This window comes from Ipomoea triloba, chromosome 14 (genome assembly GCF_003576645.1).
Source record: "Ipomoea triloba cultivar NCNSP0323 chromosome 14, ASM357664v1".
In the NCBI taxonomy this organism is placed as follows: Eukaryota; Viridiplantae; Streptophyta; class Magnoliopsida; order Solanales; family Convolvulaceae; genus Ipomoea; species Ipomoea triloba.
The window spans coordinates 19,892,090-19,963,235 of NC_044929.1; the positions used below are offsets into that span (position 1 = coordinate 19,892,090).

The 71,146-nt window shown below is 32.4% G+C and overlaps 8 protein-coding genes and 2 non-coding genes across 18 annotated transcripts; 2 read left to right on the forward strand and 8 right to left on the reverse strand.

The window, feature by feature from the left end:
- Positions 1-2,166: 2,166 nt before the first annotated feature.
- Positions 2,167-5,520, reverse strand: LOC116004517 (receptor-like protein kinase HERK 1). The gene has a single exon (XM_031244595.1). It carries the CDS (start codon positions 4,974-4,976, stop codon positions 2,481-2,483), a length of 2,496 nt encoding a protein of 831 aa, XP_031100455.1. The 5' UTR covers positions 4,977-5,520; the 3' UTR covers positions 2,167-2,480.
- Positions 5,521-19,623: 14,103 nt separating this feature from the next.
- On the forward strand, positions 19,624-26,273 carry LOC116004688 (probable NOT transcription complex subunit VIP2). The gene is made up of 14 exons (XM_031244840.1): positions 19,624-19,792; positions 21,645-21,779; positions 22,266-22,371; positions 22,443-22,618; positions 22,862-23,240; positions 23,588-23,794; positions 23,892-23,987; positions 24,325-24,410; positions 24,516-24,689; positions 24,969-25,391; positions 25,485-25,537; positions 25,613-25,654; positions 25,767-25,911; positions 25,999-26,273. Exons 2-14 carry the CDS (start codon positions 21,762-21,764, stop codon positions 26,056-26,058), a joined length of 1,965 nt encoding a protein of 654 aa, XP_031100700.1. The 5' UTR covers positions 19,624-19,792; positions 21,645-21,761; the 3' UTR covers positions 26,059-26,273.
- Positions 22,294-22,371, reverse strand: LOC116005389. Its single transcript, XR_004094969.1, has one exon. It is a non-coding gene; the product is annotated as a small nucleolar RNA snoR35 (small nucleolar RNA).
- A 303-nt stretch (positions 26,274-26,576) lies between the features above and the next one.
- Positions 26,577-29,377, reverse strand: LOC116005157 (ankyrin repeat-containing protein At5g02620-like). Of its 2 annotated transcripts, none has more exons than XM_031245413.1 (4): positions 29,291-29,377; positions 28,452-28,907; positions 27,830-28,239; positions 26,577-27,620 (listed from the first exon to the last, which is right to left on the reverse strand). In XM_031245413.1, exons 2-4 carry the CDS (start codon positions 28,798-28,800, stop codon positions 26,739-26,741), a joined length of 1,641 nt encoding a protein of 546 aa, XP_031101273.1. In that variant the 5' UTR covers positions 28,801-28,907; positions 29,291-29,377; the 3' UTR covers positions 26,577-26,738. The 2 variants fall into 2 exon arrangements, with proteins under 2 accessions (XP_031101273.1, XP_031101274.1); XM_031245414.1 differs by having other exon boundaries at positions 28,452-28,792; positions 29,291-29,374.
- Positions 29,378-37,690: 8,313 nt separating this feature from the next.
- On the reverse strand, positions 37,691-39,295 carry LOC116005057 (protein SODIUM POTASSIUM ROOT DEFECTIVE 3-like). The gene is made up of 3 exons (XM_031245284.1): positions 38,626-39,295; positions 38,166-38,241; positions 37,691-38,047 (listed from the first exon to the last, which is right to left on the reverse strand). The coding sequence occupies exons 1-3, from the start codon at positions 39,184-39,186 to the stop codon at positions 37,878-37,880; spliced, it is 807 nt and encodes a 268-aa protein (XP_031101144.1). The 5' UTR covers positions 39,187-39,295; the 3' UTR covers positions 37,691-37,877.
- A 9,348-nt stretch (positions 39,296-48,643) lies between these two features.
- On the reverse strand, positions 48,644-52,153 carry LOC116004906 (DNA repair protein RAD51 homolog 4). Of its 4 annotated transcripts, XM_031245107.1 has the most exons (11): positions 51,951-52,153; positions 51,000-51,079; positions 50,802-50,917; positions 50,621-50,702; positions 50,339-50,470; positions 50,143-50,253; positions 49,830-49,911; positions 49,671-49,741; positions 49,240-49,389; positions 48,997-49,080; positions 48,644-48,901 (listed from the first exon to the last, which is right to left on the reverse strand). In XM_031245107.1, the coding sequence occupies exons 1-10, from the start codon at positions 52,036-52,038 to the stop codon at positions 49,045-49,047; spliced, it is 948 nt and encodes a 315-aa protein (XP_031100967.1). In that variant the 5' UTR covers positions 52,039-52,153; the 3' UTR covers positions 48,644-48,901; positions 48,997-49,044. The 4 variants fall into 4 exon arrangements, with proteins under 4 accessions (XP_031100967.1, XP_031100968.1, XP_031100966.1 ...); XM_031245108.1 differs by having other exon boundaries at positions 48,644-49,080; positions 51,000-51,076; XM_031245106.1 differs by having other exon boundaries at positions 48,644-49,080.
- Positions 52,154-54,558: 2,405 nt separating this feature from the next.
- On the forward strand, positions 54,559-54,661 carry LOC116005394. The gene has a single exon (XR_004094973.1). It is a non-coding gene; the product is annotated as a U6 spliceosomal RNA (small nuclear RNA).
- An 894-nt stretch (positions 54,662-55,555) lies between these two features.
- Positions 55,556-60,307, reverse strand: LOC116003671 (UDP-galactose/UDP-glucose transporter 5B-like). 5 transcript variants are annotated; one of them, XM_031243578.1, is made up of 12 exons: positions 60,117-60,307; positions 59,850-60,007; positions 59,402-59,515; positions 59,061-59,153; positions 58,822-58,887; positions 57,707-57,805; positions 57,493-57,572; positions 57,005-57,117; positions 56,738-56,826; positions 56,514-56,600; positions 56,359-56,427; positions 55,556-56,268 (listed from the first exon to the last, which is right to left on the reverse strand). In XM_031243578.1, exons 2-12 carry the CDS (start codon positions 59,952-59,954, stop codon positions 56,155-56,157), a joined length of 1,029 nt encoding a protein of 342 aa, XP_031099438.1. In that variant the 5' UTR covers positions 59,955-60,007; positions 60,117-60,307; the 3' UTR covers positions 55,556-56,154. The 5 variants fall into 5 exon arrangements, with proteins under 5 accessions (XP_031099438.1, XP_031099436.1, XP_031099435.1 ...); XM_031243576.1 differs by having other exon boundaries at positions 59,850-60,043; XM_031243575.1 differs by having other exon boundaries at positions 59,850-60,062; positions 60,148-60,302.
- A 6,889-nt stretch (positions 60,308-67,196) lies between these two features.
- Positions 67,197-68,676, reverse strand: LOC116005360 (E3 ubiquitin-protein ligase Os04g0590900-like). Its single transcript, XM_031245642.1, has one exon. The coding sequence runs from the start codon at positions 68,206-68,208 to the stop codon at positions 67,627-67,629; it is 582 nt and encodes a 193-aa protein (XP_031101502.1). The 5' UTR covers positions 68,209-68,676; the 3' UTR covers positions 67,197-67,626.
- A 174-nt stretch (positions 68,677-68,850) lies between these two features.
- Positions 68,851-70,788, reverse strand: LOC116005359. The gene is made up of 2 exons (XM_031245641.1): positions 70,636-70,788; positions 68,851-69,795 (listed from the first exon to the last, which is right to left on the reverse strand). The coding sequence occupies exons 1-2, from the start codon at positions 70,669-70,671 to the stop codon at positions 69,043-69,045; spliced, it is 789 nt and encodes a 262-aa protein (XP_031101501.1). The 5' UTR covers positions 70,672-70,788; the 3' UTR covers positions 68,851-69,042.
- Positions 70,789-71,146: the final 358 nt, after the last annotated feature.

The following is a 71,146-nucleotide window of genomic DNA, read 5'->3' on the forward strand; positions in this document are numbered from 1 at the left end:
CTAATCTAAATTACTCATGGAGTCATAGCTTATTAGCTCAAACCAAGAAGGGTTATAGCTAGGCAACTCTCACAGATAGTCGAGCTTAGAATCTTTTAGTTACTAAATCAATTGTCTGATTCACTCGACTGGGGGTTTTCTTTTATATGTGGTATACCTTACCATGTAAATCATGGATTACAATATAATTTGTTGTGACGAGTAGGCTAAAAGAGAATAGATAATAATGAAATATGAAGAAAGGACAACTAGCTATAAAAGATAAGTTATTATAAAGTTTGGTTTATCATGAAATAATAATAATAAATAAATAAACAAATAATAATAATAATAATAATAATAATAATAATAATAATAATATATGAAGCTTAAGATTCAAGTTTAATTGTAGGATGGGCTTATGATTCTGTTTTATGTGGTGTACATTTTTATAGATATATAGTCATAATGGATTAATGGTCCATACCACTGAATGGGAAGATTCTAGTTTTATGACATCAATTTTTGTTTTAAATTACATAATAATAGTTTGTGATAAATGTCAAACAAATTAATATAAATAGTGCTATTTCACCGAATTCGATACAACAAATTATAACCACTAACATTATACAAATAGTGCTATTCCACCCAACTTGTAATTCAAACCACTTACTAGCGCATCAACAAATACTATTAATAGTTTCGCCACAAAATAGTTATTACATCAATATATAAATGATAAAAATTAAAAAACTAGACTAATAGTAAAAATTCAAATATATAACCGATGGAGGTATATATTAACAATTTGATTAACCGTAACTTTTCAATTGAATTAACCAATAATTAAAATTTTTAAAAATCATTAACGATTAACCAAACTAAAATATTAATCAAAATTTGTCAATTTGATCGGATAAAATTTTCACCGAATTTTGCGCACCCTTAGTGATATTTGCCCCTTGCTCTTTGCGATGCAGTTGGTGTAACTTGACATCAGATTTTGTTGTTTGCTCCTTTATTTCATATATATATATATATACTAGTTTTTCTTATGCGCGATGCGCAAGAAATAGGTGTCCAATATTAGTATTTTATATTAAAATTTTAAATTGATTTAAATTTTAATATACATAAACTCTAATATTTAATGTGTATATATTATTATTATTATTATTGAAGAAGATAAGAAAATATATGGTGGATGCATGTGCATAGTAACAATAGTGGAAAAGATAACGGCAGTTATAACGGTAGGGATATATTTGTCCAAAATATTATGTAGTACAACTTTTATAGCATAATGTACAAAATAACTTAACTGAAAAAATGGACATAAATGAGGGGTATAACCTTCATTCACATTTATTATGTTTTTAGATATATTAGATATATATCAAAAAAATAACAACAAAAAAAAAAGGAAAAGACGCATGGAATGAAATGACACATCGTAATATATTGATGAAGAAGATCCATCGTTTTTTTGTTTCTTTTTAGAAAATTGTAGTATTGTAATGTTGTCGCTAGTCGTTACGAAATTGAACCAAAAATAAATCAATAGAACAAACACAGCAACAAGAACAAAACAAAAATAATTTTTAAAAAAAAAAAATACGTATGAAAAATATTGTTTTCTATAGTGGCTTTGACGTTGACGTAATTTCAGATTATAAAAAAAAATTAATTAAAAAATAAAAGTCACTTTCGCAATTTTATACAACTATTTCATTTACAAAAAATCCCCACCAACTACCAAAAGATATGCTTTGTGATCTTAACCAACAAAAAATTATAAGTGGTGTTTGGTAAATAGTTATTAGCTGATTAGGTTAGTGAGTTTGACTAGTTTATAGCATTAGTGATTTTAGAAAAGTGCTTGGTAAATTAACTATTATCTGATAACTGATTACATGCAAAATGATTTTCTCAAAAAACTTATTGAAAATGTTGTTTTGAGCAGTTTTTTGAATTTTAACATTTTAGAACAATAAGTTGTTACAAAAAACTAATTAATCAAATACTCATATTAATTGTTTAACCAAGTTAAACAGCTAATACTACCTAATAGTGGTCAAACAAACCAAAATTGACTGATAAGCTAATTATGTTACCAAACAAGGTCATAGTCAAATTTAAAATCTTATTGTTACCAAGCCAATTGTCCTTGACTGTTTGCCCGTGTTAATACAATTTTCTGTATCATATAATTGATAAGATGAAATTTTACATAAAAAGACTGAATAGTGCAAAGGGCAGATAAGATCTGATCTGTATCAAAAACACTACAATTCACAAACATTTTGGTATGAGATTTTTAAGCAATCCACAAAACAAACATCATAAGACACTGTGTTTTTGTTCTTCATAGTTAAAATGAACAAACCTCTAAGGTGGCAGGCATAAACAAAGGACTTGGAAATGGGAAACTGGGAACTTAATTACTGCTAGGACACAAGTTATGTACTGTCATTACCTCTTTGGTTTTTTCTGCATTTTCATCTACCTTCAGACTTCACCAGCTGCGAGAAAACCCGACTCATGGAAACGCCAGATAGGTCGTCCAAGTTTGTGGCCTCACCCTGGGCGGGAGAGGCGTCGATGTGGCTAAAGTTGTTGACTTGCGGGGAGAGGTCGCCAATGAGGTTGGTGCTGTTCTCGTCGGGGTCATTTTGGATGACAGCCTCTTGCAGTTGGAGGGCGTACTCGAGGTTCCACAGCACGTCTCCCATCGAGGGCCTGTCCACGCCAAAATCAGCTAAGCATTTCTCGCCCGTTTCTCCAAACTTTCTGAGGGAATCGGGCCTAATTCTCCCCAGGAGTTTGGGGTCTATGATTTGTTTGAGCTGCCCCTTCTTTTGCCATTTCATCGCCCACTCGGCTAGGTTCACCATTTCCCTTGGCAGAGATGGATCTATCACGGGCCTAGCGCATAGAACCTCAAACAAAACAACGCCAAACGAGTAGACATCTGATTTCTCTGTTAGCTGCTGGCGTCTGAAGTATTCGGGATCAAGGTACCCAAAGCTACCTTTCACCGCTGTGCTGACATGAGTTTGGTCGATCTCGGGGCCTGTCTTAGACAGCCCAAAGTCAGCAACTTTAGCCATGAAATTCTCGTCGAGTAATATGTTGGCAGACTTGACATCCCGGTGTATAACTGCTTTAGCATCCCCGGTATGCAGGTAGTGTAATCCTCGGGCTGCCCCAATGCATATCTCGAGCCGCTGTTTCCAGCTCAAACTAGGAAGATCAGAGCCATACAGATGACTCTTGAGAGTCCCGTTCTCCATGTACTCGTAAACCAGAATCATCTCGTTTCGTTCGTCACAGTACCCGATTAAGGACACCAAATGGCGGTGGCGAAACTGGGAGAGCATCTCAATTTCGGTTCTAAACTCCGCTAGGCCTTGTTGGGACTTAGGATTCCCCCTCTTCACAGCTACCTTAGTTCCATCGCTTAGTTCGCCCTTGTACACCTTCCCGAAACCGCCTACCCCAATAACCCAGCTTTCATCGAAGCTGTTCGTTGCTTCTTGAACCGCTGCAAAGGGAATTCGGTAGCTGAGGTTCGAAGCAGCACTTATGGTAGTTCCATTCGAGTATTTGCTCCCCATCGTGTGGGAATTTCCATTCAGAGCTAACGGTATCCATGATTTCGACTGCCCAAGTAGTTCCTGTTTTCTCCTTAGGTGCATACACAATAGAACAACAATCACAGCAAAAGCAACCGGTACCCCTACACAAACTCCCACTATTACTCCAATCTTCTTCGAGCCCGAGCTGGAGGGAGAAGGCACAAAATCCGCACTACTAAGGCTGCCCTTCGAGTTGTTCATCTTCATGATTTCCAATCCGTTTATAAAGGCATCAGCGAAAGCGCTCCTATGAGACGGGCCAACGCTTAATCGAAGCCTGTTTCTATCAGTTGACACAACATAATCGAGGAAATATGCAGTTGACAGAACACTCCCAACAGCAGCTCCCGGATCAAACTCTGGGGCAATATTCGACGAATCAACATAAATGTTAAACAGCAGCTGATTAGGAGATGGACTCACTATGTCACAGAAGTGAAACCGGAGAAGATACTTGAACCCCGGATCCACGCTAAACTCCCAAGTGACATTGAAATTCACATTGGTCTCCCCAGCATCCACCTTCATTTTAGTGCAGGTACCATACACTGTTGGTGGGGCGGAATCTCTCGTGGCTCCTTGTTGAGGATAAATCACAGACGGGATCTTGGACAGGCTCGAGGCAAGCTGTGGCCTTAACAAGAAACTCTGATCAGTCACCCAATTTCGCCCCAATGTGTCATTACTCGATGCCAAAGGCGATCCACCCATGTTCACCCTCGCAATTGTCTCGAGCGCCTGGGCATACAGGCCACGAAACGCCCCAACCGGATTGATGGTTGTGGCATCCTCGGGTATAAGCTCATCAGGAACCGAGACAACCTCAATTGCATTCACATACGCGAACGAATTGCTGGAAGGTTCGAATGTCAACACGAGGTCCCTCGATGTTACATTCACAGAGAATTCCTTAAATGACACATTCCTAGGACTAAAATCACTAAGCAGAACATTATCCTGGGTGGAAACAGAGAAGCTAGCAGAACTCATATTGAAGCTAGCATAAACAAAAGGGTAAAAATACAGGCGGATCCAGTGCCTGCCACCATGGCTAATTGAAAACTTGAAGCTTGATGTTCCAGTAAAGATTCTAGCCGTCTGATAAAGCTGAGAATCATCAGAAACTGGAATTGAACTTGAAGAATCATTAGCCAATATATCTTTTGGGGTTGAAAGAAATTTTGCAGCTGATTTATCACCCACAAAAACCCTACCACCCACTTTAATATCACCAGATGACCCACAGTTTAACAAATAATTATCCACAGGATCAAACCCAGAACCCAATCTCCCCAACAACAACAACACTGACAAAACCCAGATTATCATCAACTCAAAACCCCAACACTTCTTCATCACAACAAAGTGAACAAACCAATCTGGAAAGCTAAAGTTGAGATCTTTGAGCTTAAAAAATGGAGCTAAACATCACCAAAAGATCTGTGTATCAAACTATCAACTACCCATCAAAGATAACAGAGAAAGAAGGGGAAAGATGGCACCTTTACAACCAAATGAGCTGAAACAAGAGACCCCACAGATTGAGAACAAGCTAATACAAGCCAAATCAGAAGAGATCTTCAGGGGGTGACCGTAACGGAATAAAGATATCTTTTCTGCGCGTAACAGCAGAAATCTAGCGAAGCTCTGGCCGGTTAGAACACGAAAAAGTCATACCCAAATGCTGACAAATCATTACATAATTTTTTTTTAATAAATACTCCGTAAATTAATGCTCGTTCTGAGCATTAAATATGAAGAATGGAACAAAGTGGACTGGAGACTTCATTTAAAATATGTACAATGCATATAGCTATCATCAGGTCATATGTCACAGTTTCAGGTCAGCTGACCTTTTATTTATGTTGAGAAATGCTGAAAACGCCGTGCCGGCGAAGAAGAAGGCTAAACAGTGAAAATTTTCTTTTGTTTTATTTCCTTTAGACTCCCTAAAACTTTCTTGTTTTCTAAACTTGTAATTAATTTTTTTTTTAATATTGGCTATTTTGAGTATGGCAGGGACCCACAATCCGATACAATTATATGTAAAAATCTCGCCTAGTCACCCGGCGCTAGCCGGCCGCTTAATGTATCAGTATCACCATAATCGGTGGCCGGCCGCCTAAGCGCCACTTAAGTTGCTTGGTTGACCGCCTAGGCGCCGACTAGCCGTATAGTCGGTCGATTATCTATTGTTTTTTTAAATAAGTTATTTCATTTCAAACGACATCGTTTTGAATAAAATAACCCTAAGGGACCGTTTGGTTCGGGTCATCTGAGATTACCTAGGTAATCTTAGTCTGGTAATGTTATATTACTTTGTTTGTTTGAAGTTATTTTTTTTTTGGTAGATGTTTGTTTGAAGTTATGAGATTACCTAGTAATGTTATATTACCTCAAAGCTGATGTGACGGTAATGTTTCAAGGTAATGTGATTATCCCCGTTTTTTTTAGGTAATCTAAGATTACCTTGGATTATTCCAACTTTTCCCTGGTTAACTAATCCTTATATAATAATAATAATAATAATAATAATAATACTAACACAATAACATATATAAAATAAATATATGTTTATATAATCAAATATACATGTGTGTATATTTATATATTTAGTTTTTTAATATTAAGCATCAATACATCGATACATATAAATAAATAAAAATACACACAACAAAGGCACACAAATAAATAAATAAATAAATAAATAAATAAATATATATATATATATATATATATATATATATATATATATATATATATATATATATATATATATATATATAGTAAATTGTCCCATATAACCTAAAATATAACCCTTAACCAAACAAAGTAATATTATATTCCACAATCCAAACCAAACACATCAGGTAATCTTACATTCCCAAAATCTCACATTACCTTCCTGGAGGTAATCCTATTACCTTGGGTAATCCAAGATTCCGTGAAGCAAACGGCCATTGTTTAACTATAATTTTTTTTAGATAAATAATTTATAATTATTAATCTTTCAAAATTAAAAGATTTTAAACAAATTTTTAAAAAATAAAAAATAAAATAAAAATACATGAGAGATTTTTTTAACCATGATTATTAAATATGTATTTTTTGTTATACCCTATTAATTAATACAATACTACTTCTTAGATTTTTTTTAAAGAAATTAATATAGAAATGGTCAAAGTTAAATCTTGAGTAAATATGAAAAAGGATTAATAACACCTTATGTAAAAAGTGTAAACTAATATGGAGTAAAATGCCTCGATCTAAAATAAGCAACTAGTCTATAACAAGGAAAAATGCAATGATAATTTTATAAATATTGCACTTTTTTTAATTACAAATTTTTAAACACAAAAAGTGCATTATGCAAAACTACAAAGTGTATCCAATAATATATAAAAATGTAATCATCTTGAGTATACTTTTGCATGTCGTATGATGCACTTTTAGAATCACAAATCTTGAGTGCATTTTTACATATTATTAGCGCATTTTGTAATTTTATGTAATGTACATTTCCACTTTTTACAAGAAAGTATGTTTTTACTTGAACCAGTAAATATAAAGAAAAAATTAATAAAATTACTGAATAAACAATTAATTTTATAAATACAAATAAATATATATTTTTTCAAATTGTATGTTATATAAAATATGATGGGGATATATGATGGGGATATACCACTATATTTTTCATATATAAATGTTTTAGGTATAGGGCAATTTCGGAAGTTTCTATTGTACTATGGATGAGTCATGAATCATGATTAATAAAGTTAGTGATGTTCTTTATAATTTAAATAAAATGTAAATGCCAATGTAAAATTATAAAAAAGATGGAGGAGCAGAGTGAAATTATTTGAAAGGTGCCGTATTTTAACGGTTGATGGGATGAACATATGCAATGCATTTTATCATCTGCCATTGGTTTGTGTGAAACTGTGAACAATGGAAAAGAGAGTATGGGAGTTTTCAGTTGTTTGGTGCTTTCATTAAAAACTCGAATGTCAATAAAGGGTTTAGAGTGAGAGTTGTCTATTTAATGATATAATTATAGTAAAAGAGTAAAAAATGTAGTAAGATTTTAAAATTAATAGTGTTATGTGTACATCGTATATGTGTTATTCGTGCGTTGTGTGTGCATTGTGCGTTCATGTATTTACATTTTGTGCTATATAATTTGTTTTAATATTTAACGCATGAATGTATATACATTTTAATATTCAAAAGTACGTTATGGGTGAAACTCGTATTGTCACTCTATCAAGCAAAGAATCACAATGAGATAAACCAATTTAAATTATCTATAGTTGATTGGTTCAAATTTAAAAGTCTAATAGACAGCTTCTATCGGTTCAAATCAAGAAGGCCAATAGATCATTTTTTATGAAAGTTAAATTTAAAATCTTGTGATTGTCAAACTAACTGTTGGATCAATTTATATGAGTAAGAGGTAAATATACTTAAACATGCGTCTCAACCAATTAATTTTCTAATAGAACCAGTGAAATGGTCAAATGGGGTTTAATTGACCGGTTCAATTTATTCGTTGCTGGGAATCATGAAATCATGAATTTTGAGTCAAAACTGCAAATTAAAAGTTTTGGTTAAACATTCATCCGTTTTTATTAAAGTCAATAAAAAAACAGAAATATGATATTTAATTTAATTTAGTCATAATAAATTAAATATTTTTACTACAAATTGTAATATTTTCGATTCTTCTGGTTGAATTAAATGATTGGCAAATAAAATATTAAATTCTTAAACAACCAATGAAAAATACATAATTGTCCACTTTAAATAAAATATAAAAAAATGCCCTAAAATGTCAAAAATATTAGTAAGTAGAGCATGATTCTCCTCTTCTAAAGTTTTGAGTTTGATTATTGCTAACGTCCTCCCATCAAGCTTGTTACATAGGGTCTTTCAAGCAATGTTCACCCAATACACACCTACATTCTCAAGCGGTGATAGTGAATTTCTCTCATCACCCGAAACAAAATATATGGAAGACTTACTCCCAGCCACAGGATGGGGGTTCGATCTCTACATGTGACACGAACATTGAAGATTTATGTTTGAGATGAGTTATTTGTGCTAAAGTAAATGAAACATGCATGATTTTCGTACTAGAATGTCACGACTTTGATTACTGATAACACTCTCTCGGTCATGTCCATTACATAAGGTCTTGCGAGCAATGTTTATCCCATGAACATCCTCGAGTGGTAGTTGTAAATTTCTCTCAACACTCGAAACAAATATGTAGAAGATTTGCTCCCCGCAATAGAGTGATGAGGGTTCGATTTGTGTCACGAACATTGAAAATTTGTGTTTGGGATGAATTCTTTGAGTCTTAAAATTAAGTTACCTCGGTTTACCTCTTTATGAGCTGAAAACAAATTTATAAAGTTCAGAATACAGTTCGACAATGCTGGAAAACCTGCATTATAATAAAAAATACATAGATGTTTGTTTGTCTACGGAAGTAATGGAGAGACGGACATGGACATGCACTTGGCTTTTAGCACGCAATTTATTGAATGGGAAACGTCGTTTTCCATTAATGTTCACACCAACCCCAGATTTGCCACACGGCTTTCCACCATTATCATTTCCAATAAAAAAGGATTATATTGCACTCTAACCCAACGCCCTTTTCATTTGATTTTCCTTGATTACGTTTGTTGGAGAAAGAGGTCTCAGTTTTCACTTTTGCCCTCAAATTTCTTTTCGCTTTTAGGGTGGGTTTGAAAATCAAGAAAATGATTCATGAAAAATATTTTAAAAAAAATGAGTCATTCCAAAACGTTAAAATTCAAAAAACTGCTCAAAGCATTTTCTTTCGATCAATTTTTTTGAGAAAATAAATTATACTCTTAAAGATCATTTTGTATGTAATCAACTATTAGCTAACAACTAATTTATCAAAACATTTTTCTACAACCAGCTAATGCTATCAGCTAGTCAAACCCACTCACCCAATCCGTTAACATCTATTTGCCAAACACCCTCAATATTTGATCAAAGAAATCGTCAAAACGACTGAAAAAAGGTAAAAATTCAAACATATTATTTTAAAAAAATAATAATAATTCTTCCATCAAGCAAATAAGGTAAAATACGATTTTTCTCAAATTTAAAGAAAAAATTTCTCTTAGAAAAATATTTTTATGTGAACAAAACAAATCATTATATAAATTTTATAATGTCATGAATTACAATATTATTGTATTCTATAAAGTTGGATATTATTTTTTTGCTATAAGTACATAAAAGATAAAATACATTTTTACACCACATATTATATTATAACTCACGGTATTAAAAAATTGTATGTTTTACAATGCGGTGTATATATATTTGGCAAATGGAAGATAGAGTTGGGGTGTTTGGTAATCAGTTGTTAGCGGATTGGGTTAGTGAGGTTGATTAATTAGTTGATAGCATTAGTTGATAGTGTTTGATAAATTAGGCTTTAGCTGATAGCTGATTGCATGCAAAGTGACTTTTTCAAAAAGCTTATCGAAAAAGTTGTTTTGAGTAGCTTTTTGAATTTTAACATTTTGGAGCAATAAACTGTTACAAAAAAACTAATTAATCAAACACTCTGATTGTTTAATCAAGTCAAAAAGTTAATAATGGTCAAACAAGTCAAAATTGACTGATGATAAGCTAACAATGTTACCAAATAGGACATTGGTATCCATTTTTCCCTTAAAAAATATTATCACCACCTTTTTATTTGATATAATGCATGCAACAATACATATATATTTACAATCATTATAAATTGATAAAATGACTATTTTTATGCACTAATAACAACAAATCTAATTAATTATAGCAATTGGAGATTGGAGATTAGGTCAAGGTGTCATTTGGCTATCACAATATAAAAAGTGATGTGTGGTAAAGCATGCCATCAATCGCTTTCCAAATGCAAAGTTGGAAACTCTCTATGTGTCCTCTAATAACAATAATTAAAACTTATCTTTAATGCGATGAAAAGGTATCATAATAAAATACATTATACTTTTATTTATGTGTGTGTTTTCGAAATATGAGCATATATAATATACGTACATTCTTTATAAAAATTTACATAATTCACATGCAATAAGGTTATTGATAAAAATTATATGGAGTCAATAACTTCTTGAAATGATAGTATATATCTATTTAATTAAATATATTTATATTTTTTTTGTCTAATCGTATGTATTCATGACCAGTCAACTAAAATCACACATCAAAACTAATATTAATCATATTAGGTACCATTGCAAGAATAAAAAAGTTAGAAGCTAAAAGCAGGGACGGAGCCAGAAATTTCTTACAGTGGGGGCGAAATATTAAAATAAAAGAGATAGTTTAAAAAAAACACTTTAAAATATAATCATTTGAAACAGAATTAATTTGATAAAATAATTCAAATAGAAAACACATATAATCATAAATATTGCTGGATATACGCAAAAAATAAAACACATCAAAACTTTATAAAAATATTCATAACAAAATATAAAACATAATTAATTTGATAAAATAATTCAAATAGAAAACACAATAAGTTACATATCTTATTATTAATATAATATATATTAAGAATTCATAAAACTTTGTTGAAGCAATAAAGGGAATTAAACCACTAACCTTTCTTATCCCAAATACATATCTACCAACTAATCAACCTAATCTCTTTTTTACATGTATCTATTTTTAGTTTATATATATAGATTATTAAAAAAGCTATAAAAAAGTTCCATATAAAAACTATGCAACCTTCGAGATTCAAACGCGCAAACTTTTACAAAGAGATACGCACATCTGTCACTTTGTCTAGCTAAACCATTATTAAGTATATCTGTTTTTATATATTTATATCTAAACCATATACTATATATACATATATACATACAATGTTATATATGGGGTAGGGGTAGGGTGAGTGGAGGCAGCTATCCCCACTGTCCCACTGTAGCTCCGTCCCTGGTTAAGAGACTCGTGTTATCTTATCTTAACGTATAATAATTATTATGAATAGTGAGTTTAAGATAATGTGGCAGCCAATTTTATTTTGCATGGACAAGAGTAGTTTAATTAGTTGGTGGAAATAAATAAATAAATAAAAACAAAATTAATAGGCATCACATGATTACATGAATACAACAATAATAAAATTAGATAAGTTAAGGAAATGTGGTCGTCATAGATTTATAGTTACTTTTGTCTTTTGATGGAGCAGGTAAGTTTGAGAGTTTGTTTTGTTCTTTCTTCATTAATAAAATAATATATAATTACCGACCATTTGCAATTTAACTGAAAAACTTATATATTTTTAGAGTAAAATATCCAAAATATTTTCTGATTATGTCATAATTCACAAATTAGTTATTGACTATTAATTTTATCAATTAAATCCTCAATTATTTAATTTTTATTGAATAATTTACAAATCAATCATCCGATGAGTACCTCATTGAGTAATCATTGAATAGTTGAAAATCTTATTGTGTAAGAATTTAATAGCTGATAATATAATTGCTAAACTTGATAGTCGATGTTTAATTTCTGAATTATGCTATATAATGTAGTGATTGAAAAAATAAAAAGAAAAACAAATAAAAGGTGTGAAGCATTATATAATTTAACAAAATTAAAAGAATGCGTCTAACTTATCAAAGTATACAATATATTTTATCCCTTACTACTTTTAATATTTTAACATTGTTACAACCGATATGAAATCAACTCTTAGTATACCAATAATAAAATAAAAAGTATTTTAAAATGTTGTTAGGTATATATTTCCCATGTGGTGAGTATCCATGAAATTTGACCCAACCAAATGTATATGAAATACCTACTTGTTTCAACTTTACAAAGCAACTTGTCAGCTTCAACCTTCAAGTCATTGGTTTCTTAGCTTGCAGTACTTTTCTTTATTAATTTTTTCTCCAAGCTGCATATTATTAACCAACTACTAAAACTAACATATCAAATTCAATACAAGGTAAACTGTACTAAAAAAAATCATATGCAATGAATTCAATTAAGAATAAATTAACAATAATTAAATTTGTGATTTGATATAAGAATATTGCTCCAGTGCACCTACTCAATCGTCCCTTTTAAAGCATTACTTTAACATTATTTATGAATATATCAAGCTTTAATATTTTTGTTAGATTTATCAATCAAACCTATTTATCATTTCATTTAAAATTTAACTAAGATCCAATTCAAGATGCCAACCAAGCATTACTTTAACATTATTTATGAATCAAGCTTTAATATTTCTGTTAGATTTATCAATCAAACCTATTTATAATTTCATTTAAAACTTAACCAAGATCCAATTCAAGACACCAACCAAGCAATCTTTTCGTATAAATATTTCTCAGCAATATCATGTATCTATTTTTGACATTTAATCATGGTAATTAGCCATGTAATAATCTACGAATGCATTTTGTGACTCGATGCTTTTCATATAAATTCTTATATTTATGTCAATAGATTATAAGTTCGTTGATAAAATTTTCGGTGCCCGACTTATAGTATATTCCTAATTATTATTGCATGGACCATGGTACCTAAAAATATATAGTATATTATTCTAAACTCATAAAATACATTATCTAACCCAAAAATTTTATTATTGTAACTCATAAAATACATTATTTTAACTCATAAAATAAATTATTCTAACTCATAAAATACATTATCTAATCCCAGAAATTTCATTATTTTAACACATATAAAACATATTATTTTAATACATAAATTACATTATTCAAACTCATAAAATACATTATCTTACCCTAAAATGTATTATTCTAACACTCGAGCGAAGCAAGAATTTTTTTAAAAAAAATCAAAATAATATCATTTTAAATCGTGGTCCATACAATTGTGTGGACCACGATTCACACAATAATTTGAGGTATATTCCGACCCGGTTCATCATGAAGTACATGTATTGAAGGGGAAATTTGTATAATCCATGTGGTGTGCTTAATAGTAGCCCAAAATACTACCCGATAAGAAGGCTGGACAAATTCTTTGCCCAACTGGGCCGGATCAGAACTCGTGTTTGGGCCCATTAATAAGTCTTCTTCTTTTTTTTTTTTCTTTTTTTTTTCTTTTTTTTTACTCGGGGTTTTGTCAAAATTTACCATCTTCTAATACTCGTGATGTGATGAGCAAAATCGTTTGGTCGAATTTCTTACTAAAGATTATTATTATTACTAGTATTTTCACTCGTGCGTTGCATGAAATTGATTTATTATAGTATTTTAAGAATACTTGGATCAATATACAATTATATAAATTATTACATCGAATATTATATAGCGCAATTGATAGAATTGGTTAGATCGATTATGTTTTTTGATTTTTTCTTTGCTTTAATTAGAGCAAATGATTGTCTAATTATCCGTGCAATGCACAAATAGTTTTTTTTAATTATATATTTATATAATAAAAATAAAGATGAAATTATAAAAATTCTAATATTGAACGTGTACATTTATTTGATTATAAGATTAGTGCAAAAGTATTATTCAATTAATTGAATAATATATGACTTGTTTGTATACAATTATCTTAAAAAGATCGATATGTAATATGACTTATGTAATTATATTATTACTAAAATAAATATGAGAAAATGATAAATAATTAAATTATAATTATTATAAAAATAAATTCAACGACCAATGTGTGCTTAATTCTGCGTAATAATTATTTGGCAATTATTATTAGTCAATTACACTAATATATGTTTAATTATACTTTTATATCTTAAGTATATTCATTTTCACCATACCGCATTTAGTTTTTTCTTCCTCCTGCATATTTGAATGAATTAATTGTAATTATTATAAAAAATCTAACAACCCATCTTTAATTAATTTTTAAATGTTTAAATAATTTAAAGTTTTTAAAAGGAAAGTGTAATTAATTTTTTAATGTTTTTAAATAATTTTCAGTCAATTAATAATATCTTTTTTCTTTTCCAATTAGTCTAATTTTCGTTTCTTTTTTCATTATGATCTTTTTATATTTTTAATCAATTAGTAAAATCAATTTTTCTTTTTCATTTTATCTTTACTATTGTTTGAGCAAAAATTTTACAAAGGATGATTTTATTTTTGTGTAAATAATAATTAATAAATTATTTTTTCTTATAAAATTACGCAGAATTTGTTTCTATTATTCTCACAATTATAATGGTTTAATTATTCTCATAATTTGGTAAATGGAATTTTGTTACCAATTAAACTTTATTAATTTTTTTATCAATTAATTAATAATATCAGTTTGTGCGAAAGAGTTAAAGAGGAGGATTTTACTTTTATTAATAGTATTGATACATGAATATAGAAACAATATTAGAAATTAAGATAGCGTTCCCCTTGTGTTTTTTTAATTAATTATTTTTTCTTGAACAATAATTATTTTTTTAATAATAATAATAATTTTATTTATATTATTATTATTATTATTGTCTTTATAGGTCATTTTATTATAATAATAATAATAATAATAATTGTATATCGATCTAAATATTCTTAACATATTATAACAAATCCATTCCGTGCAACGTATGAGCAAAAATACTAGTAATAATATTACTCCGCATTATTTGTTATTATTATTATTATTATTATTATTATTATAAAAGAAATAATTATTGTCAAAAAAATAAGAAAAAAATAAATAAAACATAAGGGGAGTCGTGTTGGCTCCTCTTAATTGTACCACTTCTCCCACATCGGTGAGAGAAGTGGCCATAAATTCAATTCACAAATGCCTGGGTTACTCATTTTAATGAGCCGTGATGACTCCTCATTAATGAGCCATTAATGACTCAATTTTATTTATTTATTTTTAGATTTAAAGGGCGTTTATGGGGAAAGAACATGCTTTCCTCAAAACGCCAAAGGCCAAACGCTGCTCATGTTTGCAAAAATGGCAATTTGGAGCAAACCATTGTTTCAAACAGTCATGTTACCAAACATTTAATTTGACGTTTTGACTAAGGTCAAAATGCCATTTTGGCGGATTCGCCAAAATTTTGGCAAATCTTCCATTTACCAAACAAGCCATATAATTGACGAGATACTAAGCAAGCAACAACAAATGTCATCGAGGAATACTTTAGGCTGATGGCGCAATAGTGTGAGTTGCGTTGGCACCTAGACCTCCTCATTAATAATTTTTTGGAGGGTTTTCTTGACATTTTAAGGTGAGAGATAGAGAAAGAAGATAATGACAAAAATGTGTGTGGGGGGGCCATAGAGCAGAAAAAAGAAGAAGAAGAAGAAGCAATAACCGGTGCACGTGCATTGATCATGCCTGGTGGGTGCATTGGGGTTTGTTAATTTCTTATATATCCTTTCTTAACAAAAATTTCAATAAGTTTCACATTGTTGGGGTTGTTATTGGATTGGTTGTTATTAGATTATGTTATGGGGTGTTGAGGCCAGATTGTAATTGACAACAATGAAATGAATAATGATAATTCAAGTAATTAATGATGCCATTTTATGTTTATTTTGTGAATATCTATATTCAGAGATTAAAAAGCTTACTTAAAATAGATTGTATATCAGCCAGCTAAATATGTTTTAAGATTATTATGTCTAATATGCGTTCTATGATTATGTCTCAGGTGTATTTTCAATACATTAATATTAGTGTGCATACACTCATATAATGGCCACAAAATAGTTATATTTACAACAGATAATATATAATATATAGTTAATTTCACTTTTAGTCCTAGATTGTAGGTGACAATACACTTTTAGTCATTTCTTATTAGAACATCTTCATTTGGTCCTAGTATTGTTGTGGCATGACAATTTTTAGTCATCCATCAACAAAATCATTGAAATTTCGTTAAATACAAAGACAATTATATATATATATTTTTGAGCAAATTGCCATTTTGGTCCACTGACTATAGGGGTCCTATTAATTGCAGTCCACGACTTTCAAAACTGTTAATTGCATATCATAACTATTCAATTTCTATCAATTTTGGTCACTCCTGCCAAATTGCCGGCCAAATTTCGCCGGAAAATTTTAAAAGTTAAAATAGTTAGGGTATTTTAGTCATTTCACCTATTTCTTCTTCTCCGGTGACTTCTTCTTCTTCTTCGGCGAATTCTTCTTCTTCTCCGGCCAAGCGACGCAAACCTAGGTTTTTTCGTTCTTCGGAACTAGGTAGCCACGTCGACGCATCCGAGAGCCTTGAAAATAGGAGTAACGGCGCTCTTATTTCCTAGATAATAGCAGCGATACCAACAGCAGCTGCCATTGCAGCTTCTTCTTCCTCTTCTTCCAAGCCATCTACTTACTCTTTGTGTCTCTTCAAGAACCCCAGTTTCGGGTCAGTTTCTTCTTCGAACCCAATTCTCAGACCCACCGGAAATCCTGCCACCCTCCTTCGGCTGTTAAGATGGAGGCACCTTCTTTCGATCAACAGTTATCGTCCCTTAGGTATTGTGATTTTCACTACTCCCTACCTAATACTTCTCTTCCACCAAAAATCTGATTTTTACATTGTTTATTTCTTTGTTTTTCCCTACCTAACAGTTATCATCCCTTGGTATCGTTTAGAGATCTCAGATCTCGCCCTCTTACAGGTCCACAATAAGAGCACTACAAGAAGAAAAAAACTAGGTTTGCGTCGCTTAGCCGGAAGAGAAGAAGAATTCACCGGAGAAGGAGAAGAATTCGCCAGGGAAGAAGAAATAGGGGTGAAATGACTAAAATACCCTCGCTATTTTAACTTTTAAAATTTTCCGGCGAAATTTGGCCGGAGTGGCCAAAATTGATAGAAATTGAATAGTCATGGTATGCAATTAACAGTTTTGAAAGTCGTGGACTGCAATTAACAGGACCCCTATAGTCAGTGGACCAAAATGACAATTTGCTCTATATTTTTTTATACAAAGTAAGTTGTCCCGCAGTAATTTTTATATTTATCAAGGTTGCAAAAAGCGCGCCTAGGCGCTAGGCGGTCGCCCGCCCCGTATCACCCTTCCCCCCCACCTTTTTTTATATATATATATTTTTTCACCTGAAAGCAGAGAAGAAATTGATGCCCTGTACGGCTGTACTGCATGCGGCGACTAAGAGAAACTAAAAGAGACACTGGATGGACACCGCCGCCTCTATTTGAGGAGGTAACCATAGCCACCATCGCCATCGCCCGAACTGTGGGATGGTCACCGCCGCCGCTGCACGTCACTGTCGCCACCGATCTGGAGGTGGGAGGTTGGAGGTCGCCGATTTGGAGGTGGGAGGTTGGTGGTTAGAGGTTGGAGGTTTCTGGCGAAGAATGACGTAGCTTTGCCTTGAGATTGTGAGGTCGGCGAGATATGTGTGAGTTGTGAGATTTGTGAGCTTTGAGTTGTGACTTGTAAGATTTGCGAGGCTGTGAGCTGTGAGAGTTGACTCCTGTGAGATTTGGTTTCTGATTACACATTAAAAGCCACTAACTTCCCTATTCTAGTGTAGCTTCCTATTATTACATTAAAAAAATTAAAAAAATAAAAATTAAATCAAGCACCTAGCGTCTTTTTCAACCTTGATGTTTATTTTTTGAAAACAAAAATTCATAATTGAAGACAGAGATGTTATTATATTTAACAATATTTAAACTGTTTTGTTGATAAATGATCAAAAATAGTAATGCCACAATAATAGTATGACAAAAAGTGAATGTTCTGATAAAAAAGGACTTAAAGTGGACTGTCACCTATAAATCTAAGACAAAAAATGAAATTAACTCTATAATATAATAAGAACACTTAATAATAGAAATTATGTCTACTGAAGATATGTTGTGCTTATACCATGCACACCGATCGAGTTTGATTATTTTGAGTTACTCTTAACTTGCTAGAGGTGGGAAGCTAATTTCAGGATCTCAACATTTAGTAATTGATGATAACATTTTACCTCTATTTTGTTAGTACTTGCTATCGTTTTTAGTGTATACTCATAGTAAATTAGGAGGTGTATATTTAAAATTTTCATAATGTAAACTAGGTACTTTAACTCAAAGTCACCTTATTTCCTCTAAAGCACAATTTAATTGGTTGACTAATCAAAGTAAACTTAACAATCTGCCCCTGACATTATCTATGTTCGAATTTTACTGAATGAAAGTATATAAATTTATTCCATTATAGACACTAATATACAATACTTTGAGACACCAGAGAGCATTGAGGATTTGTGAATTTGACACATGAAAATTATTGAATTTGAAAAATACAAGTGTAAAGTAGAGGTGTGAAAAGCATGTTCACCAAATTATTGTTTGATAAATGGCAGATCCACCAAAATGGTGTTTTGACCTGACCGCCAAATTAAATGTTTGGTAAAATGGCGGTTTGGAGCAGCGGTTTACTAATAACTTCCATTTCTGTAAACGCGGGAAAAGCATATTCTTTTCCCAAAATGCCCTTTAGATTTAAAAATGGTCATTGATGGCTCATTTAATGAGAAGTCATCACGACTCATTAAAATAGCAACCCATTGAATTTATGGAACTTGAGAAAGGAGCTTTAGTTCACTCTTGTCAGCTGCCACTTCTTCCACCGAGGGAGAAGTGGTACAATTAAGGGGAGCCAACATAGTTCCCTTATGCTTTTTTTTTTTTAAAAAAAAATATTATTTCTTTTATAATAATAATACTTATTATGTCTTTATAGGTCGTTTTACATATTAACCATTAACTTTAAACAACTAATTTTAATAACATCTTTTTATAAGTTGTTAATATAATCTGTTAGTCAAATCCACTAACACAATTCGCTAACCGCTGACACAATCCGCTAGCTGCTGATTCCAAAGAAGGCCATAATCATAACTTCAAGGGTCCAACCAAAATGTCATTCCAATTTCTTACACACATCCCGCACGCACCCTACACGCCAGGAACCGATAGGGGGGATGGTTACGTCATCTGAGGGACACGCCCAATCACCACTGTGGAATACGCATTTTCTTGCAGGTTTTATTAATTAAATTAATTTCCCACTTTTTTTTCGGGTTTTGGTCTCCGCGATCCTCTTGGCTCGTCTCTGTCGTCGACCAGTAGAGTCTTCTATCTTCTTCTTTTCACAGATCTGCGACTGGTAATCACCTCCATCCACACTCTCTTTCTCTTTCTGTATCTATACACGCAAATACATACCGGACAACATATTATTAACGCTATTTTTCTTTTTTGGTATACGTATAAGTTTAGGTATTAGCTCTTAGGGTTTTACGCATCTTCCTCTTTTCACTTTCAGTATCGTATTCGGCGTGTTGCTGTGTATGTGTATGTATAATTTTTCACAAATTTGTTTGAGTTTTGGGGAGGAGGATGAGGAGGAGGTAATTTGGGGTTGGATTGTGCGGTATGGAGAAATGGAAATTTTTTAGGGTGCTGTTTTTGAGATGAATTTTGGTGAAACTATCTCAGTTGCTTATAATCCCACATTGCCGCTTGGAATGAATAAAAGGTTATGTATGCTTTTTTGTCTTCCATTTGCAAATGTTAATGAACACTATCTGCAGTTGAAGTGCAGACTGTGAATTCTGTACCTGTGAAATGTGCCATGTATAGTTAATTGGACTGTAACCTCAGGGCATTTGTTTTGAGTTTCAATGTGCAACTTGATTTGAGCTGTTGGAATTCGACCAAAAGGTTGAAAAAATTTGGACTATCAAAATCGATCCATGTTAAAATCACTGAGCTTGACTGAGATGGAATAATTGGAGCAGCAATTCTTGGATAGCTCGTTTTCCTTGGTCTAGTTGCTAGCCTTTAGGTCATTGATTATCTGATACTTTTGATATTCTACCTGCCACCCTGTTTGCTTCAACAGCCTGTATTTTACAAATGCCGCAAAAAACGGAGGAAATAAACGCTTCACTTTTTATACCAAGTTATTTTGTTACTTAAATAACTACTATGCTGGCATCCCTGTGTAACTTGAGAATTGATATGCCTCTATTGTTTCCAAATTTTGTTCCCTCCAATAACTTTGGCTCCTCCACTATTGCCATCTGAAACAGTGGATAAATAGCAATCTAGCTGTTCCGTGATGATATTAGTGAGCATATATTAATTTCAATGGAATTGCTAGATAAGGGAAAATTACAAACTTTTTTTAAGGGGTGTTACATTACTTCATGTTTGTGCTCGGTGAAATCATATTTTATTGTGGTGTCAATGCTCTATGTTGTAATGAAAAGCCAATGGAAAGTCTTGAAATATAAAATCGATGCACTTAATTAGATTGGGAATTATGTCATTAAGTTTTCCTCATTTTGACATTTTTATAAAAATAATTCTTTTCGTTCTTTTAACGAGGTTTTCTCCTCGCCCTGTGACCCTAGCCGACAAAGGACCACAAGGAGGTAAACCAGCCTAGGTTACCCATAGCTGACCGGCTCAAACCCAGGGGTTTGAGGATCGAACCTCCAACCTCTCGGCTGTAGGTAGAGCACTCTTACCACCTGGGCTGCCCTTACGGACAAAAATAATTCTTTTCGTGTTTGGTAGCCTGTTTGTCATCAAATTTAAACCTTTTTATCCCTGATTAATTTCTCTTTTTTGAGTTCTTTCTATTTCTTTTTGAGGGTTGTGAGTGGGGATGGGGTGGGCTGCTGAATGAAATTCACTGGGAAAGTATTGGTGAAAAATCCTTAGCAACAAAACTGCGGTGTGACAGGTGTTAAAACTTAAAAATTAACTCTTATGCGTAACAATGGAATTTTTACTGTCTCACTCTCGATGCATTTGCCTCGTGTTGGTGGTTTTTATGTTTCCCTGTGTGTTTTGACTATATTCCTGACTTTTTTAGTGTCTTAATTTATTATTGGTTTCTTGTTATGTAACATCTAATAATTCTTTTTGACTTGCTCTTCCAATTATATTACCATTTATATTTCTTTTTGACTGGCTGTTCCAATCACGTCCTCCTTTTTGCATTATAGGTAGTTTCGCGTCGGAAAAGCTTCCAAAATTTTATCCCAAAATCTTTCAGAAGAAAAGCAAGAAAAGTTGCCGCTCCACCTGGAAAAAGTTCTGCATGACCTCTTGACATTTCTACAATGTCAGGGTTGCTTAATGTATTATTCCTTCTAGAATCTAGATTGCAATATCTATCTAGTACTAATTTTATTTTTGTCATTTTCCTTTCCTGTTTCGGAATCTAATTGATAGAATCTAAACTCTACCTTATTCATTGTACATGAACATTTTTACTCATGCTATGCATATCAGTACATATCTAATTTTCTTTTGTTACTGTGTTTAAAATTCTTTGTGATGTGAGTATGATTATTAGCACTGCATGGTGTTAGTTCAATGCATAAAATAAATATTAATCTCAGTCTTAGAATGTAAAGTACATGGCTGTCTTGGATCCTGGACAAGAAATGCTTAGTATGAGGTTTACCAGCATTGTTTGTGATAACTGAGATACAAATATAATGCTTTAGAATCTTTCAAGTCATAAAAGAAGCATTCTTTTTTTGGCCTTGATGGTCATTGGACACGCTTTTTTATTCCATGCCCCATTATGCTGAAGTTTGATTTATTTAACTTGGTTGTAGTCATCTTTGAACGGGTCAACCTCAAACCTTACCGACAACTCTGGGCGCTCCTACACATCATTCTCAGCACAGTCTGGTGCAGCATCTCCTGTTTATCATCATTCCGGTAAGTTGTTTACTGGATTATGACGTCTTTATGCTTTTTAAGCCAATGATTTACAAAGTTCTTCTTCACAGGAAGTGTGCAGGGGCTGCATAATATTCATGGGAATTTCAATGTTCCCAGTATGCCAGGTACACTTGGATCGAGGAACACAAGTATAAACATGCCATCAAGCAGTGTTCAGCAGTCTGGGAATAGCCTTTCTAGTGGTCGGTTCACATCAAACAATCTTCCAGTTGCTCTTTCCCAGGTATTTGTTCTTGGGGATCTGGAAGTCTTGTAAGGCATCAGAGTAAATGTTCTTAAATTTATCCAAAACAATTGATGGGGGATAAAATTATTTTCAGCTCTTTGCTAAACTTTTGTGAGATGTGAAGACAGTATTGGCTTAGGGATGATAATGTTCTTACGATTTCAGAAAACATTTCAATGGTGTTTTTGAAACATGTGCCTCTAAAGGTTTCTTATTGTTTCATTTGCCACTAATTTGCAGATATCTCATGGCAGTTCACATGCTCATACAGGGATGACGAGTAGAGGTGGTTTAAGTGTTGTAGGGAACCCAGGGTATAACAGTAACACAAATGGTGTTGGTGGTTCAATTCCTGGAATTCTTCCAACTTCTGCTGCTATTGGTAATCGAAGTGCTGTCCCAGGACTTGGAGTGTCCCCGGTTTTGGGAAATGCAGGGCCAAGGATGACAAGCTCAGTTGGAAACATAGTTGGTGGGGGGAACATGGGAAGGAACATTAGCTCTGGTGTACTGTCTGTGCCTGGTCTGGCATCACGTTTGAATTTGACTGCCAATAGTGGTTCTGGAAACTTGAATATTCCAGGGCCAAATAGGCTAATGAGTGGTTCTCTTCAACAAGGTAAATTTCTGAAATTGGTTGTCTTGAGCATCTTATCAAATGAGCCAACAATAAATTTGGGTTGTGGTAGTTTATAAATGAATAGTATGGTCTTTAAATTGAAGTATAAATATATCTTAAGCTGAGAAATGCTAGGTTTGCAAATCAGAATTGCCTTTTGCGTTCAATGGTTTCACACTGCTACCTATTTTCATTCAAATGTAACATGATTCGATTGTGCCATTATGGGTTTTTAGATGATGCCGTAACTTCTTTAGTGGTATATAAACTTGAAGAAACATGTGTAACAGAATTTCTCATTTTGCTTAGTCCATCTTTTACACTAATAATGATATCTCTCTATTCAGCTTCTCCACAGGTGATGTCTATGTTAGGAACTTCGTATCCTCCTGCTGGTGGCCCACTATCTCAAAATCATATCCAAGTCAACAATCTTAACTCTATGGGAATGTTGAATGATATAAATGCAAATGATGGTTCCCCTTTTGATATCAATGATTTCCCTCAACTATCCAGCCGCCCTAGTTCTGCTGGAGGCCCTCAAGGACAAATAGGTAAATTTTTTTTCCTGTCTTGTTTTTTGGGCACATTCTGTTCAGGTATGTTTATCAACAATGCTATCAGGTCACTGATGTATTTGATCACTTCCAGGTTCATTGCGAAAACAGGGCCTTAGTCCTATTGTTCAGCAAAATCAGGAGTTCAGCATTCAAAATGAAGATTTTCCAGCTTTGCCAGGGTTTAAAGGTACATACAGTTTATTTGTGATTGTATTCACTGTGTTGATTTATACAGATATTGCTGTTTGCTACTTGCTAGTTTATAAGTTTAATATCAAGCGGACAACAGGGCTGGAATGTGGCAGCGGTATCGGTGCTGAATTTACATATTTATTCACCCTATCTACCATGTGATATAGGGGATAAAGAGCAGGCCGATTCATGCACAAGTTGATCTTTCATTTTGTTGATAACACATTAGAATTTTACTCGCAAGTATTTTGAGTTTGTTAAATGGAATTTAAGTTTCTTTTATCTTTTTCAGCTAAGTTGGGCTTTCATTGACTATCTACTTGATTTCTTAGGTGGCAATTCCGATTTTGCTATGGATCTACACCAGAAAGAACAGCTTCATGATAATAATGTTCCCATGATGCAGCAACATTTTTCTGTAAGCACTAAGCACTGTTTCATCAGATATTTCTTTACCCTTAATTGTTGTAATCTCATTTCACTATTTTATTTCTGCTTTCATAACTGGTGATTCAATGTGTAGATGGGAAGATCTGCTAGTTTTAGCTTGGGAGGAACGTATTCATCTCATCGCCCACAGCAGCATTCATCAGTGAGCAGTAGTGGTGTCTCATTTTCAAATGTAAATAATCAAGATCTACTTCACTCACATGGTTCAGATGTCTTTCAACCATCTCATTCAACTTTTCACCAGCAGGTGCATACTACTTTCCCCCTCTGAATTGGAAATATAGTTTCTGGTGTCTTTATGTTGGTGTTCGTAGTTAAAGGTGGGCAGAACCAGGGAATAGCGTGCTTGTCTGGTGTTTTATATGTTAAACAAAATTTGAATCATGATTAAGCTGCTTTATGGAGAAAGCAGCAATCTTCTGTTTCCACTGATGTTAAAAAGTTTGTGCATCCCATTCTTGCTAGAAGGGTGCACGTGTGTTGCACTGATTTGATATTTTTGTTTTGTGGTTTTTACTTTCTTCAGCCTGGTGCATCCTCTGGCTTAGGGTTGCGACCTCTTAATTCTCCAAATTCTGCTTCTGGTATTGGTTCCTATGACCAACTAATCCAGCAATATCAGCAGCACCAAAATCAACCCCAATTCCGTCTGCAACAAATGTCTGCTGTAGGTCAGCCATACAGGGATCAGGGCATGAAATCCTTACAGCCGCTAGTTACTCCAGACCCATATGGCTTGCTTGGTTTGTTAAGTGTTATAAGAATGAGTGATCCCAACCTTACATCCCTTGCTCTTGGAATTGACCTGACAACACTGGGATTGAACTTGAACTCGGCTGATAATCTGCACAAGACATTTGGTTCACCGTGGTCTGATGAGCCTGCCAAGGGTGATCCAGAGTTCAATGTGCCTCAATGTTATTACGCGAAACAACCACCTCCTCTGAATGTCAGCTATTTTTATACTTCTGTTATAAATTGATTTTCTTCCTTTCAAAAAGGAAAAAAATTCCCTCACTAATATGTTCTATATTGGATGCAGCAAGCGTACTTCTCAAAGTTTCAGTTGGATACTTTGTTTTATATATTTTATAGGCAAGTATTAAGCTAAAGTATGACTTGTTCTCCTAGTACTACAATCAGTTCTAACAGATCTTCCTAACTTCGCAGCATGCCAAAAGACGAGGCACAACTATATGCAGCAAACGAATTGTATGCTCTCTCCACTGTCTTCTACATTCTGTTTTTCCTTTTGTGTTGCAAGTGGACTTCCTTTTATGGACTTCACTGGTTAAAAATGTGGTATTGCATCATTTTCTTGCAGGTATAACAGAGGGTGGTTTTATCACAGAGATCATCGGTTGTGGTTTATGAGGGTTACTAATATGGAGCCTCTTGTTAAGACCAATACATACGAGAGAGGATCTTATATTTGTTTTGACCCAAACACATGGGAAACTGTTCGTAAGGTATGCATTCCTCGGTACATCATTAACTTGAGTATCCTATTCTTTTAGTCCCCCGGGTTGTTAATATGATGGTGCACTTTAATGAAGGATAATTTTGTGGTACATTATGAGGCGTTGGAGAAGAGACCTGTGCTACCTCAACATTAACCTTGGAGATGTACTTGTCAGTGTAAATTCTATAACCGGGTAGTTTTTACCTGTAGTTTGTTGTTCAGTTTATCCATTGTTAGTAATATTTACATCAATCAATCTCATTTGGGTTTAAATGTAGATGCTGTATCTTTTATTTGATAATCTTGAAGTGTTATTAGTTGAAAAATATGATTTCAGTTCAGTTTTCTGTTTTAGTATTCTGTATTCAACCCTTTTATTTCAGATCCATGCCTTTTTTTATTGTTGTTGATTATTTGGGTAATTAACTTCTGCCTATTTGCAAATATTTGATGATTCCATAAGAACAGTATTTTAGAGATGTCAATCTGAGCTAGATTTATATGACTTGGCACGGGCATGACTTGCATGGGCTGGCCCAAGTATGGGCTATAGTATTTGGGCACGACCCCATATACGGGTTGTGCCGGTGACCCCAAAGGTAATATAAGCTCGGCCAAGATAAGTTTTATTGTTTTGTACATGGAATGTTATACACTTATACTTTGTATATATTTAGAGTCAAATAATAGAATTGTATATATTGATCTCATTTTTGTAAGCTTGAAAGTCGTTGCATTGGTCTGTACAAAGCAATGTTAGAGGATAAGTGTTGGGTTGATCACAATCTACCATGCCATCAAGGGACTGTTGAAGGTTGTTGATGTTATTATATACTATATAGCATATATTTTCTTGAATTCATTGTGGAGTAGCTCTGAATCTGAGACAGAGCCTGAGAAGGACCTTGATCTGTTGGGCTGAGAGGTATTTCTGACACTCCTCTTGCTGCTGGAAGTCTCAATCCGATGCACGATAACCCAGTAACACATGGTCCCCAAAGTGGTAGCCAAGATGGTGGTCCCGATGATGGTGACCACTATGGCCAGCCACCGCTCGCGCTCCCCGACCACCACGAACGACAGCGCCAAGAACGCCACCGAGATGAGCACGCACGCCAGCCACATTAGCTTGTTGATGATCGCCATCATCTGCTTCTTCGCCTTGCTTTCTATCACCACCACTGACGTCTGTACCACCACCACCGCCAAGGATATGAACAACGCGATGGAGTCGAACACGAAGAAGATCATGAACGACGCTTTTGGCGCTATGTTGGCTTCTCCTAGTGACGTCCCCGGTGGGATATCCTCTGGGTCGTTCACGTACTGCCCCGGCACCGTGAATATGGCCGCGAATGCCACCGTCGCTATCAGCACTGCCACCACCGTGGTGGAGTTTATGGCGTTGTTCAACCCCTCCGTGTGCATTTTGTTCAGGCGTTTCGCGATCCCCTGGATGCGCCTTCTTGTCTGCTTCGTGTGTTCTAACTGGTAGTGGACTTCGTGCTTTATGTCGCTCACTGTCTGCTTCAATTCCCTTGCCGGATTCGTCCCCACCGGCGGCTTGATGGCACGGGCGCTCTGCACTCCGTGCTCCCTCAGCATGGCTTCCGTCTCGCCATGCCCCATTTTTTCTGCTGTGTCCAAAGCTGTCTCGCCTGACCTGTTCAATGCTCTTGTGTCCATTTGTTCCTGCTCCAATAACATCTTCACAATCTGCATCTCCCACATTACACTTTTACTTCATCATTTACATATTTTAATTTCAATCTAATCAACAAAATATCAGAGAGAAACTCGTAGCCACTATCAGAGGGTGTGAACTGGTTGTTCATAAGTGATTGGATCAAACCAAGAAAGTCAAACTTGTAATTTTCCATAATATACGGAGTAATATAGAATAGTGAATTTAATTAATTAATTACCTGAGCTCTGCCTTTTCTAGCTGCTATATGCAATGTTGTGTTGCCCTTAGTATCCACCATATTTACGGACAAAGGATCAGCTTGGATTAGAGCCTCCACCACCTTGAGATTTTGGCCTTTGACCGCCATGTGAAGGGCGGTTTGACCTTTTTTGTCCACCCTATTAACAACCCTGGGTTCTTTACTCAATATAGCCTTCACAACCTGTACATGCCCATTCCTGGCAGCTGAATGCAAAGCTGTTTTTCCATTGCTTTTGGCTATGGCTGCCAGGCTGCCCTCTTGCTCCAACAGATAATCCACCACCTCTATGTGCCCTTGCGTCGCCGCCGTGTGCAACGCCGTCGTGTTAGCCACATCAACCGTCATCGACAGCTCCGGATGAGCCTCCATTAGTACTTTCACCATCTCTTCATTATCAAGCATACAAAATGACTTAAGATCGAATAACGTGTTCTGTCTCAAAACATAAGTTTTTTTTTGTTTTTTTTTTAGTACAAAACTTAAGTTAATTACATGTATATGTATATGACTGGAAACTCGCACTGTGATTTTAGCCAACAAAAGAGTACAATTAAGGTAAATCAGCCTAAAAACGCGACAAATAGTGAAAGTAACGTACCTAAATCGCCTTGTTTGGCAGCAATGTGGAGGGCATCAAAGCCATTTTTGGCCTTGATTCCGGCGGCCACAAGGTCATAATACTTGATCATCTCCCTAACAAGCTCAACATACCCATATTCTGCAGCCACATACAAGGCTGTTTCCCCTGCTGAATTCTGCTTTATTAGCATCTCCGCCGCCTCTTCTTCTTCTTCCCCTGTCTTGTTAACCATTTCCATTATCGCCGCAATGTTCCCCGCCCTCGCCGCCGAATGCAAAACCGTGTCCTCGCGTTTTCCGGTCAGCTGTTTCGTCATCTTCTTCCGGGTAGACACCGCCGGATACGGCGTCTCTGCCGCCCTATCCATTATGTATTATTAATATTTACACAAACTTCCTTCAATTCTGATCTCTCCTCCCCTTAGCAAAGCCTCTTCTTCCTCCCCTCAAACACCCATATCAACAATCGCATTTTCTACCATCAAAAAACAACACAAATTTTCTTGAATTACCAATGATCATGGAATGTGTTGAGATAAAACAAGAATAAAGAATCTATTATGTCTCTTACGAGCAACATATTTATATGCAACCTTAAACATGTATAATAACCTAATTCTGTTCATGTACATGTTAGTTGCATATAATGTTCAACCATCTTCATCACAATTAATAAAAGAACAGCTTTGCTTTCAAATAAGTACATTATCGAACCACGTAAATATTGTTTTTCTTTACTTTCTGCCATTGTTATCGTTTTTTGTTCTGATTAATCTCTCAGAATGCAATCAGAAAGATTGAGAATTCCACCGAATTAAAACAAGAAAAAAAGGGGAATTGGAAAAACATGGGTTTTACCTGGACATGATGAAGAACCTTCCACCTCCTGCTAAATGCCATTAAAGATGAAAGAGCCCATAAATTTTCTGGGCTGGGCTGTTCATCATCAAAACAGCCTGCAATTTTGGTTCCAATGCCGGAACTGCTATATATGAACGCCAATGAAGCTAAGGGAGGGAACAGATTCTTGCCCACATGCACGCAACAAAACAATCAATATTCAGACGTGTATTAAATTAAATCAAATTAATTATATTGTCTGCAATCTCTGAAGGTTACGATTGATTGAAAAATGATCGATCGTGAGGTCGACGGCGACGATATGTATATTTCAGAACGTCAAATTTTCCTCTGTTAGCATAGCATGGAGTATATTTTACATTTTAAAATTTCAAAAAATAAAAAATAAAAAATAAAAATAAAAATAAAAAAATAAAAAAGAAAAAAGAAACAGAAAAAGAATTGAAAGAAGAAAATGATCGAAATGAACGGGCGATGAAATAGGCGGTAATGCCAGAGGTGGAGAAACATTCACGGTTAATAATAATAATATGTTACGTTCCACCGACACTGTTCAAATAACATGCCCCAATTCTGTCGTTATTTCTGTTATAAATTAAATTATGGTTTGTAATACAATGGTAACTGAGTATTATTTTGTAGAAAAAAAAAACGTTCAAGTTAATTTTAAGATTAAACCGAAACTCATTTAACTCCAGTTACTATATATTATGTATACGGTACAAACAAAATAATTATGTTTATGAATTTAATTTATACCCATGCAAGCATAAAGCTAAGAATTTATTTGCATGTATTGTAGTTTGTTTTCAATGAGACTTGAATTTAGTGTTTTAAGTGTTTTCTTTTCATCTATTGATCTATGTACTACTTTGTATATTATTTTGTCAACTATAATTTGTAAGGGGCATAATTTGGAAATCATATAACAGCCCACAGAGTTGTGTGGAGATAGGTCTAAAACGACATCATTTTGATGTTAAGAAAATTTCTTGCTTTACACGCGTGTTAGAATAATAAATATTCTGGGAGTAAGATAATGTATTTTATGAGTTAGAATAATGTACTTTATATGTGTTAGAATAATAATGAAATTTCTAGGATAAAATAATGTATTTTATAATTAGAATAATGTACTTTATGTGTTAGAAGAATGTATTTAATTTTATGAGTTAGAATAATGTATAATGTACTTTATGTGTTAGAATAATGAAATTTTTAAGGTAAGGTCATGCATGTTATGAGTTAGAATAATGTACTTTATGTGTTAGAATAAAATATTTTATGAATTAAAACAATGTATTTTATGTGTTTTTAGATCATGGTCCACACTACTGCTGTGTGGACCGTAATAATTGCATGTAGGTAGAGATGGGTATAATTTCAATTATTAGAACTAACACTTTGAAATTTGAACTAAATTTAAAAATTTGGATACATCAAATTGAATATTAGAATGTACAATATTATCTTCACATAACTTTATTAAGTTTGGACACTTGAATATTTATACTAATTGTTCTTAATAATTTTTTTTCAACAAATCAAGCAATAAAATATAAAATATGGAGCCTTCAAAAAAAAATTATAAAATATGGATTAATTTCGTTTAATGAAATTTAAATTTTATTTTTAATAAATTGTTTCCCAATAACCAATGGCCGTACGTGAAGAAAAAAAAACGTACTCTTAACTCGTACGTGAATGATTTGATGTATTTGGGTGGGGAAAGAGCCAAAGAGGGACATGACTTTGAGTTCCAACCACCTCGTATTATTGTTTCACATCCTTCACAACACATCAATATTCACATCCAACCGTACCATGGTGACATGGTCCATGGGAGAAGTATACCAGAAAAGAAAGAAGAGAAATTGGTTTCTGGATAGAAGATTGCACCAAAGAGTATCCTTAAAAGTGGAGTTATTTTGCGGTTTTTGAAGAGTTTTTGTAAGTATAATTAGGAAAGAGAAAATGAGATAGAAGGAAAAAAAAAACAAATATAATTTTAAAAAATATATAATAATGTCACATGTCAGGCATTAAAAATCCCCGCATGGGCACTGCTGTGCGCCTTGAATTTTCAAGTTTCTTTGATGTCAGAAATGTTAGCTAATAACCCCATATTTGCAGAAGAACCCCAAACCCCCTCTCTCTCCTCCTCTCTCTCTCATGCCATGGTGGCCATAAATATGACATTATCTCCTAAATCACCACTGATGGTGATGCTCTAAGAGCATTTTCAATAGTAAAATTTTTGCACAAAATTTTAGATGCCAAATAAGAGAGGGGAGAAGGGAAAAATGAATTAAATCAAGGCCAAACAACTTGTGCTCAATTGACAGCTATGTGGCACTTCTTGAGGAAAGGTCACAGGATCAAACCCAAGTGATGGGATATTGACTCATTATTAAATAACTCGTAAGTCATGAGTGACACCTAGCAGTATGTCATGACTACTTAGTTGACAATGAATATATTTTAATATATTATAATGAACATTTTTGTTACAAATATCATGCAACATTCCTTCCACACAACACTTGTTCCGAACCAGGTAAAGGTCATGGTCAAACTTGGTCAAATACATAAACCCGGTCAATATGTCTATTCAATATTCTTAACCTGAAGTCCAACTTCATTATACTCTGGCCAGAGATTCTCGTTGCATGATTATTGAATAGACTGGAACATTCTTGTTACCTCAAGGCGGTGGATCCTCTATTGAACGCACACATGTCTCCGTACAATACTGAACTAGGCCACCAAGTACACTTATAGTCCCATAAGGAACAAAAGGCGCATACTGGCAAAACCTAGTCCACCATATGTACGAGACAACCATGTCGTCTCAAGTCAAAGGATTATTGCATACTTGTAACATACAACATACCGATGACACACAGGTAAACACCATGCGGTACGTTGTAGTCAGTCATTGTTCAATGACTTGTTCTCTAACAATCATCCATATGCCTACTCTCTGTATCTCATACAGAATGGTGTGAGACTCACCATAAGAAGGACAATGTGCTAGTCTTATCGGAATTCTAATGCCCAATTAGAATTCCTATGACTAAGAACATTTTTACAATTCTTCATTTATTAATTCTTCGTCATTCATATTCTTAACTCTTAAGAATGAAGAATTAAGAAGATTGTATGGAATAATATCAAATATTAACTAAGCCAAAATAAAATAAATAAAATAATTATTTATCATATTTATTTAATAAGAAATTAATGCCCAAAACAATAAATGTTGGCTCCTAGGGCATACATGTCTAACACTACCTTGTATTAGAGACAGTACTCAAAAAAAAAAAAAAAAAAATCTAAGAGTTGTCAGAAAAAGAAAAAGAAAAAAAGGACTATGGTTAACGTGCCTAGCGGGCACGTGTAGTGTATGCGCCCGACTGGCGCTTCTGTGCAGCTCACGCGATTGAGCAATAGTTTTTCTTTGTTTTGGTGGGGCCTACTTTTGGAGACAAAAATCAAGTCTTCCTGCAAGAACCTCAAACATTTTCTCTCATCCACTTAAGCAAAAACCTCCTCAAAATCACTCCAAAAACTCTATTGTGGATGCTCTAAGGATACATGATTGAATTCTAATCATTGTAGTGTGAAAGTTCCACTATTTATATGGATGGCTCACTACGAGCACCAAAAACTGGTCTTCCACCTAAATGATCATCGAATCAATCACTGTGATTTATTTCTCTACAATTCATGTGAGACCAAGGTGTGCGGTGATGAGGGGAGGGATTTCGTCATTCTGCACCTAAGAAAAAGGCAGTCATCCAATTTTCAATAAATTATACTTTTTAAAAATGTTGTTTTTCCTTTATTTAATTTGCGAAAAAACTCGCAATTATTACGTGAATGTGCGCTTTGATTGAGCTAAAATGAGAAGGTCATCAATGTGCGTGTGGTTATTAAGTCAACTTTATAACTAACTTGATCCTTAATTTTTCCCTTAAATTATTCTATAATGTGATATGTTAGATATGTACTGAGAATTTATAACATTTAAATGTGGCAACGCATTGTGGTTCTGCTTGGAAGTTCACAATAAATGCTACAACTGAATGATTTATTATTATTATTTTTTAAATTTTTGTGTAGTTTTCTATTAGCAAGATTATACGAAGAATTTAATTACCAACTGCCTATGTGTCAAAAATGATTGGGTGGAATTAACAATTTAATTGCAACATATTGTGATGTCAGCAACAACGATAGGATATGTGGGGAAGTATGGGGAGTTACACGTACTCTTGTTGGATGGTTAAACTCACAGCTACTCGATCTGATACTATTATTGAATGAAGGTACGAAATATTAAGTCTAGCATTTTATCATCGAAACATGTATGATGCTGACTGTTATATAATCTGTTCAAATTTTCTGTGTTCTCAAACATTCATCTAACATTTTAATATTAAAAGGAGTTATTAATTAATGACAACTCAGATATAAATTAAACAAAGATATATGTGTGTGTATATATAACAACAACAACAACAATTATTATTATTATTATTATTATTATTATTATTATTATTATTTTATTATTATTTTATTATTGAATTTATATATAGTTCAATAAATATAAATGTGTGTGTACACACTCACAAAGAGTATTTTTTGGTATTATAACATAAAAGTTATTCCCTATAGTTTAGGAATAGCTAATATCAGGGAGGCCCCCTAATAATGGCTATTCCCCTGCAAAAGGTATAGCTCATCCCTAGGAATGCTATTCCATGAGTAAAATTCGAAAACAAACAATGCAATAACTATATTCTCAGGCATGACCGGATTTTAGGGCGTGCAAGATGTGCAACCGCACAGGGCCCCAAAATTTTGGGGGCCCCTAGTCCAGCCCTGGCCTAATAGTTGGTATATGTATTTGTCATTATATTGGTCAAAATTAGATTTTTTGCATTTTTCTCTTTGTAATTTTTCTTCAATTCGTAGTTTATTTATACTTTAATAGAGTCTCACTTAGTTACTAGCATAGGGCCCCACAAATAAAAAAACCGGCCCTGTCCCCAGGAATGTTAAGTCATTATATATCTGACCTATTTCATGAACCAAACATTTTAGAGTGAAAAGATCATAGTGACAAATATATAGCTTGGTGAAGAGAGATGTTTAAAGTACTATCAAAGGAGATAGCTAGTAATAACCTAGTTGATTTTATTTGCAACGAGTATACGTGAAGAGCTATAGTTTCACTAGTATTTGTATCATACTAGATTATTAGTAAAATCCTCCGTAATTAAGAGTTTAAAGAGAAGTGTGGAGTAAAGGTTCTCGAACCACTATAAACATGGTGACTCAATTTCTCTTTCATACTACTCTTTATTTATCTGCAAATCAACCTATATCTCACACACTACTTCACATACTTTAGAATGCGAACAGAACAAACTACAAACAAATTTGACAAGTTTTAGACTTCCCTTACAATTACTTTAATACTTTTTGTTAAGTTAAATTAAAAAAAAAATCTATTTGTCTTCTAGATTTTCACTTGTTCGGGAGCAAAAATTTGTATGGATTTGAATACGAGAATGTTTGTATATATATGAGAATAAGAAATGAAGCCAATTATATTACCAAGTTGATTGTGCAGTGTTGTATAGTATTTGACTTCTATATTATAAGGTATGCTCCCATCTGATCTAGACCATTGAAAGTATGTATTGGATTATTGGATTTTCCATTTTAGGCGCAAATGAAATATCCCCATCAATGTTGCCAATCCAATAATGGTGCGCCGCTCCAAGCCTCCAAGTCAAAAAGGAATTTTTTTCCGACTAATAATTAATACAACTTCTTTTGATGAATCATTGACAATTGAGAAACCTTAAAATTAGCATAGATTATACATAATTAAGCGACTCAAATCAAGAAGGTCAATATATAGATTGCTCCTATTAGGAGTTGAACGTAAAACTTTATAGTTACTAAGTAAACAACCTAACCAACTTAGTTAGGGTATCCCAACGCTACTTACATCTTAAACTTTACCTATGTTGCTTTTATTCACCATGATCAGAAACTTTGGGTACTTAATTCTTCTCTCTAATCTCTTTCCTTTGATGGAGGACTGTCTTAATTAGTATTCCTCATACGAGGAGGTTGGCGTACGTGCAATGTGTAGGTTGGCATACAATTTTCTCCTATAAATTTTTTCTCGGAGATTTATAAACAATATATTATTATTTAATTGATTTTTTTTTAAAATATTAAATAGGCTAAATATATATCATTTTAAAAATTTTAAAATTTATGATGTGATTGATCAATTCATGATCGAGCCACGGATGAATATAAAGCATTTTATTGTTAAGTTAAATTTTAGAAGGGAAAATAACAATTTTCTTGATATATATTACGTAGACAAAATTTTTTGAATAAATAAAGAGTAATGATTAAATACATAACAAAAAGTTTGACCAAATCAGTGGATTATTTTATACAAAAATTAAAACCAACCTAGTATCAAAATTTACTTTTTGCGTGCATTTTACTTGCAATAATACTAGCCGACCAAATTATGGGGTCAGAAATTAATGATGAGAAATCAGAAAAGGAAAGATATAATCATACAAATGTTCATTTTAAAGCAACCGACCACGCGTAAGCAATACAAATACGATCATTTGTACTAACAAATAAATCTAATAATAATATAGCTGATCGTGATTTTTCGAGAGATATATACACACACACATATACATAATACATATATACACATACTAACTAGATGATGATATATACCATTTTGCATTAGTACAAGGCCCCGTGTTTTGAAATTCGGTTCTTACCTAAGGAAATTCAACGATTTCGTTTTATTGAATTTGTCGACATTACCCGAGTTATATTTCTTTAATTAGGTGTAGTTCCTTTTTTTTTTTTTAGTTGTATAAAAATGAGTGATAGATTCTGATCTATTGTTGAACAATATAATACATTTATATCGATAATGTATTAAATAATCAAATGCGTTAATTAATGATTAAAGAGATATAGAGTGATGAAGTGCGTTGAACATATAATATACTCCGTATTAAATATACATATACAGTCCAATTATTAGTTTAGATGAACATGTATCTTAATTTAATATGAAAGACATATTCATATGGAAGACCACAGAACGACGTGTTAACATATAATATATAAAACATAAATGCACCATTTAATTATCCATTTAGATTTTTAATTAAAACGAAAAATATCTCAGTTAATCAGCAAATTGAAATAAGGTGGAATCTTAGTGGTCAAACGCTCTGAAACATCACAACCTTAAAAACACAAAACTAATCTGGAAAGTAGTAAACAAGAGATCTGACATTCATTGAGACAAGCATGCAGCATGCCAGCCTATCAAGGTTTGATTTTTATTTTGAATTAAAAGTTAAAATTTTGTTTTGAACATATATTATCTATTCAAAAGGATTTCATTATTGTTTGCTCCAACAAGTTGTGATCACAAAACACAAGGTAACTGATCGCTTTTAATCTTCAGCTTTAGTACGTTTTGTTCTTTCGGAAAAAATCAAATTAAACTCGATTCTAGTAATTTTTTTTTTGATATATATCGTTATCTTTAAAATTATTCTGTAGTTTTTTTTTTTTTTTCCATCTATATATAAGTGTTCGTATTAATAACCTCGACCCAATATAAATTGATTGACTAATACTAAGATAATAAGGAATTTATGAACTTAAAAGTAATTAAGATCTCAAAAACATCATAAAAGATGTTTTATTGCTTGAGAATGTAAAGAATATTGCGTATGGAATGCGAGGGCAGTGATCGTATTTATATGCTACTGAACTGTTTGGTAGGCAAGTTACAACAGTATGGTCCTTTTAGATGGTTGTTATACCTGGACCATGGTATGAAAACGACACCTTTTATTTACTGTAGCCGTTACATTTTAACAAATCTCGTATTTTGTGTGTGTTCATAACAAAATGAAACTACAGTGTATCTAAAATGAAACTGTGTCGCATATTGTGTTTATATTATTAAATGAAACTGTAATTGAATTGAAATGATACTTTAGTTACGTTGAAATGAAATTGCAGTATGTATAAAATGAAACTGAATAGCAATACTGTATGAACCATGGTCCACTGTAAAATTTGCCCTTTTTAGATTACTAGTTTAATAGTCTCAAACTAGGTCTGATCTAATAAACTCTTTGGATTGGGCCTCACAATGCCCGATGGTCAGGCGTGTAATACCATACCTATTAATAATAAAATATTCTGTATTAAAAAATGTTAATTTTACGCTTGGTTCAGTAATAAACACGATAAATAAAATATGTTCTAAGATAGTAATAATTAGCAATACTAGATATTTACATAGAATTCATAAAGCAAACAAAAATTGAACAACTGATTTAACATTAATTTGAGCAAGCGCATACAATGATACACAACTAAGGTTTTGATGAACTAGTTTGTGATCGAGTAAGAGGTTTTTAATTACAAGTTCAAAAAAAAAAAAAATAGAAGAAAGAAATAAGAAAAGAAAGTTGATGAGAAAACTTCTAAATTAATTCGTCAAGCTGACCCTTGGAGATGATGAAGACATCACTGTCGCCGGAGACGGCCACAACTGTGCATTCTTCACCTTAGAGAGGCTTGCGAGTACTCCCACCGGAGTCACGTCACCAATCACCGTTACCTTCTTTGAGTACAAATCAATACTAAATGACGTCACTCCTGTTTTATTATTTTCATTAAAAAAAATTATTAGTTATAGTTAGTACCATAATTAAAAATTCTTAATTTTTACGTAAAAATTCTTGTATGTATGTAGGGAATTGAAACTACTACATGCCTTCCATTCTTGAGAGATGTTTCCTTACTTTCCCTTCACAACCCTTGCAATGAATTGACACCCTCAATTCCACAACCTGCGTGCCAAAAGAAAATCATTATGCACACAAATTTCGTGACTTTTAATACATGTTTCATTTTAACTAAAATTTTAAATAAATGGTGAAATTATGTATATAGTGAACAAATAAGAGATCGAAGAATAATGAAGCCAACCTCAATCAAATTGATCATATTGACTTATTAATAACAATGTTACACATTTGACTCTCAATGACAGTAGTCTATTGACAGTGACCTATTGGTTATCTTAATTTGAGCAGATCAGTTATGGGCAACCACTAATTGATTTTCTTATGATCCTTTATCCACTAAGGTAAAAAGGGTGAGGTTTACCTAGTGTAGACTCAAAACCTTGTCTCTCTCACACACAAAAGAGAGAGAGAAGAATAGTGAAGAACCTGATGATTATGGTGGGAGGGAGTTGACGGGGAGCTTTTAACATTGGAATCATCCACATAAGTTAAGGACGGAGGCTTATACACCGGAGATTCAAGCGGCGACCGCGCCGACGATGACCGGAAAACGGGAAGTTCATTTGAGGGCTGCCGCTTCACCAAGCTTTTCCGGGCAAGATTAGCATTAGATGATGACAATAAATCAATGAAGGGAGAATCTCCGAGCAAATATCGAGAGGAACCAGGAGGGCTAGTGGCCGCAGTAGCCGCCCGCAGGTCGCCGACGTCGGCGGAGCTTTTCCGGCTTAATTCGCCGGGCTTAACCGCCGACGAAGTACTCTTCCGGGCCTTCTGATAGTGAGGGATGGGATCAAAGGGCAAGTGGGAGGAACAAGGCGCCGGAGCCCGGTTTTTGGGCGGGTGGCCGCCGAGGCGGTGAACGCGGCGGCGGTCGATAGTAGGCCTCACGCCGCCGCCGTGCGGAACGACGCCGTGTTGGACGGTGCTAGAACATATGGCGGTGGAGGCCGGTGAGGAGCAAAACAGCTGGTCTATGGATTTCATGATGATAATTAATCAAAGAAGAAATACAGTACAGCAAGCAAGAAGAAAGCCAAGCCAAGCAAGCAATAATGGCGTTTAGCTCATAACACTATTATGCATTAATGAGATGAAAGAGAGTGGGAATAAGGTCCTAAAAATGAGGCTATTTCATCTTCTTATAAAGTAGTCCGCAACAGATGAATAGCTAAAGGTATTATTATAATATATGGATTCAATTCAATCCAAATTCAGCTGGATCAAGTTACACTCGAATTCTTTAATATGCGCTACACATAAAAAAGTTGATTTTATAACTTTACAGTTCATTGACAGTTTAATTTCTAATTGCCTCAAGTTGTTGAATTAAGACATTACAATATATCTACTTGCGTAAATATGTGATTTTAAGTAGAAATTTTAAATTTAATATTCATTATTCTCAAATTTATTACAATAAAAAGTAGTTGATGAAGAGAGAATCACGGATGAAAAAAAAAAGTAACTATCTTGGTCCCATCCAAGCATTGATGAATAGCCCTACCATTGGAGGACACATGAATTCTCTAGACAAGTGTTAGTTGTGTGTAGTATTTTTTTTTTTTTTTTTTTTGAATAATCTACTAAAACACACAAACAATTAGAAAAGGGATAGATAACCTTAGACCTCCTTATGGTTCTTTATGACTAGGATTACAATGCTGATTTCATTTAGAATGTATCTTTAGGTAATGACTGCGTGTTTTCTCGTAAATTAAAAGAATAGTTGAGTGGATAAAACATAACTCTCGTATCTGAATAAATGCAATTTTAACATATACACAAATGGATACAAAAGTTACATTTTATTTAATACAACATATTTTGATTGAAAAACTATCAAATAAAAAAACACTCTATCTAGTCTAGCATTGGATCAATCAAAACATGTTAGAAGAATTGTCTCACTAAGAATGTTCCAAACATTTTTCTTGTATTGCCATGATTATGATAGGGTTTAGGGAGGATACATATGGAAAGTGAAATGATTAGATAGAGGAGGGAAGGATGGAAGTTTGAAAATTTTTAAAAGAGAAGCTAGCTATAAGAGTGGGCTTATAATTAGCATATCATTGCAGACCAGAATTGACTTGATGGGAATTCACATCAAATCAGGCAGCTGCATGCTTAACCCATTGAAGGGCTACATACCCTTTTCCTTTTCCTTGTCTTTGTCGTCAGAATTGATGTTTGTTCCTCACCTAAACTTAAACTACCTGCGGATCTTAACCTTCACATACATTCTTACATTCTACCTTAGATTAGACTAATCTTTTGTTGTTGCTTCCATCTAATCATTATTAGTTAGGATTAATGTTGTTGTTGCTTGTTTGGTTAAGCCACTTAAAAGTACTAACTACCTATTTTACTTAAAGAGTTATATCCCATTAAGTGCTTTTTTTAAGGTAAAAATAAATTTGGGTGAAGGAGAGAATGGAAAAAAGGAGGAGAAAAAAAAAACAAAGTGTTTAATGTTAAATTAAAATTCTTTTCTCGAATTTAAAAAATTATTGTAAAAAAAAAAGGTGCTAATACCCGTTAGGGACTTAGGGTGACTAAGCTAACCATTGACAGCAACCTTGACTTTTTTTTATTCATAATTTACCTTTCATACTTTGGTCCTTTATCGTAAATATTTCATTAAATTTGGACAAAGAATCAAGTAGAAAAGAAGATTAAATGTTATAGGTAAATATGAAATTTTGATATCTTCTCCTCCTCATCCTCCTTATGTTAAACCAATATTCTAGTATTCTTGTGAGTTTATTTGACGAATTTCAACCAAACAATATAACATCATTCTTGAAATTTGTTCCTTTTACGAACCAAACTATTGAATGAAATTTCTATTTTATTCCTTGCATTTTCAATACCCCTACTGAATCAGATTCCTATTTCCTCAAAGTTTATTCCGTGAACTAAATTTGGTGTATGAGAATCATGCTTCATCTATTCGACTACTCTGAAGGATAATAATTTTTTTTTTAAAAAATGAATTAACAAATAAAAGAGATTAATTAATATATAGAGGAGTCAGAAACAGACAATCTCCTGAGGTTTGGTTGAGACATATATTCCGATGTTCCTGCGGAATTTATTTATGTACTAATTCATAGGTTTCACACCGAACCTTCCTATTAAAAATGGTTGGGTTGCTGACAAGTAACGACATTTTATTATAAACATTTAAAACTCTCAGTTAAAGATTTAAAGGTCCTTAAAATCGGACACAAATTCAGGGATATTTACTGCAAGCGACAAAACGCTTGTCATCCGTTTGAAGTTTTGCAAAAAAAAAAAATGGCAGAGGCGAGTGACACGGAGTGACTCTCTTATATGAGAGGTCATAAGTTATGGGTTCGAGTTTTAGTAGGGAAAATATTGACTCTTTGTGTTTTAGTAGGGTTGATAAAGTACTGATGGACAGATACTATATTTGTAACAAAATCAATAGTACTCAAAAAAAAAAAAAAACCTCTTCGTAAGTGATCAATTAACCTTTTGAACTAATTGGTCACATTTACTTATAAAATTATGTTCACTTAGCATTTTCTCCAGATTTTCATCAGGTAACTCTTCCATAATGCTGACATGGAATTTAAATAAAAATAAGGGAAAATGTACAAATAAGCCATTGAACTATTTGGGAATTAGCAATTAAGCCATCGAACTCAAATAAGCTCCAAATAAGCCACTGAACTTAGAAAAACTTAGCAATTAAGTCATTGAACTCCAATAAGCTCCAAATAAGCCACTGAACTCAAGAAAACTAAGCAATTAAGCCACTGAACTCAGGAAAACTAAGCAATTAAGCCACTGAGCTCAGGAAAACTAAGCAATTAACAATTAACATTTTTAACAGGTCATTTGTCTATTCCGGTCACCGGCGACGATTTTTCCAGTGACCGACGAACACTTTCGGCGGCGACGGTCGCTGGAAAAGTCGTCGCCGGTGGTAGAAATAGGCAAATGACCTATAAAAAATGTTAATTGTTATTTTTTTTCGATTTAGTAGCTTAATTGCTTTGTTTTTCTGAGTTCAGTGGCTTATTTGGAGCTTATTTGAGTTCGATGGCTTAATTGCTAATTCCCAAATAGTTCGATGACTTATTTATACTTTTTCCCTAAAAATAATGATGAGGAAGGATTAAGAAGGGTTACATGATGGAAGAATTTTATCAAATTATTTTATTTAAATTCCGTGTCAACATTGTAGAACGGTTACATAATGGAAACCTAGAGAAAATGCTAAGCGAACACAATTTTATTCATCTCCAACCCATCACATCAAAACACTAAATTTCTACACCAAATATATTCTACACTAAAATAATTTGGTTTCTCAAATTTTTAAATTTTTGCCAAGCACCTTATGCTCAAATGGCATATAGTGACTCTCCCATATGGGAGGTCATGAGATCGAGCCTCAGTGGAGGTGTTGTTGACTCACTACAACGTAATAGAGTCAAAAAAAATTATTAGTTTGAATTTAGTTACTTTAATATAAAATATAATTTGTGATGTAAATAATAAATTTGAGTTAATTCCATTTTTAGTCATAGATTTATATGTGAAAATCCATTTTTAGTCATTTTTTATTAGAACATCCTCATTTGGTCCTAGTATTATTGTGGCATGACCATTTTTAGTCCTCTATCAACAAAAACGTTGAAATATCATTAAATACAAAGACATTTTAATCTTTTTTATACAAGGGATGTTGAACCACTATATTTTTTATTTTTATTTTTATGTTTATTTTTTAAAAAACATCTATAATTGAAGAGCGAAACGTTCTTGTATTTAAAGATATTTAAACTGTTTTGTTGATAAAGGACAAAAAATGATCATGTCATAATAATACTAGAATCAAAAGTGAATGTTCTAATAAAAAAGGACTAAAATGGTATAAATTTAGGACCAAAATTGAAATTAACTCTAATAAATTTTATCATGTTGTATTTATGTTTGAAGTATTTAAAATTTTAATGAATATATATTCAATATTATTCATGTTTCAATTGTCTCAATGACATCTAAAATGGTATAATTTTTATTTAATAATGCAAACTTTAAATATAAGTATTTAACAAAATAAAAACTTACATATAAAACAAATAAGAGATACATTTGGAATTATAAAAATAGGCAAGGGTAAAAACGTAAGTTTTCTCCCCTCTCACATTTGATGCAAGTGAGCAGTGTCGTCGTGCCATATATGGCGCAACACTGTTCACCAGCGACAAATTTTTTGGCATTTGACGTGAGTTTATTTTCTTTTTATTTTTGAACAATAAAACGAAGGTAATAACAAAAACGATTTAACTTGATCAAGAAATATAATGATAATATTATCAAACGGGGAAGACGACTTACAAATAAATGTTCATATAATGAATGTTATTTGTACTTGAATCGATGAATAATTACAATAATATTTTTACTTTTAATTTAAATTTTTAATTTAACTGCATTACATTAATCATTTCTAATTTTTTTTAATCAAATTAAAAAAAAAAAGAAATAGGAAATTGTAACATTCTACTCTTCCCAATGAGTCAGGAGCCAAGGACCCGCCATCTCATCCCACAAGCGTGCCTTTCTTATATCATTATCACATTATGAATGCTTTTCAACTAACAAGAAACAATTTTTTTTTTCTCTTTTTGTTTTCTTTCCAAAAAAAAAAAACAACAACAACAAAATATGTTAATCAAAGATTTTATAATTCATTACCTTAACCTCCTTAGATATATTTAAAAATTCATCTTTAACCATTTTATTTATTTTATTAAAAGATAGAGTACATATTTTGAGATTTTATTAGGCGAAGGTTGAGAGAGTCAAGTTCTGACATTCCAACATCTTTCCATCAAAGTGCGGCATTAGTTGTTATATAAAAATAAAAATAAAATATTATGTCTTTGTTATTAATCGTAACTTTTGATATAATGATAAATGTTTGATTTGACAATTAGAATCTTCCCAGTGAAGGTATGATAATGTGTGGTTGGTGCTACACTGCTACTAGGAGTTGGGGGAGATCCTGACATGAATTTAAACTCAGCTATTCTCCATTTTTATGTATCAAGCATTTATCAATAGATTTTCAAATAAACCTCTTAATCATTTGCCAATTAAATACATGTAACTTGGACAAATTAAATTTCTAATCTTTTCGAACATATATTCTAAAACTTGTTGAATATGGTCAACTTGGTTGCTTACTTATTCTCACACATCTTATGACTAAATCTCTCTAAGTGAGTTAAATTACCTCAATTTTTCTCAACTTTGCCACCTAAGACTTGAGTCAAGATAACCCTAAAGTATGCTCCCGGACATATTCTAGTGATACTAAGGTAAAAATGAGATAAGTTTCAGTAGCGCTAGTAGCTATAAGATATGATTCGGGTATGAGTTCAATTCCTGCCAGTAAGTCAGTAATACTGTATAGAAACTAGAGTTGAATCTCTTGCGATCACCAATTTAGATACACTTCACGACTAACATACATCTCCCAGTCTTAAGATCGAGTTGAATTCATTATGACTTTTGTATAGTAAATTTCTAACTGCTGACTTACTGAGATACATTTCGTGATTTATCTTCTTAAGAGCGGGGAGCAATTGAATATCCTTGGGATTGAGGATAGCACTATGGTGGAAGCAGGCAGCTGCAGTGCACATAGGATAGGATATTCCAGAAAGATCAGAGATTAGAAAAATTAGCGATATATGCAGATGAGATGCTTGTTTGAGATGATGGGTGTGCAGAAATTAGTAAAATAAGTGAATCCAGTTAGACTTTATGGTTAGCCCATATGGGTGTAATGATTATGGTTGCAAAAATGGGTGAAAAATGTGTGTGTTTCTTCTCTGGTAGGTCCAATTACCTTTTGACAATTCTTAAGTGGAAATTAAAGCTTCACGGATCATAATCATTTCATTTCAGATGCTATATATGCTTTTTCATTAATTAGCATTACAATATTTCTATTAGTTTAACTCTATTATTAGCATAAAACCCCCCTTTTTACTGCCTACCATCTCTTTACAACTTTTCAAATAAAAAAATAAATGAAAGAAAATGGTTATTAGATTAACTTTTTTTTATAGTAAATATCTTCTTTTGGATTACAAAGTAAACTATTTGAGGATATGTAAACTAATTTATGGATCGGTTGATTCATAATAACCAATGAATATTAAGTTAAAGTTATGATAATTGTTATGAGTCGCTTCGTATGTGTATGTATGTCTTTGCACATTTGCACGCAATTGATCAAAGATCTAGTAAAAACATAGGCGGATTTCATTAATAATTCTCTCGCACAATTAGGTTGTGTTTATTTCAATTTTTTAGTTTTTTATTCTCCATTTTTCTAATGGACAAGTAAACTCATTATATTATTATTTTTCCTAAAAAATGAAAAAAAATGTTTTAAATGCTTTTTTATAATAATTATATGAAAAATTAAAAATGTGGGTCTTGGTTGAAATCATTAGGTTTATGATCACGCGATTAAAGCTGTGGGGCTTTTATTTTAGTGGGGGTTTATTAATTTGTTAAATTTACATGCATGAGCTTTGCTCTTTCTTTTCTTTTCTTTTTTCTTTATTTTTTTTTAATTCCTTTCCCCCCTTTTCATCTTTCTTCCCCCATTCTTTATCTAGGTAGATTAATTTCTTGAATTTTATAATTGATGTTTGCTTTGGTTGTTTCTTTATCTGCTTTTTCCCCTCCTAAAAATACCCACTTTCATTTGTTATACTAATGTTGTTTAAATCATAGTTTTGTGAAACATCTAGCTAGCTAGATAGCTATATATCTAGCTAAGGTGGTATGTAAAGTATCTAATAATTACTAGCTAATTGTTTTGGAAAATTATTAGTTTTTAGGATGTAATTTAATATTTAATGAGATATATAATGATGAAGTGTATATAACAGTTTTCGACAATTTTTAATCTTCATGGCACGTTTTTGACCCGCGAGACTAGGAAGTTGACCTTAATTACCTAGACAAATGAACAATCGTTATACCCTGCACCACGGTGCATATAGCAATGTGCACCACGTACGTAAACGACGTCGTTTCGATGTTAGTGGACGCGGGCGCGGACGCGAATGACTCCAGGAAATTCATTATCTATAATACACATAATCATTATCTAGAATACACAGAACGTTTGCTTATAATACACAGAATGTTTGCCTAGAATACACAGAATATTGACACAAAATACACAGATGTTAGTGGACGCGGACGCGAATGACTCCAGTGAATTCATTATCTATAATACACATAATCATTATCTAGAATACATACACAGAACGTTTGCCTAGAATACACAGAATGTTTGCCCAGAATATACAGGATATTGACACAAAATACACAGAACTCATCCTCCTAACATTCAAATGCGCAAACACATCACAACCTGTGTTAATAACATGAATACACAGAATATTGACACAAAATACACAGAACTCACTCTCCTAAACATTTGAATGCACAAACACATCACAACATGTGTTACTAACATGAATACAGAGAACGGTTGCCTAGAATACACATAATGATTGCTTGAAATACACAGAATATTAACATAAATACAGAGATCGGCCGAAACGGGAAACGTGATTTCCAAAAAAACGGACGATTAGTTTACAATGCTCAAAACAACGTCTTTTACGTACGTGGTGCACGGTATAATTTGCCACAAATGAATAACACATGAAATGTCCTTTCAACATGAAATGTCCTTTCAGCCATTCCATGCCCTTTATCAACAAAATTTTGGCATGTATTCAGACCATCTCCAACCCAAAACACCAAATTCTGCACTAAATTTTACACTAAAAGAAATATTCTCAGCATATTATTACACCAATTTTTTTCATCTTCAACCCATTTACACTAAATTTTGCACTAAAGTTTATTTCATCCACAATCCATTTACACCAAATTATATTCATGCACTAAAATAATTTGTATTTTATAATTTAAAACTTTAATTTTGCTTACTTTAATTATTTTAATAAAAAATATAATTTTGATATAAATAATAATATTTTAAAATAAATTTTATGTTTTCATGTATTTTAATTTTTAATTATTTTATAGTCGATATTGATCTTGTTTTAAACGTCTTAATGAGATCTTTAATTCTTTATAATTTACTTTTAATAATATAAAATTTTAAAAGGAGACAATTAACAAAAAGAATTTAAAAAGTTCTACACCAAAATGGTGTAAATGAATAGTGTATCGCCATATTTGGTGACACACTATTCATTTACACCATTTTGGTGTAAAATTTAGTGTCTTGCTTGCAGCAATATTGCACCAAATTTTTATACACCAAAATGGTGTTTGGTGACTTCCTGCAAAACTACTCCTAAAAGAAGGAACTTATAGACCAAAACTGTCTTAGTATCATCCGACCTTTATATTTTGTGAGTTTACTATCATCCGACCTTGTTAAAGACTTAGAACTTTCTGACCACAAACTCTCCGACCTTGTTAAAGACTTAGAACTTTCTGACCACAAACTCTAGTGACTTGTTGTGTTCTAACTTCTAAGATACGTACATTTGAAACATTATTTTCTTCTTTTAAGAATACATCTAATCTTTACATTAGTATAAAACATTATTTTCTTCTTTTAAGAATACATCTAATCTTTACATTAGTATAAGATCTTACAACGTCTCGTGCGGCCTCAACTATTTTTCCCCTCAAATAGCTAAGTCAACCTCGTTCCTCCCTTGAAAAGTATACAAATTAAGCCATGAGATAGCTACGGAAATAAGTTAGGGCTACGGAAATAAGTTAGGCAAGAAGCTAAAAGAAACACTCGAACTTTGTAGGGAACTTGTAATGCTTCTACACTTTATTCCACTCTTGAATGGTTTCTTGGATTCTTGGATGATTTACAAATGAGCCCTACTAGGGGTATTTATACCCATTCCACCTCATCAATGACCGGTGGAGATCTACTTAATCCTACGGCTAATATTTATTCTCTAGAATCCTCCCTAGCTCTCTTTACACATTTGAAGATTCCATAAAGTTCTAGAATATTCTATGGTTCTCTACTACCTCTGCACTTGTGTATATAATTCTAGATCATTCTACCAACTATGAGAACTTATGTACAACTCCTAGAAAACTTCGAAAAAGTGTAGCAAACCTCGAGAAGGTGTCACACGCATCCCGGAAATTTGTAGGAAAGTGCCCCACACGTTACAATTATCAAACATGTTTTGACGTAATTGTATTATATTCGAATATATTAAAATTTAAAATATCCGAATCGATAACTATTTGAGTTCACTCGAAATTTAAAATTCAATTCGAATTTTAGGTGTTAGTTCGGATAATATGCGTCCCCTAGGTGATGATACGAAGAGTAAGTATCCCGAGTCCAACTACATTGTGAATGCCCTTATCTTTATTATGATTTAGCATAACAAACCATAATAAGACTATAAGACTAGAATAAGCTTCGGATTGGAGTCCCAAACCCTTCACCTCATACTGTTGTGAACATATACACCTTGAGATCATTGATCATGACTGAGACATACATTTGCTACTATAAAATTGTTCATTACTTTTACTGTACGTATAACTCTATCAAGATTTACCTCCTCATTAACCTGGGGTGGATTCATGGAGTCCAGGATATAATCTGACAAAGCCAGGAAACCTGAGTTATCCCAAAAAAAAAAAAAAAAAAAAAGATTTACATAGCATGAGATATTAAAGCTTCAGTTCAGAGTGAACCTTCCTTCAGACTAAAGTCAGCATGCTCCAAAATACAGATTTATCATATCATAATATCTGGAACTCCACTCTATCTCCAGTAGCCTGATAGAAACATGGGTAAATACAGAAATTATGGTTTGAGGTATTATGATGTTTTTTATACACACAAGTCTGGATGGAATGAATGCCATTCATGGTGAAAACCATTTGAGGACTACCAATCATCAGCGATAGAAGATGGCAGCGGTTCAAGGAACATACCATATTTGGATGTTTCAGCACTGAAATGCTGCTAATGTGTCTTGTAGAGTCACGGGAAAGCAGCAGTCTAATGTGTGGAATGCTCTTCCAACTCTCGCCAAGTGCAGGCTTCAGAAGACCCGCCTCGCCAGCCACCATATGATTGGTTACCTATTCGAACATGATAGTATCACCTCAAAGACGGAAAATTTTGAAAACACTGTACAATATACTTACTGTTAAGAGTCCCACATTGAAAATATAAGTGAGAACATATCAGTTTATAAGGTCATGAGTTAGACTAGCTAATTGATTGGATTCAATCTTTTAGTGTGGTTTTGCCCATGTGCATTATAGCCCAGTTGGCTTTTGATTCAGGGAGACTCTAAGAGTTCCATATTGAAAATATAAGAGAGAACATATGGCAATCGAAGATATTTCTTCTTACTAACCAAAACCGGCAGGTGATGCTCATCCGCTAGTTGCTTTAGTATGAATCCAGCTGAAGCCATCAAAGCACGTCCTGTTTTACACCAAATGTGATCTTAAGTCAGTAAAAGAATTCTGTAAATATTCTATAACTGACATCATAATAAGAGGACCGTGAATACCATGTGCACCACTCCCTCCAAGAACTGGTGTAATAAGTGAAGATATTGAGTCAATGATAAGCATCCTCGCCCTGCAACCTGACTGCATATCAAATCTCGGTGAACTAGATCTTGAAAATTTTGTTTTGATGAGAATGCTAGAGTTTAGACTTAATTGAAGGATGAATTTCTCGTAAGAACATGGAAGGTAACAATAACTAAATATTATTTCAAAATAAAAATTATTGTCTCGAGTGTGAAGTCATGTGCTCAAGATATATACTGATAGATAAAATAAAAAGGCAAAGAAAGCTAAGAGGGAAGGTACTTAAACCTGAGATCTCATCGTACTCTTCAGGTGATGAACCACATCAAACATTGTAAAGATGTCAAATACCGAGTAACAGACTATATTACTCATTACATGTTCGAGTGATTTTTTCGCCTACATAAGATGTAATTGACTAAAATGTCAGAAAGATAGATAGGGCAACGAGCACCATTGTTAACCTAGAAGTAACATTTTTTACCTTACTAGTAGAATTATCTGACATCTGACTGACAACCTCTGCAACACGTTTAGAAGAAAAAGAATTGCAAGTGTCCAAGAATACAACTCTGCCTGAACTTTTTGCGACATTTGAGGCAATCATAAAGCATACCTAACTTGAATTAACAATAAATTTATGATTAATGAACACTGCAAATATAGGTGAACTCTTTAGCCAGAAAACAAAATATCCTTGGCAAAATTAGAACAGATCACTAGTTCAAATTTGTTGAAGAACTTTCAACATGTAACGTATTCTCACTTGTGTTTTACCAGAAGATGATGGTCCAACTAGCTCAATAAGATGTCCAGCTCTCAATCCACCATTAAGAAAGTCATCGATGCTGGTTAAGATAACCATATATTTTTAGAATATTAGAATTTATAGCATAGCAAAAGTTACAGAATAACCACGGAAGTAATGGTCATTCATGAACTGGTACCACTGACATCCGGTAGAGAGAATGTTTTTATGCTGCAGTGCATCTTCCAACAATTCCATACCATTTAACCACGGTTGATGCAGTGTGTCAATACTAGCCAGAACCTGGTTAATGCCCTATACATTCAAGGATAAAGACTCACACATAAGGAATACCACTAGAGTTGGGCTCGAAAGCAGCGTATTGGTTAAGACTGACCCGCTTCAATCTTGCTGAAGTATTGTGCTGTTCTGCAGAAACCACTAAAGCGTGCATGTCATGTAGAAGAAAGTCTTCTACTGCACATAGAACAAGATAATTAAAACAATGTATAAAACAAAAGAAATCATCTCAAAAAGATATTTGATATCTAGTACTAACAGGCAAATCATTTCTTATAATCTTATTTGTTTTATGAAACAATGAAATCAATGTCTTCAGAAGTTGAAAACTGCTTTTCCTTCCTAGAAGGTTAGAAATGAATAAGAAAGAGTTCATTTTACTATGATTCTTTACATAAAACACCTTCACTTTCTGCTAATACTCACCAAAACTGTTAAAGACTTTAACCCTTCACCACCAAACACTAAAATACATTCACCATAATCCCTGTATCATGGTAACATCATTATCACATTTTTATGCAGAAGTTCTACTGATGATAATATCATCATCACATTTTTCATCTTCATTCCATTCCTGATAGATTACAGAGAAATTCTCAAACCTTTTCCTTTTCAATTGCCTATTCTTTTTTGAGTAATATATCCCCTTTTTGTGTTCTCACAAGATTAGAATATTAGCATTTCCAAGGTAAATAGAGTGCAAACAAGCAAACTTTCATATGTTCAAATTAAGGGGACTTGTTAGGCTATTTTTTTTCCAGACAATCTTTGATTTGTTTCACTTGATCGGATTGAGGAGCATGTTATAGTATGCATTAAATATAAAGGGTTAATTATTGTTAGAGATTGCAGTTAATAATAGTTTGATTATTTTCTATCAAAATGTTGTAAAGATTTTACCTTTTTCTTATTTCCAGGAGTAAAAATCCCAAACAATTGTGGAATTAGGAGCTTTTCATGCAACGTATTGGATTCTTATAAACCCTAAATTTTCTTAACGAAGAGAAGAAAAGAGCGCAAAGGGATATTAGAGCAGATTGGGAACCTGAGAAAATGCCATGGGAGGCACAGAAGCTCTGAAAGGTAGAGTCTATAATAGGGTAACGCTGCTCCAAAGACTTTAGAGGTGCCATCGCTCTCTCCCACTCGCAGAGGGAAGCTGTGTGCTACCCTGCTACGGCCGCCGGCGAGTACCAAGGTGCGGCGCAGTTTTCCGAACTGATGTCAACTCCCAACCTTTGTGGGCTAAACAATTTGAAGCTTAGTGGGCCTGCTTCACTACTAGTGATATATCATAAAAAGTCCAATTCTAGCCCAATCCCAATCAATACGGTTGTTATGCCATGGACCTGGTCCATAGTCACAATTTTAGTACTGTATGTTTATAATTTTAGAACTCGTTCACAATTTTTTGCAGGGATTTTTGTCCACAAGGAGGGGGGGGAATAACTTTTTACTCTTTGTATATATAACATCAAGGATAACATAGTAATTTAAATTTTTAGAAAGTCTAAAGTTATATAATACTTTGTCTGCCATGATTTTTCATCTTTCTATCTTTTTCTTTCAGTTATTCTTGTTGATAAGCTTGAATAATCAACTGAGGTTCCTTCTTTTTACAGGTTAGTAAGTGCTCTTCTAGTTTCTTCAAAACTTTTTTTTTAGTAACAATTTTCACAACATAAGAGGATTATCTAATTTGTAACATCATTATAACCATGTCTTGTAATACATACATTCTTCTTTTGGTTTTATTTCAATTTTGTTTACAACAAATCTCTTTCTTTTTTTTGAAGTTACAGTCACCAATAGTTTTTGGAGCATGGATGTGTTTTAAATTTATTAATCTATTGCTTATCTTTGTAGCATTCAATTATCATTATTTAATGTAGCATATTTATTATAACTAGTTTTATACGCGCATTGCGCGAATGGGTTAATGCCCAATGTTTATATTTAAATAAATATTTGAAAGTATATCAATGCAAGATTATATATGAGAAGTTTATACATGGGTAATCGAATGTCGAATTTTTTTATTTAAATATCTAACTCAAAGTATATGAATCCAAGATAATATAGAAAATTCATTATAATTATTACTAAAATAAATGTTTGCAACCTTGTAAAATCGATAGCCTAAATATTTGGTCTAAAAATGATAGTCTAAATAAATACTACTTTTCATTTGAATTTTTCTAAGTGTTCTTAATTCTCTTTTGAGTAACATTGTCATTGTCTTCATCTTTACTATTTGTTCTCTTCATTTTTGTTGGTAGTGTGTTATTTGCAATTCGATTATTGTTGGTAGCATAGATGACAATGTCATGCAGTGAGATTATGATATAGGAGCTATGGACTTTCCTTTAGGTGTTCTGCTTGGGGTTCATTTGGTTCAACCATTATTGTTGAATGAGTTATTGTGGATAAAGAAATCCCTAGTTTAAGAAAAAAGATTAAATAAATTAATAAAATTTAAAAATTTAAAATATTATATATTCCAAAGATATTAAAAGGTAGTTCCTCGCTTCAATTTGCTAGGTAATGGGTTATTTGAGTACTTTCATTGTCAACAAATCCCCCAAGTAGTTAATATGATTGGTTTCAAACTATTCTTTTTTATTTTTTTCATGGTATTAAAGAAATACATATGTATCATTTTTTGGTATAACTACTAATTTATTTAATTCAATAAGAGTAAAATAGAGCGATTCCGTTTCAATTTGTTGGGTTATTTGAGTACTCTCTTTGTCAACCAATCCCCAAGTAATTAATATAATTAGCTTCAAATTATTTTAAAAATTTTTTTTCATAGTATTAATAAAATACTTGGTAAATAAATATATAACATTATTTTGTACTATAACTTTGATATTTAATTACAAGATATTGTAAAAATAAGATAATGGACAATATAATGAATATCAATTGATAAATTTGAATGTAAAGAATCTTTGCATGAGAGAAAATAAAGACAATATAACTAATGAAATTATTTCTCTTATTTAATTTAATTTTTTTATAATGAATAATTTTTTCAAATAAAGATATTGTAGACACATAATTCTAAATTAAAGAAATACATATGTATCATTTTTTGTTGTAGCTACTAATTTATTTAATGTAATAAGAGTAAATAGAGTGAGAAACTTAATTATGTCAAATTTGATTGAGATGAGGTTCAAACCTAAGACCTTTCTTATAGGAATTAATGGGTAAGTTAAAAGTTAACAAAATATTAACGGAGAAGAGAATATTTAACGGAAAACTTAACGGATAATCATAAAAGTAAGGTTAAATTAGGTAATCTCTATGAATAATATTAATCTGAATTATCTTAACCATCTATTTGATTAAATAATTCATCTGAACCATCCATTTGATTAAATAATTTGACCGCCATTTTTTCTACCCATTTTAGGCCTAACTCTCTTTGGCTCTTATTAGTATAGTAGATATAGTGTTGTAATTTCTTCTACCTCTCCACTTTTACTTTGTGTGTTTACAAATGTTTTTTGATCTCTAATCGTGTCCTATAATTTTCCCTTTAACGCTATTATTCTTAAAGTTTTTTTTTTTTTTCACATAGCCAATTATGGAATTATTATATTTTACATGGTATTTTTGAGTTTAAACTTTCATTATTTTCTTTTGTCTCTTCGGAGACATCCGATAAAATTGGAACGATACAGAGAAGATTAGCATGGCCCCTAGGCAAGGATCACACGCACAAATCGAGAAATGATCCTTCTATTCTAGTTTTATCTCCAATTTTGAGAAGTTGACAAATTATTATGGGTTTACCTACTAAATCTGTACTTACATAAAATATTTGTACTCCATAAATACATGTGTCCTATATCATCATTGCTTATACACTTTCAACAATTACTTATGGTAGTTTACTTATATATGGAATTTGTTAGTCTATCATCATTTCTTGAATAAACACTGATATCTTTGCTTACTATATCAGCAATTTCAATTTCTGTTGTTTCGATTGATTCACCATGTTCTTCTATAATAGCCTTTGCATTCCTTACTTGGTCTAGAGCTATTATTATTTGTTCATTTTCATTCATAAGCTGTTTTCTTCACTCTCTACATCACAAAATTTTTTGCATGGTATTTTTGCCACATGGAAAGGAAGGGGAGAGGGGGAGAGAGAGATAGAAGAGGGAAACAAAAATACCATGCAAACGAGGACGTCAAGAGTCCACAAAAGAGCGCAAACAACACTCACTAGCTCAATTCTTTTTTTTTTCTTTTTTTTTTTTTTCACAGGCCAGGGTCCGCAAAGAACATAACTGCAATTTCTTTTTCCTCTTTCATCTCTTCTCTTTCCTCCAACTCAGTCTGTTTATCCGACCGTAAATTAAAAAAAAAAAAAAAACTCCAAAAAAAGCCTCTGATGAAATTGTTCTAAGGAGTACATGTAATAATATAACTCTTTTATCCTTTCCTATTTCATGTAATAAGAGTTCTACTATGTATACTTTCAAATTCTACTCCTTAACTTTTATTCTCAAATCTAACAAATAAGGATAAACTATTTTTTTTTATCATGTAGGTCCCCAAAAAAGTACTTGCATCAAGAGTTTGTGAGCGAGAGTAGAAGTTTTGGTATAGAAAATAAGAGCACACATAATATTTTCCATGTAATAAATAACCATTAATCACTAGGAGACACCACAATTCTAAACTACAGAACATCAAAAGCTAAACATAGAAATGATTTATGTAATAAACAACCATTAATCATTAGGAGACGCCACAAATCTAAACTACCGAACTCAGGATATGGGAGCAACATTAGTACAATAAATTAATAAACCAAGGTCCCTAGCCTGTCCGTCAAATATTTTAGCCTAATGTCCTTTTAAACACAAATTATATCGTGCACCAGGATCCACTTTAGTCCATATTATATACATGCAGTTAACATATTATGTACTTTCAAGTTAACAGATTCTATACACATAATCTGTTAACTAAATGTACATAATAACTTAATGTATAAAATCTGTTAACTGAAAATGCATAATATGTTGAACGGTATGTAATAAAAGGGGAGTCTAAAGAATAGTTAACCCAGAAAATGTGTGAATGTGAAGATGGAAAACATGCGGTTAAAGGATCCCCATCATCCCTCAGAGACTACGAGTGTAATAAGAGCATCCGTAGATTCTCTGTGCAGTTTTAAGGTGTTGTAGAGGAGGAGGACATGAAGAACTTCAAGGTGTTGGGAACTACGAGTTCCCCGTTGAAGGGATTGAAGCTCCATTTTCGGAGTCTTTAATGGGCAAAGGTTTTGGTTTCTTTCTCAAGAAGCTTTTCGAGTAAAGGGAACCAAAGACTATTACCTGAACAGATTGAACGAGATTCAGCATTAAGAACTTAAAGGACAGTAAGTAGAGAACAATAAGTTGATAACTAGCAGAATTAAAACTTACAGCTCCAACGCATTGCTCCCAGCTGAGTGGGTGACCAAACCACATGCACGATAACAAGATGCTCACTAACTACACCATAAGAAAAAACTGATTAGAGCTAAGAACTCCACATGTTCAGAGGTTAACTTTCTAAACCCCAAAATCTACCTTCGTACCTGTCTTGTGGTCATTATAGTCGCAAAGGTAAGAGCACCAAAATTACGGATTGTGAAAGAAATAAAGAATTGACTGGCTGTGGCCACCTACAAAAGAAATCATAATGTTTCATGGTTTATAAATGTCATCATACATATTTAGGTATTATAAATTAGGGCATATAAACAATAACAATAATGATAACAATTTAATGAAGTAAATGTTTTACAGATGATCAACTTACAGTTGAAAGGAGAAGAATGTCAAAGAAGCAATCATGATGGCGTGAAACAAAATCTATTGCCATCAAAAGATTTCCCTGCAAAATTAGGCCTAAACATGAAACAGACAAAGCCACTTTGTCAAGAAACCAGACAAGATGAGAATATGCATATGTCTAACAGGATGCAAGGGAAAGGAACATGATAGAGAGAGCTTGTGCAAGTGTAATGTAAAGAAAGGTGCATGCAGAGCAATCAGAAGGAGCCTACCACAAGAAAACTAATCTTACCACTGAAACTGAGGAAACAAGAACATAGTGTTGTGTAGAATATCTGAGTATGTATTTCCATATCATAGCCTTTGAATAGTTTATCCTGGAATGTGCTTGTAAAACCATCGAACCTGTGATGAAAGTGTTTTTACAATTAGTGCAAAACATTAAAAGGGAATATGAGAAGGTAATAAAATAACCCTTGCTCATGCACTGGTGAGGAAAAGTATTCATGATTGTGCAATTTGCATTCATATAGTCTACAAGTGTTTTATGTTTGTTCCTTTTGTGAATGCACCCTTCAATTTCATTTTGCTCATCCTTTGATTTTATTTATTAAAGGACATGCAAATGGAAAAATAAAAAATAAAAAATAACTTAATGTAGAATTGTACAAATCATGCCAGAATAACTCAAGGTTTAAGATGATAGAAAACAATGTGCAAGTTGAATTCATAACCAAGGTTTAAAATTATATTAAAAATATATGTGCATTGAATTCATACCCAAGATAGCCAATCATAAGGGAAACTCCCCAGACTGTACTTTCCCTTCCCTTACTATAAGGACTAAAGTCACCTGCAGCCTAGAACCAAAAGCACATTATAAAAATAAATATTGAATGTTTGACATGGTGAATGCATCTTGAATATATAGACATATAGTATCTCAAAACCTATCAGCACAACAGATAACAACTAATACAGAAATTGTTGTTACCGGGTATAGAATAAATAATGCACATCCAACAGTCACCAAGAAAGCCAGAAAATAATCTTGTCCTTGGTATTTCTTTTGCATGATAATTGTGCCCCAGATCTTCATAGTCAAAGAAATGTAAAGGGAAGTCAAAACAAAATATGATTCCAAAATATACATCATATTAAAAAAAAATCAACGAGGACAGGCAGCTTTAACCTATGAGCTACCAAAGAAAATCTAGGAGGGATAAAATTCTAAATATTTCAATTAAGGGTCCCAATAAGATATTGAATCTAATCTGGCACCAATTCAGCTATTGATTTGCACATATCCATATAATCCTGAAAAGTTGATCTCCACAGGAATCAATTTATACCCTTCCCATCAATAGTATTCAATACCTCAAGTTGTGGGCTTAGTTATGGGGGGTGTTTGGTGACTAGCTTTTTGAAAAGCTTTTAGTTGTTTGTTCAAGTCAAAAAGCTAATTTAGGTTTTTGGTAAATATCTTTTTTAATTACCTTTTTTATCCAAAAATCTAAGTTTCAAATAAAGCTCATCTATCAAGCTTTTTGAAAAGTGTTTATAGGATTTAAATCAAAAGACAATGCTCCATTCTTTAAGCTATGGTGGTGTAAACTAATCTTCGTATTTCTTTTTTAATTAAATTTCAAAAGTTTCAAACAGGGAATTTTTTCATCTTTGATTCTTGGGTAATTGAAATATGTCCTTCTCTTTCTGTTATGTGTATTGATGATGTTATTTCTTTGTTATGAAAGTTGTAAGTACCATATTGAAACATTATGTGGTGAATGACCCAAATTATTTATGTGTATTGTTTTAATAAAAGTATTTCTGCAATTGATCTAAGATATTTTTTAAATACGGAGTAATAAATTTTACATATTTATTTATTTTAGTATTCAAAAAATTGTTAAAATTTGAGGTATTTATTATAAAGTACAGAGTATTTTTTTTTTTTAAAGAAGTAAATCTAAAATGTTATTGAGAAAGAATACTTAACAAAACATATTGATGTCCTTATATGTTATTTTTCAAATTCAAATAGCTAGCAGCTAATAACTAATAGCTAACTTTACTCAACATAATTTCATGGTGGGTGACTAATCATACCATTACAGGAATCATCTTGGCACACTTTGCCAGAGTTTGAACCGGAAAACTGACATATTTGAGAGCCTGAAAAAAAGGATTCAAAAAGTAGTTACTTTACATCTACTACCCATATCTCAGTCTCACAACAAGGAATAAGAGCTCCCAAACAATGGATGGATATCTCTTTTTCCATTTCCTTTTTAAAAAGTTTTTGAAGAGGGGTGGGAATTAAAGAAGCCATAGCACACAGAGCTCACCTCATATTGGCATGTTGTGGTAAGAATATTAGACACAGATACAATACAGTATTTATGAATTGGAGCTACAGGATCCAAGGCCTTCTTACTTCCCTGAAGTCAAAAAGGAAAAAATGGGAACACAGAAAGGAAGTTGTTGAATCAGACATGCCCAGTGAATGGATCAAGAATCATCAAATTCTTTGGTAATAAATGTTATTCCTTGTGGTTGGAGATTTTTTGCAAAAAAATACATTCTTGTGCAGTGCGGTACATATGAAATGAAACATTAACTAAAGGTTTAGGCATAATAAAGCCAATGTGATGCCCGAATCAAACATAAAGTAGGACTATAGGAGTACCAGTAAAACTGCAGCAGAGACAGCAGAAGTGGCAATGCGATTGCAGAAGACAAGAAATAACGAGTATCTGAAATATTCTTTATCTGGTCCATATGGAACTCTCATGATCTTCTCCTGCAAGTGAAAATCTTCAATCATCATGTTCTATTAAATTTGAATATGCCAGTGTTACACATTTTTAATAGCTGGCATAGAATTATGTTCTTATAAAATGTTGATACAAAGGTTCACACGGTGTGAAATTTTGATGTATTTGAGTCCTAATCCATCTCAATTAAGCATGAAATACTGAACTCGAATCCATTTAATGGAGATATGATCTATGCTGTCACATTCAATTCACAATCCATAAACACTAGTACATATAAATTTTCATTTCATAGCAATGAATTAAACACATATATCCAATCACAACGATCTCAGGGTAAAAATAAAGGTCGCTGCTCACCTGTAAGAGACCGTAGACGACAAGAGTAGACATGATTCCCACCACCGCGAATATCCCCTTGATCAGCTGGTTTTCCTTTACAAGCGGCGACAGTAGCTCCGCCATATCCCATCCAATAATCGTCCCCCGACCAGCAGCAACTGTCTTCAACAAATCGCCTAGCACGTTTACACTTGCAGTCATACAGATGAACACTTGAATAAAGCAATAAAACTGCATGTCCAAATAAAGTCCGTTAGGTGTAACTCTGAGAGAGATTAGTCTCACCTACCGAGTTAAGCAAAAGCGTGCGGATCACCGGCGCAGTATACACTACAAGCTCGCCGGAAAGCCAGCGCCGCGCCGAGCAATAGAAGGACTGCGTGAAATGTTTGCTCCTTTTAGAAAGCTAAGGCGGTAACGGAACCTTTCGCCGGTGACTTTACTATTTCTAATTTCTTTTCCCAGTCAGTCATGGTCGTTTCTCGTTTTCTTTTGTTTGTACAGCCACAGGTGATCCGATTTGACGACAATCGCATATGGATAATCTGGGCCGTCATGTGGGCCGAATCCTGTGAGGCCTTCTCATTTTAATTTTATTGGGTAAAGGCTGGATGTGACAGACGTCTTTAATTCTTTTGCATTTGAAAATTAGAATTTAAAAATTGGAGTAATTATTATTTTCAACTATTACAGCATCACATTTATATAATAAATTATATTTTTTGAAGTGTATACATAAATTCATTAATTTAAAACTTATGTGAGACCGTCTCACCATGAGACGGGTCGGGTCAAGATGCAAATGTAACACTTATATGCACAAATGTCATACTTATATGCTCAAATGTAATACTAATCAGGAATACAATTTTTGTTACTTATAACGGTAAATGTAATACTTTTAAAGGAAAATACAATACCTTTACATTTCGATTAAAAAGTATTACATTTTTCCACAAAAGTATTATATTTGTCCTTATAAGTGAGGGGCACTTGTCAATATTACTTAATTATGAAAAATGTATTACTTTTTCTCTAATAAGTAACAAAAATTGTATTCTTGATTAGTGTTATATTTGAGCATATAAGTATGACATTTGCACATATAAGTGTGACATTTGCATGGTGCCTTGACCTGACCCGATCCGTCTCACGAATAAGGATCCGTGAGACGGTCTGACACAAGTGTGACCCATGGCAAAAACTTGTGTGAGACCGTCTCACCATGAGACGGGTCGGGTAGGGTCGGGTCATGATGCAAATGTAACACTTATATGCACAAATACCATACTTATATGCTCAAATGTAATACTAATCAGGAATAAAATTTTTGTTACTTATTAGGGTAAATGTAATACTTGTAAGGGAAAATACAATACTTTTACATTTCGATTTAAAGTATTACATTTTTCCTCAAAAGTATTATATTTGCCCTTATAAGTGAGAGGCACTTGTCCACATTACTTATTATGAAAAATATATTACTTTTTTCTCTTATAAGTAACAAAAATTGTATTTTTGATTAGTGTTATATTTGAGCATATAAGTGTGAAATTTGTACATATAAGTATGACATTTGCATGGTGATTTGACCCGACCCGACCCGTCTCACGAATAAGGATCCGTGAGACGGTCTCACACAAGTGTGACCCTTAATAAATTATTATTATTATTATACATACATACACACATATCTTTGTTAAAAGTATTAAAGCAGTTAGAAGTACAATCATATCTACATGTGATTAGGTGAACCCAATCAACAAGAAAAAAATTAAATTAATTAAAAAAACAGTAACTACAATTAAATTTTGAAATAAATTTAAAATAAGTATTCAAATTATAGGTGAAATTACAATTAGGTCATTTAATTTTATAAAAATTATACGGAGTAATTGGATTCATGAACAATCTAAGATCGTGCAAACCTAAAGTGACTTGTGTACTAGTTGTTTACTGACGTGGCGGTAATCTTAAAAAAAAAAAAAAAAAAAAAAAAAAAAAAAAAAAAAAAAACTCCACCCCTTATTCATCTCCTACCCAGTCATTTGTAGGTTGGAGACAAAAAAACTCTTTGGCCTCGACCGAATGCGAAGAATGATTTTTTTTTTTTTCTATCTTTGACCTAGAGATGAAGAATATGTTTAACTTTTTGTCATTATTATTGTGTGGACCACAAATAAAAAGTACATTTTTAATATACTAAATATATATTATTTAAATATTAAAAGTATATTATTTTGTATACTATCAAATAACATACATTTAGTATAAAAATAATGTATTTTTAATATATTAAAAGTGTATCTTGTATTCAAGAAACGTACATTATTTTATATAATGTACATTTATTACACAAATAATGTACTTTTAGTGTATGAAAAATATATTCTTTTTATGATTGTGTGGGTAATAATTTGTCAGCTTCTTGTTTCTTGGCCGGAGAATTACAAGTATTACATATTGAACTAGTGTTTTACCCGTGCGGTGCACGGAAATTTTTTTTTATTATTATGAACTTAAATAAAAAATTTTAAAACATATAAATATATTAAAATGTACAATATAATAATATAGTTGGATTTTATATATTTAGTCAAGTATCTATTATCATAGCATAAAAAATTAAAATTTTGTATGATTAATATAATCTATATTCATGTAAATATTTATATAAATTTATAGAGAAAAATTTACATAATTAAATTGAATTATTCCTAATCTTATTTCATATATATTATAATTCTAACAATATGAATAATAACTAAGAAAATTATACTTAGAAATTAAACAATGTAAATTTTAAATTCTATATATGTGATTTTAAACTCTAATCAGACGAACTTTCTTATATGATTGTGTAATATAGTGTATATACAAATAATATTTATTAATATGTATATATGCAAATTCTATAATATAATTTCTGTAATTATAATTTATATTGATATATTATAATTAAAATAATTAAATTTAGAAATTACAAAATAGAATTTTAATTTTGTATGATTAATATAATGCATAAGTATATGTATGTATGCATTTTTTTAAAATATAAATATTTATGAATACACATTTTGTTAATTTTTTTAAAATATAAATATTTATGAATACACATTTTGTTAATTTTATAAAAATATAAATATTTATGAATACACATTTTGTTAATTTTATAATAATATAAATATTTATGAATACACATTTTGTTAATTTTATAATTTTATTAATATTTATGAATACACATTTTGTTAATTTTATAATTTTATTCTTAATTATATTTTATATTTTATTAATTATAATTAAGAAATTCTTAATTATATTTTATATTTTATTAATTATAATTAAGAAAATTACATTTACAAATTAAAAGAATTTAATTTTTAAATTTATATGGATTAATGTAATCCCTAAATATATTACATATTTAGACAAATTTTTAAATATTTTAAAATTTTTAATTAAGAGTATGAGTTTAGACATATTTTAAAATAATTTTTTAATAAGTAACCATTGTAGTAATTAACGTGTATACCATTAGACGGTCAAATACAAGTTTTTGCCTGTAAACCACTTAGTTTTGTTTCTAAATATTTTTCAACCCGTAAATGTAGCACAATCAAAACATCTCTAGATCATCATTTAATTAATAGGTCCACAATTGACTTTTTGGTTCAATTCAATATTTGTAGATCTATGATATGTTTTTAACTGGTTCAATTCAATATTTGTAGATCTATGATATGTTTTTAACTAATTTATTGAAATATTTGTAGATCTATGATATGTTTTTAACTAATTTATTGAAAGTTTATTTCTTCTATGATATGTTTTTAACTAATTTATTGAAAGTTTATTTCTTTTATGATATGTTTTTAACTAATTTATTGAAAGTTTATTTCTTTTAGTTTATGTTTTTAACTAATTTATTGAAAGTTTATTTCTTTTAGTTCTATTGTCTCTTATTCTTTTTTCATTTTAAATTGATAGATCTCGATATGATGCATTATTCTTAAATATGTGAATTTCAATTAATTTAATAACATTATATTTAAATGTGAGACATTTACCCAATAACATTATATTTTTTTCAAACTCCGCAAATGTAAGTTAGTTCAATTAGTTCATTTTTATGTTAGTTTTCTTCAGTTATGTTATTAACGTAAATTAATTTGTTTTGGGCTCATAATATTTAAATAATAACTACTATTTTAGATTTGTATAATTTATGGTATTTTATAAAATTTGTTTACAACATTTGTACTACAAAACATTTAAATTAATACAATAATACTTATATTTGTTATTAGTAGAATGCTAAAATCATAATAATGATATATTTTACCTTTCACATTTTTAAACTTTGAAAACCAACATTATTTATGTAGGAAGAAATTTATATATAGTAGTAATAATATTGTAGTTATTTTTAAAAGTTAGATGAAGTAAACAAATTGACATATAATAATTTTGTTTGGGTGAACTTTTGACATGGTCTATATATATAGCAATATAATGATGGAAAATAGAATTACAAATAACAATGAAATTTATTTTTGTTTTATTTTGCACCAAAGGTTACTTTTATGCGAATGAAACGTTTGAAAAAGAATTATTTCAATTGTCGTACGTAATTAGGTTGATTTAATATAATTGTATGTTAATTTAATACATTAAAATAAAAATATCAATATAGGTGTTATTTAAAAAAATTTAATTAGAACTTTTTAATGATATATTTTATATATATAAATTTTATTTGTATATTAAAAAAAAAACCGAACTTATGTTGAAAAAAGAATATACTAAGTATTAGTTTAGTGTACCTTAAAAGTAGACCATGATTCATGTTATAATAAATATTCATTACTATAAATTAAATTAACATATATATCATTTTTGTTATTTTTTAATTAGGTAAAAAATGTTTGTAATTTCAAATTTCAAAACAGAAGTATTTTCTTAGGATGGACGGGAAAACAACACTTCTGTTTTAATATATATTATTATGTAAATTTATGTTAAATTTTATTATATATTGCAATAGTATTGTAAAAAATCAATCTACAACATTTTAAATATGAACCAATATTATATTGAAAATGAATATAATATAGTGATTTAATATAATTGTATGTTAATTCAACACATTAAAATAAAATATCAATATAGGTGTTATTTAAAAGTTTTTAATTATAACTTTTTAATGATATATTTTTATATATTAATTTTATTTGTATATAAAAAATTGAGCTTAAGTTGAAAAGAATATATACGGAGTATTAGTTTAGTGTACCTTAAAGTAGACTATGATTCATGGTATAATAAATATTTTAGGTAACCATTACTATAAATTAAATTAACATATATAGAATTTTTTAATTATTTAATTAGGCAAAAAAATAATTGTAATTTCAAATTTTAGAACAGAAGTATTTTTTTAAGATGGACGGGAAAACAATACTTCTGTTTTAATATATATATATATATATATATATATATATATATATATATATATATATATATATAATAGATAATATACATCATATAGTAATTTGATTGTTGGAATTTTTATTTTTTGAATATTATAATGAGAGGAATTTAATTACGTACATTAACATAATATAGTAATATTTTTTTGGAATACTATAATATACATCATATAGTAATTTGATTGTTGAAATTTTTATTTGAATATCATCATGAGAGGAATTTAATTACGTACATTAACATAATATAGTAAATTTGTTTGGAATACTATAATATACATCATATAGTAATTTGATTGTTGGAATTTTTTTTTAATATTATCATGAGAGGAATTTAATTACGTTAATTAACATAATATAGTAATATTTTTTTTAATACTATAATATACATCATATAGTAATTTGATTGTTGGAATTTTTATTTTTTTAATATTATCATGAGAGAAATTTAATTACGTACATTAACATAATATAGTAATATTTTTTAATAATATAATATACATCATATAGTAATTTGATTGTTGGCATTTTTTTTTGAATATTATCATGAGAGGAATTTAATTACGTACATTAACATAATATAATAATTTTTTTTTGAATACTATAATATACATCATATAGTAATTTGATTGTTTACGAATATAAAATAAAAAATACGCAAGATTAAAATAGTTTGAACCATGATTGAATTGCATGGTATATTATCATGAGAGGAATTTAATTACGTGCATTAACATAATATAGTAATATTTTTTTTGAATACAATAATATACATCATATAGTAATTTGATTGTTGAGATTTTTTTTAATATTATCATGAGATGAATTTAATTACGTACATTAACATAAGATAGTAATATTTTTTGGAATACTATAATATACATCATATAGTAATTTGATTGTTGAGATTTTTTTTAATATTATCATGAGATGAATTTAATTACGTACATTAACATAAGATAGTAATATTTTTTGGAATACTATAATATACATCATATAGTAATTTGATTGTTGGAATTTTTTTTTTAATATTATCATGAGAGAAATTTAATTACGTACATTAACATAATATTGTTGTAATATTTTTTTTAATACTATAATATACATCATATAGTAATTTGATTGTTGGAATTTTTATTTTTTTAATATTATCATGAGAGAAATTTAATTGCTACATTAACATAATATAGTAATTTTTTTGAATACTATAATATACTATAATATACATCATATAGTAATTTGATTGTTTACGAATTACGAATATAAAATAAAAAAAATACGCAAGATTAAAATATTTTGAACCATAATTGAATTGCATGGTATAATAACTATAATTTTGTTTAATAATTATTACTTTCCGTACAGGAATGGAATTGAATAAAATATTTCATTAATTTCCATGTATAATAAGGAACAGAATCATATTTTGAATATTATGTCAATTTTAACCATAAATAAGGAATGATAAGGAAGGCTAACATTTTTTATAAGGAATTATTATATAATATTATGTTGACCGATTTCAAATTTTTTTTTGACTAAAATGAGCGGAAAAGCTAGCACTTCTGTTTTAATATATATATATATATATATAGATACAGATATAGATTTCCGTAAAGGTTAAAGCCAAATTAAAAGGATCGCACATTCAGTTGATTATCAATTTGGGCTATACTTGTAATCTTTGTTGATTTGGGTAATTAATTAAGCTGGTTTAGGTTGATCGATATGTTGGCTAAGCTAATTGGGTCCTGCTATGATAAAATGTTAGCCTATGATATTGGTTTAGTGGATAAGAAACTTTACTTAATACTTAATTACAACAAAAAAGATAGATGTTGGATTCCTGCCACGAATAGTAAGGTGTGTTAGTTTAAACTTTAAATAAACAAATGACATATAAATTCTTGGTAGCTTTTCAGAATCCATGTATATATACAAACAATTGTGAATAAGTGGGGAAATTTGGCTTGTTTTAGCTTTTAAAAAAAATCCATTCTAGTTTGATTTCTTTCTGACTGACATTTCTAGTTTCTTGCAATCTGCACTCTAGTTTCTTGATGTTCCTTCTCATGATTTCAGATCCAAGAACCCACAGTCCTAATGAAAGTTGAAACCTATTGTTGGACCAAATGTAGCGCGACACAGTTTGATCTGAGCTCTCACCATGTCAAAACTATAGCTAGTAGCAAAAATGCAATTTTATTTTCTTGTACTTGCATAGCACTAAGAGCCACATTTCGAAAGACAATGTGCTAGACTTGACCCTTCAGGTTTCCGCCCAACAGAGAGGCTATCAGAGAATCAGATCATAGTGAAGAACTATGCAGTGTTTGGGACTGGAGATTCTGGTAGTGTGTTGATCTCTGGTTATGAATTTCTTCTCTGGGAAGAGGCTCCAGAAATGGGAAACTAAACTCAGGCTGCACTTTAATGCAGTACACAAATGATCTGCAAAGTGGGCAGCTTGAATGAGTCTGAAACCAAGTGTCAATGCAGGGAACATGGAACACATGTGAGCAGTTGGGCAGGTGTTTTATCCACTCACCGTCCTCGAATTCCCCCAGACAAACCGCGCAATCCGAGCTGCTCGGGGAGCTCTCCGGATTCCCCTTTCGGAACGGGGTGATCGGGAGGGCGTGCACGACGTAGGAGTCGAGCCCACAGCTCATCACAACAGAAGAAGGCTCCTCGCGGTTCTGCTCATCCAACAGATGCATTTGGCCCGACGAGACTGCTGATCTGAATTGGCAGAATGGTCTCTGCAGAAGCTTGTAGTAGCTCAGCAGAAGAAAGATCATGCCCACAATTCCCACTAAGGCAATGATTGATGAATCCCAGGGAGGATTATTGTCAGTTCCTGGAGAATCAGTGGGACTTGGTGAAGGCATTGTCTGCAGAAGTTGCAGAAATAATGCAGAAGACAGTGTTGAGGTTTAAGCTATAATCCTAGTTTGTTGGAAACTCCAGAGCACAGCCACCTAGTCTAGGAGCCTTGTTTTCCTAAGCTCAGCGCGATCTCGAACGCGATCAATCCAAAGAACACAGCAGAAATGCAGACAGAAAGATTGGGAAGATCCTGAGGTCAAATGCTCAGCATAATATGGAACCAGTTCTGTTTTCATGTCACTCCAGGAAAGAACAGACAAATAATGATGGGAAATGGGAATTCTGCAAGGAATGATTAAATTTTTTGGGCTTCTTGGAGCTCTGGTGACCACAAATTACAATGAAGATAACTATGGTTTATCCTTTCTTTTGTCTGCACTTTGTGATCATCAACATGCTTGCTTTCAGCTTTGTTTGCCACCCAAAGGACAAAAGACACATCATAACTTTTAATTTGTTTTTTAGAGTGACAAGGCAAACTAACAGGCACTACCCGAGCCTGTGCACTGGGTAAACCCCGCTTTATGACCCCTTGCTAGCAAAGGTAAACGTAAACCAGTAAATCAACCTAAGTTGCTCATAAGTGACTGGCTAAAACCAGGAAGGCCAATAGATTACTACATAGGAAGTAGAGGAACCAGCTGTGAGAAACTGCAAAAACTAGACTTTCATTTGCCTGAAGAATGGCTAAAAAGCTGCAATGGAAACTGTCATAGAAGGAAGAATTGAGTTGGTAGTTAAAAGAAAGATAAAAATGAAACCTATGTATCTACCCCATAATCCCATTTACATCCCCACCCAAATATTGTCTTTTGTACAAAAATGCTTTGAGTTCTTCACAGCAACCTTTGTCGCTTTTCGAGATGGGTATAACTGGTAGCCATGTTTGAGCCAGCAGACATCAACCTCTGGCTGCCAAGACAGGATCCGAAGTTCAACATAGGCATTGACAACATTTGTGGAGACGGGCCAGGAATCTCGAAGCAAAGCTGCGACAGTGTTCTTGATGAAGCTGCAGCAGCAGCAGCAGCAGCATTATTGCAGCCCCTGATGGAAACAGGTGGGATGTGGAACGCCTTGAGCTGAGGCGGGTTGCGCCACCTGGGGAGCGGCCCTGCCACGAGCAGGGTCTGCAGAAGCGGCCCAGCCTCAAGCACAGCCTGCAGAAGCTTCCCCTTCTGAGGCAAACATTTCCCCTTCGCGAGACCCTCAATCGCCATCGCAGCCTGATCCACCATGGCACTAGAATCAACTGTACTATTGTTCAAGAGCTCGGGAGACGAAACTGCATCGAGGAAGGATTCAACGGGGGACGAGCCCTGAGTGTTGTACGTCTCGGACAGGCTGTTCGATTCAGTGACGCCCGAATTCGCCTTCGTTGCAGGCAACACAACAACACTTGCTGCTGTTCCCAGCAGCTTCTGAAGCTGATCTCTTGCCTCATCTCTCTCCTTACAAGCAACCTTCAGAAGCTCAACCAGTTGCTTCACATATTCTTTGCTCTTCCTCATCTCCTCGCTCGATTCCGCCTTAAACCTTTCCAGTTCATACGTACTGTACAAAAGCTTCTGCTTCAGCTCATCCATTGTCTGCAAATTCATCACAGTTTCAACAACTCAACAATCTTTTACAGAAATCAAACAAAACTGCAACATAGAGATTCTGCTTCACTTCATCCATTGTTTGTAAATTCATTAGAATTTCAAGAACTGAACAATTTTTTACAGAAAAAACAGAACAGCAAAACATAGACATTTAAAAAAGCAAACTCAATCAACATAGTTCATGCAAAAGCTTCTGCTTCAGTTCATCCATTGTCTGTAAATTCATCAGAAGTTCAAGAACTGAACATTCTTTTACTGAAAACAAACAAACAAACAAACAAAACTGCAAAACATTAAACATTAAAAAAAGCAAACTCAACCAATACAGTACATGCAATTAAACGGAGCCATTGGATACCTATAACCTTTTAAAAGAAAATAGAACATTGGGCCCTGCAATGATCAATTCTTGATAATATATTGCACCTACTAAGCCTTTCCACCAAAAATTGTTCAACCCAAAAAGGACTTATGACAGAAAAATCCTTTTTTTTTTGGGATGACGAGCATCCGGGATGCACTATGTAAACCCCACCTTGTGACCTTAGTCAGCAAAGGACCACAAGAACGTAAACCAGCCTAAGTTGCCGTGAATGACTGTCAAAAAGGTTAATTAGGCCACTCCCACAAGGAGTGAAACAAGTCCACATTAAGGTTGTAACAAATGCAATGTTAATTCTAAGATGAACATCACACATTAAAAAAACAACCTTAAATGACAAAACATATGATATACACCATCAATCATTGCTAAATTGAAATCAAGATTTAGTCCATTTGAGTATAAACAGCAGAACTATAAGCAAAACAAGGGGGATAACTCACTTCTTGATAACTCCAAAAAGAAGCCATTTCATCCATTTTTTCTTGCAGAACTCTGACAGAATATTCTCCCAAGAAAGGCAAAGAATCTGGAAAGAATTTTTGTTGTTTTGCTATGGCTTGTTTGGGGATGAGAGAGTTCTGTGAAAATGGTGTATAGTGAAGATTATATAGGAGGAGAAGCTGCACTCAATAAGACAAAGGGAGCCTCCCACTACACAACCACCAAGCCCCCACATGGAATGACAATATTTATTTATGGAATCTAATTTTACTTTTCATAAGAAAATGAAAAGCTCATTTTCATTTGGTTGAAACCCCAAAATTATTGAGAAAAAAAAATAATAAGAATAATAAATAGCATTCCCCTCTTTCAGGGCATTTGTCTTATCATACTATATGTAACACATTTACACGTACACTCTCTCCCTTTATCTCTCTATATGACTCTATCCATGTGTTTTGCTGCATTTATGGATTGTTCCTCTCTCTCTCTCTATAGTCTATATTATAT

What these genes read in the sequence shown, in the direction of transcription:
- LOC116005157 (XM_031245413.1), bottom strand. Translation starts at nt 28,800, where the DNA reads ATGGATAGGGCGGCAGAGACGCCGTATCCGGCGGTGTCTACCCGGAAG. An exon ending in TGCCAAACAAGGCGATTTAG is followed by an intron (nt 28,240 to 28,451) that starts GTACGTTACTTT and finishes TTGATAATGAAG; the next exon opens with AGATGGTGAAAGTACTAATG. An exon ending in CTAGAAAAGGCAGAGCTCAG is followed by an intron (nt 27,621 to 27,829) that starts GTAATTAATTAA and finishes TGGGAGATGCAG; the next exon opens with ATTGTGAAGATGTTATTGGA.
- LOC116004906 (XM_031245107.1), bottom strand. Translation starts at nt 52,038, where the DNA reads ATGGCACCTCTAAAGTCTTTGGAGCAGCGTTACCCTATTATAGACTCT. An exon ending in CTCCCATGGCATTTTCTCAG is followed by an intron (nt 51,080 to 51,950) that starts GTTCCCAATCTG and finishes TTCTATGTGCAG; the next exon opens with TAGAAGACTTTCTTCTACAT. An exon ending in TGCTGAAACATCCAAATATG is followed by an intron (nt 49,081 to 49,239) that starts GTATGTTCCTTG and finishes TGTTTCTATCAG; the next exon opens with GCTACTGGAGATAGAGTGGA.
- LOC116005360 (XM_031245642.1), bottom strand. Translation starts at nt 68,208, where the DNA reads ATGCCTTCACCAAGTCCCACTGATTCTCCAGGAACTGACAATAATCCT.
- LOC116005359 (XM_031245641.1), bottom strand. Translation starts at nt 70,671, where the DNA reads ATGGATGAAATGGCTTCTTTTTGGAGTTATCAAGAA. An exon ending in CTTTTTGGAGTTATCAAGAA is followed by an intron (nt 69,796 to 70,635) that starts GTGAGTTATCCC and finishes ATGAATTTGCAG; the next exon opens with ACAATGGATGAGCTGAAGCA.
- LOC116003671 (XM_031243574.1), bottom strand. Translation starts at nt 60,068, where the DNA reads ATGCAGTTTTATTGCTTTATTCAAGTGTTCATCTGTATGACTGCAAGT. An exon ending in CCACAACATGCCAATATGAG is followed by an intron (nt 58,888 to 59,060) that starts GTGAGCTCTGTG and finishes CCTTTTTTTCAG; the next exon opens with GCTCTCAAATATGTCAGTTT. An exon ending in CCAAGATGATTCCTGTAATG is followed by an intron (nt 57,806 to 58,821) that starts GTATGATTAGTC and finishes TTGACTATGAAG; the next exon opens with ATCTGGGGCACAATTATCAT.
- LOC116004517 (XM_031244595.1), bottom strand. Translation starts at nt 4,976, where the DNA reads ATGAAGAAGTGTTGGGGTTTTGAGTTGATGATAATCTGGGTTTTGTCA.
- LOC116004688 (XM_031244840.1), top strand. An exon ending in AGGCCCTCAAGGACAAATAG is followed by an intron (nt 23,795 to 23,891) that starts GTAAATTTTTTT and finishes GATCACTTCCAG; the next exon opens with GTTCATTGCGAAAACAGGGC. An exon ending in CTATATGCAGCAAACGAATT is followed by an intron (nt 25,655 to 25,766) that starts GTATGCTCTCTC and finishes ATTTTCTTGCAG; the next exon opens with GTATAACAGAGGGTGGTTTT.
- LOC116005057 (XM_031245284.1), bottom strand. Translation starts at nt 39,186, where the DNA reads ATGAAATCCATAGACCAGCTGTTTTGCTCCTCACCGGCCTCCACCGCC. An exon ending in CCTCCCACCATAATCATCAG is followed by an intron (nt 38,242 to 38,625) that starts GTTCTTCACTAT and finishes TTTGGCACGCAG; the next exon opens with GTTGTGGAATTGAGGGTGTC. An exon ending in ACATCTCTCAAGAATGGAAG is followed by an intron (nt 38,048 to 38,165) that starts GCATGTAGTAGT and finishes ATAATAAAACAG; the next exon opens with GAGTGACGTCATTTAGTATT.